This window comes from Odontesthes bonariensis, chromosome 22 (assembly GCF_027942865.1).
Source record: "Odontesthes bonariensis isolate fOdoBon6 chromosome 22, fOdoBon6.hap1, whole genome shotgun sequence".
NCBI classification, from domain to species: domain Eukaryota; kingdom Metazoa; phylum Chordata; class Actinopteri; order Atheriniformes; family Atherinopsidae; genus Odontesthes; species Odontesthes bonariensis.
This window is the reverse complement of record NC_134527.1, coordinates 24,007,764-24,077,329: the sequence shown is the minus strand read 5'-3', so window position 1 is coordinate 24,077,329 and position 69,566 is coordinate 24,007,764. Positions and strand designations below refer to the sequence as shown.

General features: G+C 40.1%; 5 protein-coding genes across 8 annotated transcripts; 3 read left to right on the top strand and 2 right to left on the bottom strand.

The window, feature by feature from the left end:
* The first annotated feature begins 11,715 nt into the window (after positions 1-11,715).
* tor1 (torsin family 1) lies at positions 11,716-21,925 on the top strand. 2 transcript variants are annotated; one of them, XM_075455986.1, is made up of 5 exons: positions 11,716-12,020; positions 14,874-15,139; positions 15,237-15,412; positions 16,974-17,101; positions 17,199-21,925. In XM_075455986.1, the coding sequence occupies exons 1-5, from the start codon at positions 11,822-11,824 to the stop codon at positions 17,441-17,443; spliced, it is 1,014 nt and encodes a 337-aa protein (XP_075312101.1). In that variant the 5' UTR covers positions 11,716-11,821; the 3' UTR covers positions 17,444-21,925. The 2 variants fall into 2 exon arrangements, with proteins under 2 accessions (XP_075312101.1, XP_075312102.1); XM_075455987.1 differs by lacking the exon at positions 11,716-12,020 and adding an exon at positions 12,344-12,643.
* Positions 20,060-22,997, bottom strand: nsa2 (NSA2 ribosome biogenesis homolog (S. cerevisiae)). The gene is made up of 6 exons (XM_075455989.1): positions 22,832-22,997; positions 21,933-22,120; positions 21,669-21,819; positions 21,362-21,541; positions 20,592-20,784; positions 20,060-20,347 (listed from the first exon to the last, which is right to left on the bottom strand). The coding sequence occupies exons 1-6, from the start codon at positions 22,832-22,834 to the stop codon at positions 20,280-20,282; spliced, it is 783 nt and encodes a 260-aa protein (XP_075312104.1). The 5' UTR covers positions 22,835-22,997; the 3' UTR covers positions 20,060-20,279.
* A 242-nt stretch (positions 22,998-23,239) lies between these two features.
* On the top strand, positions 23,240-30,696 carry gfm2 (GTP dependent ribosome recycling factor mitochondrial 2). Of its 2 annotated transcripts, none has more exons than XM_075456362.1 (20): positions 23,240-23,530; positions 23,623-23,707; positions 24,160-24,205; positions 24,302-24,399; positions 24,480-24,605; positions 24,686-24,774; positions 24,869-24,957; positions 25,053-25,113; positions 25,808-25,993; positions 26,073-26,153; positions 26,248-26,396; positions 26,650-26,790; positions 26,899-26,998; positions 27,084-27,270; positions 27,362-27,438; positions 27,527-27,665; positions 27,754-27,924; positions 28,753-28,868; positions 28,957-29,139; positions 29,240-30,696. In XM_075456362.1, the coding sequence occupies exons 1-20, from the start codon at positions 23,489-23,491 to the stop codon at positions 29,366-29,368; spliced, it is 2,295 nt and encodes a 764-aa protein (XP_075312477.1). In that variant the 5' UTR covers positions 23,240-23,488; the 3' UTR covers positions 29,369-30,696. The 2 variants fall into 2 exon arrangements, with proteins under 2 accessions (XP_075312477.1, XP_075312476.1); XM_075456361.1 differs by having other exon boundaries at positions 23,608-23,707; positions 29,240-30,695.
* hexb (hexosaminidase B (beta polypeptide)) lies at positions 29,594-42,993 on the bottom strand. 2 transcript variants are annotated; one of them, XM_075456363.1, is made up of 14 exons: positions 42,660-42,993; positions 42,388-42,539; positions 40,502-40,567; positions 38,048-38,094; positions 37,835-37,945; positions 37,651-37,752; positions 37,435-37,567; positions 37,166-37,346; positions 36,312-36,398; positions 36,154-36,226; positions 32,174-32,354; positions 30,227-30,317; positions 30,019-30,123; positions 29,594-29,919 (listed from the first exon to the last, which is right to left on the bottom strand). In XM_075456363.1, the coding sequence occupies exons 1-14, from the start codon at positions 42,911-42,913 to the stop codon at positions 29,856-29,858; spliced, it is 1,647 nt and encodes a 548-aa protein (XP_075312478.1). In that variant the 5' UTR covers positions 42,914-42,993; the 3' UTR covers positions 29,594-29,855. The 2 variants fall into 2 exon arrangements, with proteins under 2 accessions (XP_075312478.1, XP_075312479.1); XM_075456364.1 differs by lacking the exon at positions 32,174-32,354 and adding an exon at positions 34,813-34,987 and having other exon boundaries at positions 42,660-42,990.
* Positions 42,994-54,121: 11,128 nt separating this feature from the next.
* Positions 54,122-67,730, top strand: enc1 (ectodermal-neural cortex 1). Its single transcript, XM_075455710.1, has 3 exons — positions 54,122-54,446; positions 59,977-61,792; positions 65,297-67,730. The coding sequence occupies exon 2, from the start codon at positions 59,983-59,985 to the stop codon at positions 61,756-61,758; it is 1,776 nt and encodes a 591-aa protein (XP_075311825.1). The 5' UTR covers positions 54,122-54,446; positions 59,977-59,982; the 3' UTR covers positions 61,759-61,792; positions 65,297-67,730.
* Positions 67,731-69,566: the final 1,836 nt, after the last annotated feature.

Genomic DNA, 69,566 nt, shown 5'->3' with positions numbered 1-69,566 from the left:
AGTGACCCAGTACAGGAAAAGAAATTCACTGGAAACTCCCAGCTAGTGTGTTTAATAGACTGAATGAGACACAAGTAGAAGAACTAAAATACAGTGTATTACGAAAGTTTTCAGCACTGTCGATGCACAGAGCAGCCATCTTGGAATTTGAAGTTGCAGTTGGCAAAGTTCCTCTGACTTACTGAATGGGAATTTCAAGTTGAAGGTGCATTCTAGGTGAGATGTCCTTCTGGAACCATCGGGAATTCAGATTTCCCTGTTCAAGAAGAGCATAAGAAAAGTGATGCTTTGAGCTAAATGCTGATGCTAACATGCCTTCGGCACTTTGGCTGTTGCCCTCTTGGTCTTGGTCTGGAAGTCAGTATGGATCTTACTGAAAACCACAAAAACAGTCAGTTACAAGGTAACCCAGAGCACCCCCTACTTTTTTATCTATTTAAACTAAATGGGACCAAAGTTTGCAAAATGAACACAATTCTAATTCAAATAGGACGTGAAACTATCAGTTGAAACCATAAACTCGCAAGACAAATGTTTTTGAGGTCTCAAATGTGAGCGGAAGGTTCAATTTCTGATACACTATAACCACAGGAGTTGTCCTCTGTTGGCTAAAAGATAGAAAGCAGGTTTAAGTTTAGAGACTATCCCAGCTGTCATTGGACGAGAGGTGGGGTACACCCAGGACAAGCCAGGTTCATTTTGCTAATGGGGGTGGCCGTGGCTCGAGTCAGTTGTCCAATAACTGGAAGATTGGCAGTTCGATTCCCTCTCTCGGTGAAACTGACAGCTGGAGGGGTGTAAGTCCACCTCCTTGTCACGGCCGAGGTGCCCTCGAGCAAGGCACCGTACCCCCGAGCGCTGTGAATGGCTGCCCACCCCTCCAGTGTATGGCATCTGTTTGAGCGTGGGACCCTGTGCATGAGTGTGTCAACCTGGATGGGTTAAAAGCAGAGGGAAAATTTTGTGTGTGTGCATGTATGCATGACAATAAATCTGATCTTAATCTCTCAATGAGGACAGGGTGATGATGACTATGAAAATCTTTCAGGGATCAGCTTACATTTCATGAACAATTCTGTGAATTATTCATAACTGAATGTTAGTCCAATTCAGTTCAATTCAGTTTTATTAATGTAGAGCCAATTCAAAACAAAAGTAACCTCAAGACACTTTAAATATATCATGTAATTCAATCCAATTCTAATCCAATTCACTCAAATTCATTATTATCCAGTTAAATCAAATTTATTCCAAATATCATTGCAGTTCACTGGTGTTTCACACATAGCAGATGCTGGCCTGCTGGCAGAGCTGAAGGAGTTAATCCATGGGGCACCAAAGACACCTGTACAAAATGTAATGACAATTCCTCAAATTGTTGCACAAACGATTCATTTAGCATCCAGAGACTGACTGAGCTCCCAACAACACTTCCATCTGCAGAGCTGTGCTGCTGTCATTACCAAAAATATTGATTTACGAAGCTTTAAATCAGGGACAGAACACCTCTTCCTCTTGTGCTCGAACAACTAACTTCTCTTTCACATACAGTAGCAGTTCTTGTGCCAATTTCTCTGTCAGAAGCTGATACAGAACAGCTGGTTGAGCAGGTGGGTGTAAAACTAGCCCCATGTTTGTTTGTTTCTCACCCCCACCCTCCACTGCTTCCTCTGTTCATTTATTTTGGGTTTCCTCATTTCATCCCTCACTGCTCTGTCTGTGGCAGGTTGTTCCCAAGCCCCTTTCACAGCAGGGATTCACAGATGGTATAGATGGTTAAATGTTTCAAAACAGCCTCTGATCCAGTGGTAGTTGAGCTTCATTCAGAAGCACACAACATCACATTTGGAGTCCTTACTCATAGCAACATTATCATGCCTTCTGATCACACGAGTTGACTAAATTGTAAAAAAAATTTGTTTGTCTGGTTAACCTTCATGCAGGAGATTCTGCTCTGGTTTCTCCAAAACACCTGTTCGTAGGGAGATGAGGTTAGTAGAATCCGTGACCCCAATTCGGTTAGTGTTTATTTAGCTTTTAGACCAGAAGGACACTCACTCACATGCACGCACCCAAGCAAACACAAGTTAAAAAGCCACTTACCTTGAAGGTCACCAAAGGTATGTTTGTCTGGTCCTGTCCTTTCAATGTTACTGCCCCTGAAAAACAATCTTAATGTCTCAGCTGTTGCCTTGAAAACCCAGCAGTGGTTGTTTGGTCTGTAAAGTTTGGTCACATAACCTCAAATTTCTTTTCAGACTGAGTTATTAAGATAAATCAAACACGTCAAAATCTTTTGCTTTAACAGTAGCTGCTAATCATGTTTTGTTGTGTGCTTCTTATGATTTACTTTTAGCTCTCTTTTTCACTGTAGTCATGTCGAAATGATTTTAATTTCATATGTCACATAAATGTGTCAAGCAATTTAAAAGTTATATATATATATATATCATTGTATATATATATATATATATATATATATATAGATAGATATATAGCCAAGATATATACCACTATTCAGCCTCAGATGTATGACCTCACACCAATCATGGCTTGTTCTGGAGTTCGGTCCAGCCTGGGAATAGAGCAGATTAATGCTTTTCCACAAACCCAGCACCCCGTCCATGAAAGTGTTACATTAAGAAAATTATGCTTTAGTATAGATTACAACTACAAAGAGCCCTTAAGCTGCATTAGAGAGTTAAGTTTTCCTCTTTTGTTCCCACTTCCTGACTTTCTCTGTGCTCATTACCAAAGATTACTTGAGAGTCTTAAAACAGTAACATTGACCCCTAAAGCCTTTTCTTAAGGTTTTATGAATGTCAGCCAAGTATGTCTGCCTTTTTTGAAAACTTATTAGCTCCCTACAGGTTCCTTGGCTCGACTCCATGCTCGGTTCATTGTAATCAGAGGAGGTGAATGTGTTTGCCTATAGGCCAGATCCTCAGTGGATATTAGGTTGCTTCGACTACCGAGGTTATTATAAAATTTTATTAGGGTCAAGACACAGGTGTATTCTAACATAAACTGAGAAAACAACAAATGAGACTTTGCAAAAATGTTCTGTCTAAATTTAAATCTGCGTGTTAGCATCAGAGAATCATGGCTAATGGCTAGAATGTAACCTTAAACTGAAATTGTTTTTTTCTTCCAAATGATATTTCATCTTATCTCATATCTTTTTTTTCGCCACCACTATAAGTCATTTGATCCTGTTTTGACCACCTGTATGAATGCTGGATGAAAGAAGTTTCGAGTTTAAGCAAAGCGGGTAACCTATGCCACCATTTATGACTGAATATTTTCCTTTTTGAATGTTAACTAAATGTTGTGGTGAATCTCTAAAACGTATGACACAGTTAGATCAATGACAGTGTTAACTATGTCCCAGGGAGAAATCAGTTTAAAAATGACACTGCTTGAATTCTGGTTTGCAAATGGGGAATTTCAACTAAAATCTTGTTTCCCTGTGAAAATGCCAGTGTGGTCGGTATGGGAATCATGACTAAATCACCTGAATAAAAGACCTATATTTTCAATTATCATGACCCATAAGAACAGTGTATTTATCACCTGTACCTGTAATCAGATCATACATGTAAATTTTCATACTTTTGAGAAAAAAAACCAAAAAACCTACAAGATATTGGAATAAATGTAGACATCAAACAAAAGAAAGAAAGACAAAAGGAAGATAAACAGGACTCATTGGAAGCTGTAGTTTGCTATTGTTCAGAGGTCTCACATATTCAGAAGAATATCATGAATTTGTCTTTGTTGTACAACTCAATGGCTTTCCCAAATTTTAACCAGCCCTCCCCTTGTATCACCCGCTTCCTTGGTCTGGGAGGTCAACTGCCAAGAACATTCCCCACCTGAGAGAGGAAGACTGAGGCGGATGTTGGATATGAAATCACTTCCTGCTGAGGGTCTGAATATAGTCGTGAGTCGGTAAAGAGAGGATGTTTACAAAGCAGACTGCCCGCCTGACACAATAGGGACAGCTTTGTGAATGTTTGTAAGATGACGGCAAGCATTGTACTGAAAAGTATTTTCTCTTTCTCTCGGTCTCCACGTAGAGCTTGAGTTAGCCCTTTGTTGCTCTGTATTGTCCTGTTGCATGCAGGGATATGTGTGTTCCTTTTTTGCTGTGGGACATTTAACCCTCTGCAGGGTGACGCAGGAAACCAGTTGGAGGACGAACATTGCTTTTATCACATCTGTGACTGGAACAAAAAGCAACAGGTTATCACCCTCTTCAGACACTTGTAGCTTGCCATTTATGTGGAAGCCAACAGAAAAACACAGCTCTCTCCTGATGGGACACACACATATGGTACAGTAGTTCAGACCTGGCAGCAGGTGTTTCAGGTTATCTGTGGAAAATGGGCCTCTGGCTCATTCAGGTTTCTTTCTTTTCACATGAACAAAACAGAGGACGGAACACAAACACAGTTGTTTGAGTTTTAGTGTTTTGGGTTATCTGTGTCATATTTCATGAGCGTTAACGGGGGCACCTTCATCGCTGATTAGCAAAACAAAACCCCTCTTATACCACCATCTATCACAGGGATGAATCACAGTGATGCATGGGAACACAGTTTGAAACTGGTGGGTATTTGGGATCAAGTGATTTTCAGTCACAACCTCATACTTTCTATACAGTACAGAAACACTGTCATCTGAATGTCAGCAAAAACAGAATAAAACGATTTGAAAAAGATCTCAAATAAAACTCAACATATCTAATGTTCAAACTGAGAATTTGTTTAAAATTGACTCATTTTGAATGTTGTGCAAGCAACTTATGTCAAAAAAGTGGTGACACGAGTCTTTTTAACCACTGTATTATATCAGTATGTCTTTTAACAAAACCCTGTAAGAGACACCAAAGGCTGTAGTTTAAGAAGGGAATGTTTGTCATTCTTTCTTGATATAGAACTTCAGCTTTTCAACACAACTGATTTCATAATGTGATAGATCTAGACTGTTGGGAAATGCCAGTTGCGGCTACTTTTATCACTGGTTTATTAAATGCATGCAGAACATAGACTGTCATTGTTTTGCTGAAATAACCAAAGCCTTCCATGAAAAAGCTGTCTGGACTTTTTCACTCTTTCGGCGCCCATCTTCCAACTACCGTATTTTAAATGTAAAGAGTACCAAGAGTGAATTCACAACCAGCTGTTTACTTCTTAAAGCAATACTATGTAACATTTCTACCTTAAAATAACAGCTTGAAAAAAATTGTGCAGCTAGAATGAGTTTTAATATTACGATTGGCCTGTCTCCTATGCCCTTCGGGGGTCTGAGTTGGAATAATTGTGCTATCTAACTTTGCTGGACCGGCCCGGGAGCTGAGCGGAAGTACTTCGACTTGCTTTCTGGCACACCTACCGCAATAACAAATAGACCCCTCTCACGCTCCCAGGTACATTTGATTACTATTACTTTCTCGGTCGACATAGCTTGCACCTTCTGACTCCTCGTCGGTTCGTCAACAAACGTGAAACGTGAAAGCGAAAGGGTGTTGTATTTACGACAGTGTAACCGTACATTACCTCCAAGCCTGTAGGGGGAGCTCCATAATGGGCTTTTTGAGAAGTTACATTGTATTGCTTTAATGTTCTATGTGTTATTCTTCTGTTTAGGATCTAAGTTTCTTGTTTTTCTGCTGTAGTTTTGATCTTGTCTTGTGTATTGTGTTTCAACTTAACTTCCTTTTTCTATTTTGTAATATCTTCTTCCCTTGCTCATTTCAGTACATTTGCTTCCTGCTCTTGCTTAACATCAGACCATTGTCACTGATTGCTACTCAGCTTTTTTGTGTTATTCTTGGTTTTCCTTGTTCTTATCTTGTTTGTCGTCATTGTTGCTCATCATGTAAAAGTCTTGTCAGACCACAGCGAGACATCTTGTGTTTTACCATGTTGTTTCTGTTTCTGCTGTTTCTGGATTTCTGGACCCCCAGCTCTTTGCTGTTTTGTTTTTTTGTTTGTTTTTTTTTAAATAAAAGTTGCAAGCAGGTTTCTAAAACTTATAAAGTTCAGTTTTGATATTCACTCTCTCAGATGAAATTGCCTCAAGGTAGAAGTACTAATACACCAATCAGCCCAATATTGAGTATGTCCTCCTCATGAGTATGAGCTCTGATCATCAGGACAAGGACAAAGCACATCTGAGGGTGGGGGGTTGACTGGTCTGCAAAAATGCTTAGTGTCAAAGTAACATCCATGTGAATGCCAAGATGCAGGTTTTCCCAGCAGATCATTGCACTGTAAACAATATGAACAGCGTTCCTTTACATGTTAATAGCTGATCCTGATTTATTTATGGCTGTGTGTATGAGATCATCTGACTAACATCCATTTTTCAGCACCAGCTACCCATTTTAAAGAATGCAGCTTAATCAGCAGCGTGTGGGAGAAAAACATCTCCATATTCATGTAATAGTTTGTTGAGAATCTAGAAAAGCAGATTGGATAACCTCAGTCAGAGCACACAGTGATGTCTTCACCACCAGTGAAAGTTTGGCTTAAGAGATCCAAAGGGTGCTCCAAAAATCAGAAAATCCTGTAACAGCACAGCTCTGCAATCTCAGTACAACACTGCTGCCTTTTTCTCACTCATCAACATCATATATCTAACCCTTCAACTCAAGCAGTCCAAACAAAAGAGAGTGATCTGAAGCCTGGGCCCAGATGAAAAGTCTGTTTTTCTCAGGAACCTTCCTAACTGAGTGAAATGATCCGGAAGTATCTGCGTAGCAGCCAAGATAAGGGGTGTTTGAATTCTCTAAATACTAAGGAAATGATATCCAATTCCTTAATGATCTCCTTTAGCCTACACTCAACCATCCTTTATGAGAGAAAGGCGATGGTTCCATCCCACTATTCTTTGCAGCCGCAACTTTTATAGCAACACTCGATTAAATTCATCCTGTTGCACTAACTGGTATTCAGGTGGATAAATATAAGGACAGGAAGATGCGTATGAGTGGCACATAAAACACAATATATATCATTTTTTAAAATGTTTCTTTCCTTTTTCAGTTACAAACTTTGATCATAAAGTAACATGCTGTATTATCTGTAATATGTGTGTTCTACAAAGTATAATGAAGAGTATTTATTGAACATTTGTAGTGTTGCAGATCCACATCACAGGTCAGAATCAGTGTGGTCAAATTCTCACTGCAGCGCCGTTGCCTTTTGTGAAGTTTTTAAGAATTTTCCCTCCCATCTTTCCTCAACCCCATGAAGTTTTCACAAGGTCAAGAAAAAGAGTTCAGGAAAAGGCAATAGAAAGTCTTTTTTTTTTTTTGACTGGACCTCCTGAGTCTCAACAGAGGCCTTGCAGGGTGGTGTGCTCCTATCCTTGCAGCGCCACCATCAGGAGGAACTCATTGACCAAAGTCCACACACACACACACACACACTGGGTGGATGCTTGGCAGTCTCTTTAGATGAGCATTCATATTTTTCCAACCAAAACCAACACGATTGGCACCTATGAATTTATGCAAAACTTTTTGATACGATACTGACTGATATTTGAAATGCTTCCTAACACATAAAAATTCACGACATAAGAGCTCCTTTCGTGTATCCCTTTACAATGATTCTTTTAGTTTTACATGTTCTATTTGTCTTATCATTTAAAGAAGTAACACATTAAATAAATTGCATTTCTTTTTAAGATTTACACAGATCATAGCAGAGCTAAGAGGCAAACTCTCAGTTATAGCATAACTGTAACAGCGATGGTTGATTGTAGTTACTTAGAGCATCAAAACAAGTAAAAACTTAACATTTAAGGTTTAATCAAAAGTTTTTGAAAATTGAAAATCATACAGAAAACGTAAAAGAAGGAGAAGTGCATTTTCTAATGGACTTTAATCTGCAAGTGTAGATTTTTACATGCTGGCAGTAGTCTATACTGATGTAATGTAAAAATGATTTGAGTGATGCAAATAAACATTTAAACATGATTTTATGTAACATCCTTTTTCAACACCCCACTTTGCATTAAGTAAAATTTAAAACAATGAATATTAAATTTCAATAGAACGTTTTTCTACTTTATTTATAGACTGATATTATATTCCAATGGTCAAATACAGTATAATAATAATAGATGATCAATTAATGATCAAATAATATATTTGATTTTTTTTATTTATTTAGTAATTTATTATTATTATTATTATTAGTTAGTAGTAGTATTTTTCTTAGAATTGTTATTATTATTGTTGTTGTTAATATACAATCATTGTAAATATTAATAATTTTTTGAGCTACTTGACTAATTTGAATTTCCCCCATTGGGGTATGAATAAAGTATCTTTATATTCTATTCTATTCTACAGTTTAAATTCGTTTGTCTTTGGGTTTATTGTGAAAGAGATTTAAATTTTGAAATGTTTGCAACTCAAAGGCTCACTTGATAAAACGCGAAGATAGAGAATATTTTTGATATTTTTCGTGGTACAGGAAAAAAATCTAAATAATTAAAGCCTGTCATAAGAATAAAAGTAGGTGGTTTTTTTTTTTAAAGGAGTTGAAAAACTAAAACCACTGGTTTCTTTTTGAGGAATTGCTGTTGTATGGTATTTACACACACATCATATTTTGTATTATTCTCAACATATAAAACTTAATATGACAAGTACCCAGTATTTATGGCTATAAAATAAATTTAGCGGGGTAAAAAGTATTGTTTTACTTACTTAGTTGTGTAAAATCAGCGTAAAACCATTGGAAATCTTATTTAGAAAAATGTTCGTGTGTAAGATTTCAATCAAAGAGGTTTTAAAGGGTAAGAAAATCAAACATTAGTGACTTGTACTTAAAATATTTGGTCTTGTCTTTTTAAGTTTTACTACTTTTACTCTCTCCTTAGAATATTTAGGGCAGCATCAAACACTTTTTTAAAAGTTCAGTTGTACAGACATAATATAATTTTTTTTAGACCACAGTTTCAATTAACTAAAAATGTGAAATTAATGAGCACTGAGAAAGAGTCAGCTTCCTTATCACCCCACACATCATCAATAATTTTCTCCTTTAGTTTCCACAGCTTTAGTTTGGACTGTACTGAGTTATATGAGTGTTCTGCTCCTTAGTACATGTCAGTTTTACAGCTTTAATGCAAAGTCAGTTGGAAGTCACAAGCGGTGCACTCCTCCTTGTGGTGGAGAAGTGAAAGACAGTTCAGACAAAAACACATTGTATTCATTGCAGGCTTTATCTTCAGATATAGATTTCCAAATATGTTCCCAATCAGTCCTGTGACATTCACCTAATCTTCTCTTGGTATGTTTCCTCATTGTTTTGTCACAGGAATGTGCTTTGGCTCTTTGGCTGATTATCCAGCCCGAGCTGCCACAGTGTGGGGGTTCAGGCGAGCATAAGATGAGGTGAACCAAGGGGGAGTGGGGGTCAGTGAGTGGTGGCAGTGTCCTCTGTTTATAGTGGGATTAGAGGTTGACCTGCCCCCTCTGTTAGCCTTCTCCTTTTCTGTAACCACTGGGGGATTCAGCACCAGAGAAGTGAGTGAAATAAGAGCAGAGAAAAGATCTTAAATCAGGCATTCACTGGTGACAACAGAGTAATCAAAATAACATCCACACAGTGCAGACAAAGCTACTCTTTCCCACTGGATGACCATTGAGAAGGTACCCAGATTTGTCAGAGCCTGGAAATCCTGTTTCATAACAAACTAAATGGTCGTCTCTCACAGATAATGTTGAAATGTATTTTAACAATTGACCTTCACTTGTTTATTTATCTCTTCTAAGAGGGGACTCCACTGATTAAATGTCAAAAGCACTTTACTAATCAGGATGAGTGAGTAGTGAAGACAAGAAACTACTGTCTCTACAAAGAATACAGCATCATAACAAAAACAAGCAAGCTCTGCTTGGCATGATGGCTTTGTATTTTATGAAGCAAAGTCAAAGACCCTACTTTTTATGTGCAATGCTGCGCTATATTGCTGTGATTTTTATTTATTTTTTTTACAAATGCTCACGCTTCCTATAGTATGAAGCAAGACTTTGATGATCCCTGACATTGATCCCTGAAATCTCTCGATGTTGGATGGAATGCAATGAAATTGGGTGCAGATGAATCTGATGAGCCTAAGACTTTTCACCTACAGCCCTAACAACAAGTCAAAGATTTCTCTACATATGAAATATTACCACTCAATTGATCTGCACATCTTTTTCTGCATAATTCTTTCAAAACAACCATGACCCTTGCCCCAAAACAATGAATTTTACTGACTTTGGTCATTGTCTGACTTCTCCTCTAGCACCACCATGAGGCTGACATGTCTCCCTCCACATTACTGTCCCTCCGTCCATTTTCTGGTACAGAAACCACTCCAACACAGGGTCAGGGGGGCTGGAGCTTATCTCAGCAGTCATAAGGCAAGAGGACAGGTCGCTAGTCCATCCCACATTAATGTATTGAGGTGATTTCTTAACCTACATCCATTAGATTGGATTTGATTTGTCCAGAGCTATGCCTCAACTGTACTTGAGTGCCAGTGAGCTATAAGCATACCAAAACATTACCCTAAGACACTGATCCAATGTAAAACTGGAGAACTCTTTCAAATGGTCTACACTGTCTCCAAAGCAGTTAAAACCTTGAAAACAGATTATCTTTTAAAATTTGTCAGATTAATGATGTTTAATATAACATTGAATGAATGAAAGCATACAGTACTGTAAAGATAGGCCCAACACCTACACTTTGGATGCACATGCAGGTCCCTAATCTCCATCAAACCCTTCATACACTAAGTCTGTGATCATGTTTTCTATTCAGAAAATTAAGTAAAATATAAAGTTCACAACCTTCTTCAGCGACCATCGGGGTATTTGATCTACAAATAGCTAAATAATTCTAGCTTGTTGCTACATTAAAATATTTTGTTCAGTGTCACACTTTCATTTTATCTGCTGTTCACTTTTCAAAATGCACACAAAGTCCAAAGCAATCCGTTCACTGTTCTCTCTCATGGTTTTCATTACTGCTGTGGTATTTGGTATCTTAAAGCAATCACACAGTTTTGTGAAGACTTGTAAATTATTCAAATTATGTTATTATTTTATTCTGAATAGTCCGATGAATGACCGAATCCCATGTCCCATGTTTGGGTCAGTGAGAGTTAAAGGTGAACTTAAAAAGAAATTAGAGTCTCCACAGAGAGACTCAAATCAAGAGCAGTGAACATAACAAACAGCATCTGGCCCAACAAGCAGGAAGAGAAGAAGGAAAATGCAGAAGCAGCAGAAAGAGATGATCCTTTGTTTGTCTTGTTGGCTACCTCATGAGATTCTCTGTTGCGGCAGATTTATGGCCACCATCCTGGTCAGGAATAAGTACCGAGACTATGTTTAATGTGAGTGAGTTAATTTACGTTAATTTAAATTAATACAATTTTTACAGTTGAGTTTTTACTGCTGTCTCAATCCTGCTCCACCAACAGACTCAAAAACTCTTTTGTTCCTCTGGCCATCAGGCTGTACAACAGCTCTAAGTGATGGCACTTCTGTATTTCACTGGTCACTTTATTTTATATGTGTGAATAAATAAATCTATTTCGGGAATTATTGTTTGATTGTAAAACGAGGCAGGAGGAACCGTAGAAGAAGAACCATCTACGGACCCTGACGTCATGTCCATGACAACCACAGCGCTTCCTCTCCTAGCTACTTCCGACGACGCTCAATCTGTGGCAGAGAGTTTGCTTCGCTCGCAGACAGTCTGCCTGTTTTGTTTGTAAAAAAGTTTGTCTTGGTGGCACAATGAAGCTGAGGAAGCGACACGTGCTGCTGCTGTATCTGTTGGTCTGCTCTGGTTTGACGGAGGCAATCGAACCCATCAGCACCACAATAGCGGTGGGCATGGCTGCGGCTCTCACAGGGATCTTAGCTAGCTACCAGAACATTTTCTTTTACTTCCACGAGTGCTGTCGACCGGAGTGGATTTCTTTCAATAAAACAGGTAATACATTTAACAAAAATGCGAGTCTCTGTACTTGACTCTATTCTTCTTCTGGTTTTATTAGCGGTTGGAATGCTGTGTCGTAAGAATTTCACAATTAAAAAGATTTAAAAATGTATAATTACAAGTGACTGGTTTAATTTTAGCTGAGTGTGAGCTCATTTTGCATGGTAAGCTTATTATACTAGGGCTTACATTTCTTTACCGAGTAAAAATTAACTGTAATAGTTGTAATCGATTGGTTTTGCATCAGTTTGAATCCTGTTGGTGTGTTGAACGAAGCCCGTGCAGTATCACGTGCTCATGACGTATCAGGAAGTTCCCCGTTGTAAAGGAATAAGCTAGTTGGTCCGCAGCAGGTTTAGCGCGGTTTTGTTGTATTGTTGTCATTCTTTTGCCACTTGAAAACGACTCATGTTGAAAAGAGTAATTAGTTACGACGATGAAAGTGGCACACGCATATTTGTGGTTACACATTTTTATGACAGCCAGTGCACTGGTGAACGCGTTTGACCCGATCACAACAACCGTTGTACTCGGTCTCGGAGCCAGTCTGGGGCGAACGATTTACAATTATTTACACGAGAGTTGCGATCGTAAATGGATTGCCTTCAATGCAACAGGTGAGCATGTATATCCTATAACTTTTATAGTTAGCAATTTACAGTAACGCACAGTTGCACAGTTTTTTTTCCCTCTAAACCAGAAAACCTAAACCAATCGGCAACATTGTACGAAAAAGGCTTTCAGTTGTCATTTCAACAGTTGGTTCAACTTGACCCCTTCAGTCATCTGTAGTAGTATATGCGTGTGTGTGGAATAAAAACGATGCAGATTAGGTTTGCAAAACTAAGAAGAGGTGTGCAACATGGCGGTGAAAAACTTAAATAGTCTGTACAGTAGGTTGGGAGTTCATCATGATGTTTACCTACCACACAGAGGTTTGTAAGACCATAGTGATTTTCTAAAGCATTCTTTTTTGGCAGAATCAGAATGTGGGAGAATTGGCTTTGCAGTGTGTTGGGAAGAGGATATTGCCACAGCCTGGTAGACAGTCTCCAGTATGTTATTGCATTTATTAGCCTAACTCCTTCAGACCTGATGCAGTATAGGTGCATCTTTCCCTCACACACTTGAGACCAGAAGCAAAAATGCATACACGTTTTTCTCCACACAACCTGGAAAGAATATGTGGTGAGAATGTGCACACCCTTCTCATAGTTCAACACATTCATATAGTTTTTTTCAGAGTAATTTTCATTTTCTCCTCTTCTCTGATGAGTGTTTCAGTTAAATCTGCACTTGTTCTCTATTCCTGCTTTCAGCATTTGTTTACATGTGTTGCAAAAGATGTCTTCACATATGCAAATAACTAATTAGGGGAGTGTCCACATCCATTTGTGATTAAGGTTTAGATTTAGAAAGGAGTACCATGCACAGTTTTATAAATCTGGCAAAAAGAATCCATATGAACATATCTGCCTTTTAAACTTGAATATACAGTACATACACAGTTGTATGCATAGAGCACCTGTCCTGGAGTGACATTTGCATTACTTGTCAACATGATAATCTTGCTAAAAATAAAGTCAATGACTTAGTATACAAGCTGAAGGTTATTTCTCCTTTCTTCAGAGGCCGAGAATTGAAGTGTTTCAGCCTGTGTTTGGTCTGAATGGGTTAAAGAAAATGTGACTGTTCAGAAAGTGGAGTTTGTTCATCCCTTTTCTTTACTCTGTGTTAGGTTTGGTCCTTCAGCCTGGTTTGTTGTTGTAGTTCATGTCCATGTACTGATAGTGTTTCTTATTCCATCCTCCTCACAGGCTCTGTCAGATTTCTCCTCCGCATGCTTATTCTTGTCCGGCTTTAAGCTTTGTTTTTGTGGACAAAGCCCAGTTGACTTATTCTTTTACATTGAACAGTGGCAGCTCCTGCATAAAGTATCTGTGGTGCCAGAGTTTGAAGTATTTCTTCAATGGAAGAAGAATGATCAATGATAATAACAAGAGGCTTTGACAAGAGTTTGATTTTACCATCTGGCCCTGTTCTGCTGATCTGATCGGCTCAAGATTCAGTGTTTCCCGCAGGAAATTGCTTAGTCAAGGTGGTGAGTCGTTGGCCGGGGGTGTGTACTTGGAATGGAATGGTACTTGGAATTATTAACTATTTACATTAACAACTAGTAGGTGTCGCAATTCAATGTTATCAATGCTGTCTTTTAATGTCTGAGCCTGGCAAAGCATTATTACTTCGGTTTAAAAAAAAAAAGCAAGGCGGCAGTGCGAGTGTGCTAAGGCGGCCGCCTTGACTATAATGCGCTGCGGGAAACACTGAGCTTTCTGATTATAGACCGATGGCTCATCCAAGTCTGTCTGTAACCAAAAAAAAACAAGAAAACCTCACAAGAATATCTAACCTGTTTTTTTTTGTAACTCACCACTCAACACATCAGGTTATTCTGCTGCACCACAATGTAGATCAATATGCAGTGTATCCTATGACAGAAAATGATGAAAAGACCCCTCATGGTCCCACTGCATAGTTTGTTTGAGCAGTACTACGAACAAGAGTGTTGAGATCAATGTCACAAGAAATACTATTATTATATTCCTGTGTTATTCATTTTAAACATATAGGTAACTCTTTCTTTGAGAGTCCTCCACTTCACAAGTCATTATAATGCATTTTTAAGCCTTTGTAAAACGGTATAAATGCCTGTTATCATGTACACCAACTTGTGACAAGGTTTCCAGACATGAAACACTGCTGCCACGTTGACACTGAGATGCAAAGCTTTATGAATGCTGTGTGTTGTAGCCACTAATCCTGCTGATTTCCCTGCTAACTTTCTAGCTCTCGGAACCGACCTGGAAAACAAACTGTTTGGACAGCACATTGCGTCACGCATCATTTTAAAAGCTGTGAATGGATTCATGAACAATGACAATCCGAAGAAGCCCCTCGTGCTTTCTCTGCACGGATGGACCGGCACCGGGAAGAACTTTGTCAGTAAGCTTATCGCTGAGAGTGTTTACAAGGAGGGAATGGACAGCAAATTTATTCATGTGTTCACATCCACACTTCACTTCCCACATCCAAGTCAAAGTGCTACCTACAAGGTATGGAAAACTATGGATTTTACTTTGAAGTGAAACACTGGGATATTGTCTTGTTTAGTCTTCTGCATGAGTTTATTATGCTGCTGTTTCTCCTCAGTCCCAGTTACAGCAGTGGATCAAAGGCAACGTCACCAACTGTGAACGCTCCATGTTCATCTTTGATGAGATGGACAAGATGCAACCGGGCTTGATTGACAGTATTAAGCCATACCTGGACTACTATGACAAGTTGGATGGAGTTTCCTACCGCAAATCGATCTTCATTTTCCTCAGGTGACAAACCAAGAGCGTTTTTGTGGATCGTACATGTTTTATGATGTTTTTCAATAACTGGCTCTGAATTAGATCTGATTCCAAGTATATATATATATAAAATGAATGGCAATTTCTCTTCTATTTTCTCTTTTTATTTATAAAACAAACATTTTATATATAAAACACAATAAAAAATTAAATGAATAAAAAAATAAATGAAAATAAAACACAAATATCCAGTGGACGAATACCATTCAAAATATTTGGTAGTGCAATCAGTTTTCAAGTAATACAATAAAGTGCAAAGAAAAAAAAATACAACATAAAGGGCTTTAACATTAAGTAAAAGTGCTTATAAATTAACCGTTTCAGAGGTTGAGTTTTAGGAACACAATTTATTCAGCTTTTTCTGACATGAAATGAAACCTCTTAAAATAACTTGGCATCAAACCCTTGAAAATAACAGGTTGAGGATAGGAAGACAAGCTGGTCAACTCTTTTAGGCTTGAGACACAATCTCTTACATGTAACTATGTTCCCACTAGCACTGAAGACCCGCTCAGATGGAGAACTAGTCGGCATGTTTTGCAAATTACCGTTGTCTGGTCGGTGTCTGACTTTTTAAATCCAAACCAAAACCACACGATGGAATTCCGGTTCCCTCTTTTCGGCACTAATTCCTCTGTTGGTTCTGTTTGCCAAACACTCGCCAAGCTCTCCGCCTCTGCCATGTTGTTTTTTGTATCCATGCATGCTCCCCTAGCTCTGCTATAAATGAGTCTTTGCGGGTGACGTAAAAATGCTACCGCAAAGTAGTAGCGTTGCTGCAGTTACATTTAGCCTTCATTCATTGTTCATACAATGTGTAATTTTAATTGAAATAAAAAAGGTTTTAAACAATAGAGGGTTATATCGTATGGTAGACATTTTTATATCGCACTTCGACATATATCGTAATATCGCACAGCACTAATTCCAACCCAGTAAAATCACAGGATTTATTAAGTTTCACGGTCTGCTGGATCTATTGTTAAAGCTTTCACTCATCCTCAACTCACCCATTTTGGACACATTTCTGCTTCTGACTGCTACGCACAAAGCAAAAAAAGAAGTCCACAGTAACTAAAACACTGTATTCAAACATGACAGACCAGCTTTGAGGATTCGAAGGAAAGAAAACAACTGTCAATGTGGAGCGAATGGGTCATGGTGGGGTTCATGAATGCTAAATACAGCTAACTGTAGAATATCAGTGGTTTAGGTTTATGAGGTGTGTTTCTGTTAGTTTGTCTCGCCAGTTGTCCCTAAATTACTAAGCAAAGTACTTACAGTGTATTAGTGTGATTAAGTCTTTATTTTAAAATTTGTTTTGCACCACACAAACTACATAAAAGCTTTTTGTAAGAGAATAAAACTGTTCGCTCTGTTTTCACCAAAAAATAACATAACAATAATATTTTTATATGACATATAACATATGTTAGAGATTGTTGATGAATATGAAACAGTGCAGTAACAACAGAAAACATTCTATTTGGGTGAATTCTAAAATATTTGCCTTCATTTTATTTACTCATAGCAATGCTGGAGGGGACAGCATCATACAGACGGCTTTAGATTTCTGGAGGGCCGGACGAGATCGAGAAGAGATCGCGCTCAAAGACCTGGAAACGTCGCTCTCACTGTCCGTCTTCAATAACAACAAAAGTGGGTGGCGATCGCTGAAATACCTGCGGTAATATTCAGCAATTAGTTCCATTAGGAACTTTGGAATCACTGGATGTATTTGTGTCTCCTTTTTTAGGTGGATTTTTTCACACGAGTTTGATCGATAAGAACCTGGTCGACTTCTTCGTCCCGTTCCTGCCTCTGGAGTACAAGCACGTCGTCCAGTGCGCCATGGCCGAGATGAAAGCCAGAGAGCTCCAGGAGGACCGGGGTGTGGCAGACCAAGTGGCCCGGGATTTAGTCTATTTCCCCAAATCTGAGAGAGTGTTCTCCGTCAAAGGCTGCAAGACGATAGAGAGCAAACTGGACTACTACACATAATGTCACACATGATGTTGAGTCGCGACATGCACTTTTTTAAAAAGAAACTCATGCAGCCACGTGACCAAAGACAGGAAGTCAAGCTGACTGAAGAAGTCTGGAAGTTTCTGTTTGAGCATGATATCCGGAGGCCTTCTCAGATGTTGCATCTCACTTACACTGAATGAAGAGGCTGGTGAAGGGCTGTCCGCCACCTGAATAAAAAATTAAAACGATTGGAAAGCAATCCTGATACCTGATTTAGGAGCTTTATGTCTGCTTTTATATCACAAAAGTCTTGGAAGACGGTTTAGTGTTTCTTCTTTTTTTTTTTTCACTGTGTACTCCATGAATGGGATGACTGGGAACACCTGCCTTAATGCTTCGTTTTTTTTATTCAAACTATTTTACAATATGTCCACTGAACACAAAAGGCCATTAGCTGGTGGAGTTTGGTGTTGTGATGAGGTCATTACAGCAGAGAATACAACTTAAATTCATCTTTGGCAAATTATGTTTTCTATGCTGTTAAATTCTGATTCGTTCATATGATGATAGAAGTGAAATGTGTTTTCTTATGTAGTCAAAGATCATGAAGTAATTTTGATTGACAGGATGTTGATGATCTTCTTCCACCATCACTGGAGCCAAATGAACTCAGATTAGCATTCTTACATCGGGAAAAAAAAACATTTGTTTTTACTGGATTGTACATGAGTGTTTGATCATGATTTTATTCACTGAATTCATTTCTGTTATCAGACATGGAAGTATGTAGACTTTGTCCTGTAAGATTTGTTGGAGAAGGGGGAAAAAAAGCTCTGTTGGTTTCTCAACCTGTTGATGATATTCTGTCACCTCTGACTGTGAAAGACCACATTTGTGGACGCACAGTTGACATCAGCAAGTGTTTTTGGCTGTAAACGCCACCAGAAAAGCAAATCACAAATTAAAAGAAATGGAGTTTTCCTGATGTCACTGTGTCTGTGCTCCACGAACAGGTGGCATCGCAGCAAACAAACCGTCAACCCAATAGATTTTTGTCTACTCGTGAATACTTTTGAATCTTTAGAAATCTGCGAGTGATGAAAGCGCTTGGACTGAGATAGGAGTTGTGTAATGATCAAACAGCTTGCAAAACATGTCTGTGCAAAGTGCAGCTTCAGGTGCGTCGGTATTAAACGGCTGTGACCTCGTGGTACAGTAGGTGTTGCTGGCAGACCGTGTACTCCGAAGACCCGGGCTGCTGTAAACTGAGTAGAAGTGGACAACGGTGCAAATTGGTGCACTCTTCAAATAGAATTGTTCACTACCTGGCCTCGGGTCAAAGGCAGCAGCAGTCCACCACGTCTAATTTATTCTGTGATTTAAGTAGCGACACTGAGCCACTTCAAGCCTCCTCCCCCCCCCCCCCCCCCCCTCCCTCAGATAACAGCCAGTGACAAAGGAAGGAAAGGGAAGAAGCTAGTTTGTGAGGTCAGAGTAAATGTTTGTGCAAGAGGTCACTCCCTTACTATCATGGTTGGATTACTGTGATATGTAGGCACAGATTAAATACGATGTAAATGGAACTAATTTTATTTTTTCAAATACAAAGATGATTCATTGGATTACAAAAAAAAAGGAAACTTGCAGTCTAATCTGAATACTTTAAATATTCAAAATCTTGCACCTTTAACTGCAACACAAATGCGGCCAGTTGTGTAATTTTTCAGCTGACTTGAGTCATTGTGTGGGATGCTGATCCTTTCATGCGTGTTTTTATCGATTGAAAGTCACGTGGAAGACTTTGTTGCTGTAATGCAAGAGGAGCACTCAAAATGTTTTACTTATATTTTTCAGTGTCAATATAAAGCAAGAAATATTTGATCAATTTAATGCAACAAAAATTAGATGAGTAACTATTTACAAATGTAGAAGCATGAGAGGAGCAAGTAATTTCTAGCAAAAAGAACTTATCTGATCAAACTCGGGTTGCTGCACAAACAGCAATCCTCTTTATACACACGGAACAGGACAATAATGAACAATAATGTATTTTTTAGTGTCAAATTATGTAGTTTAATTGCTACTGCAAAATAATTACTCAGGAGAGGGCTGATAGGTCTGCTTCAATAAATCTTCCAATATCTCAAGGATAATTGACTTTTAATGTTGGGTATGCAGGCGAGTTAATGTAATCTCACATCTCATTTCCATAAAAAAATACACTTTGTAATTGCTTTGCTCAGCTGTTCCCTCCAAGTCCCACGTAAAGCTGCTCTGATATTGCCAAGTTTGCTGCTTTGGGGTTTAAGACCATTCTGCAGGAGTCATCCGACGTGCTTAAAAATGTTTTATAATCAAGGAAATTATTTACTGCCTGAGCTGCTGGGAAACACTTTACAAAATGTTGCATTGTGACATGGATATTATAATTTTCAAAAGCACAAACTCATGAATGCAGATGAACAGATGTTACTAAAGCAGACATAAATAAGTAATTACACAGATAGCTTCATGAAGAAGTTTAATTCTGGTACACACAGTAAGACCACAGGAACTGCTGCTCTGCTTCTGCTGAACACATATGAACCCTCAAGTACTATCTGTTATGCAGCGTTTACGGGTAAATAAAACGTACAGAGCAGAAAAACACCTGTTGCCATTTCAAGTTTATTTATATCAAACTTAACAATAATCGTGTTTCCTCCAAGTGTCCTTTTTGTTGCAAAAAATGTTCCCAAGCACAGCTTCAGCAACCTTCCTGACAGTCCGGTGAATGAAAGGCCACTGCTTGTTGCATCTGTGATGTAATCTACACTCTTAACAGAAAATTAAGAGATGCTGGGCACAGTAGGCAAGCAGGTCAAGAGTCTTAAACCAGCAGAACTGCATTAATACAGCCATCATTCTCTGGGTTATTTGTCACCTGGGCGTATTTACCTGAGAAGTAAAAGAGTTATATTACTTACAGATTTATCACTCACCACACAAACATCTACTAAAGTATGACACACTTAAAATAGTCATCAATCCCATCCAGAAATATGTAGCTGTCTGAATAAGCTCATCTGACCCTTTAAAGGAAAAGCGCAATGTGGTTTTACTGTTTATATTTATATCGAGTTATTCAAAATGATCGATTATTGCAGTGCAAGAAATGAAATAACCAGATTTGAGGACTCACCCCAGATAACCTTTCCTCCTTGTGTAACCAGGCCCAGCTCGCTGACATTAACCTCTACCACTGTTCCCTTTGTGATGACTCCCAGAGAGGTGTAGAGGGGTGAGGAAGGGTTCTTCTTCACTCCCAGGATGGGAAGGCAGAATGTTGCTTTTAGCTCTGGATGTGTGACATGAGCCTTCTTAAAGCGCAAACCCTAAAAAGTAGAATGAGGAGGAGTTTAAAAGAAGTGGCAATTCAGTTTTACCATTAATAATCGAGATGTGTGAACGTGGTGCAAGTTATTTAACTCTTTCGGTGCCATTGACGTCTATAGACGTCAATTTCGTTTTTTAACGGAGCGGGCTGGGGGACAATCTAGCGGAGTTTGTCACTAAATCTTAGGCTTGTAAACACTAAACAGAGAATATACTGGCAAAATTACCTGCAAGGTGGCAGCAGTGCCACTTTGCAAAAACAGCTGTTTTTTGGGTCAAACAGCTGTTTTTTGGGTCAAACAGCTGTTTTTTGGTGAAACCAACCTATGTTCTACTGTCTATTACTAAAGGACTGAAAATGGTAGAAACAAACTTTTTTTTCCTGATGAAAGAAGAGAGTCTACTCTTTCGTTTGGTAATTTCGGTGTGTACATAGTCATAAGACACACTTTTCTGTGGGTCTTGGAAAATCCGTCAAAATACTGTAAAACACTTGGCAGTATGGGTCTCTCTGAACTGAAAATGGCTGGCAGCCAATGAGTTAAGAGCACAACGAAACAAACAGTGTGATCTTACCATGGGTCTGATGAAACGTTCATACTTTGGAGGTTTACGGGTGAAGCCGTCGCCAACAAAGCAAACTTTTGTGACCATCCTCTTCCAGGCTTTCTTCTGCCTCTTTCCAGTTCTGATGACTTTAAGCACTTCTGTCTCTCCTTGGGCACGAACCTTTGGCAGGGGCACCTCCCACTTACCCTACAGAAAAGATGAAATATTTGCATTTTAAAATCAGTGCCCTGTATCGCTAACATAAAACATACCAAAGAAAGATACATTTTCATTATAAAATGTGACTGAAAAACAGGCTTCAGCTAAGACTTACAGCCTTCTCTTTCCTCTTCTGCTTGATCATGTTAGAGAGAACTTTTGCACGTGACTGGCCTTCTCTGTCCAACAGGTACGCTGGAACTGCTCCCTCCGGGGTCTTGTCATCATCCTTCTGCTTAGTCTTCCTCTGTTCATGCATTTTGATGCTGTAAACATACAATTCAGACTTGTTCATATGTGTATTGTGCATAGTTTAAAACGGGCAAGATATACATAAATGAAACAGCATTAAATGTTTTTTTTCCTCCTCCATACTCACGTTTTCTTCATCTGGATCTTCTCCGCATGCCTTTGTTTGTGGTAGAGTTTGGCCTTCAAACCGATCAACTTTCTGGCTTTGTGCGACCGCTCATGAGCCTCTCGGCTCTCCTTCTTCCTCTTCTTTTCATGGTGGTCCAGGCGGTAGCCATGCCGCTTGCGGTGTAGCTCAATGTGCTCGTTCTGGGGCTACAAAACAAAAACAAATGTGTATATAGATGTTTTCAGTGTTTTAATTCATTTTATTTTTGGTTTACATACCTCATGAAGTCAAGTTTAGGCAAATACAGGTTATATCAACAGGGGTTTAACACGCAAGTGCTTAACCTGAAATACGCCAATGCCTTCATGTGGGCTGATACGACTTTCTAACAATATAATACAGGAAAAAAATGTCAGTCTGTTTCCATGTTCTACTACTATACTTGCTTTGTTTGTGAAAGAATTGGAATTAAACTAAACTTAAAATAACTTTCCATAATACAGCCGTGTATATCTTTTATATTTAAGTCTTCATTTTTCCTTTGAATAATATTTTTATTAACAGCTTATTCAGCAGTTCTAAAGTCAGTCTTGATTTTTACCACCAATCCTGTTAAATTTTCACTTCCAGAGCCAGCTGGTTTCACAGTAAAAATCAACATTCATCTTACTAGTTCAAATTTATATGACTGAAAAAGTCAGTGAGATCACAATAGAGTTTTTATAACGAATATTCACACTTAGTAACGCTACATTTAGAACAAGAAGTTCAATACCGCTCAGACATTTTTAACACTAAAGCAGAGTAGCACGTCCCTTCGCCACATGCTCGCCATAGCTAATGTTAGCACACTATGCTAATGTCTCAAATTGCCTGATTTAAGCTAAATATACTACTCAACGGGTTTGTTTTCTTACCATTTTGCGTTGAAAAAGTTACGTCTTACAGTGAATATGTTGGAGGTGGAGACAGTTGGTAAGGACACTGATTATTCGGTGTTATTTCCTTCAGGCTGGGGTCTTTTTGATGTTGTTTTCCCCGTAGCCGATACTTAGAGGAAGTACGTCATCGTGCTATAACGCCTTGTGCGTTGGCTTCAAATGAACGGTTTAGGTTTAATGAGAAGTATATCGTGAATTTTTTGTTACAATTGTAAAATTCTAGTTTTTAATGAAAGAATGCTTCACTAAAAATCACTATTTGTTAAAATAAGTGTATTCAACTTTTCAAGCTCGCTAATATTAATGGAGCAAAGATTCTTTCATATGCGGAACTATATGTCATGAACTCCTATGTGTCCAGAGGATATATTTTGAGGATGTGATTTAAGGCGTGAATCCTGACAGTTACAAAAATGTTCATGCCTTCAAGGGTATTTTATGCCTCCAGTTTTTAATAAAGTCAGTATCAATCTATTGGTTATAGGAACAATCTCACGGTTTTAATTTCTCTGAATGTTATAGTGTTTCTGTAATGAAAGGACATTGCTCTGGTTGTCCACCTCTATTTTACGCTCACATCATGTCATGCGTTGAGACTGAGAAAGAAGCTTTCATGACAAATAGACTGTAGAGATGCCTACCAGAGCTTTGCAGACGTTTAGCAGGATGGTTAGGGTAAGATCTGATTTTTTAAATGTCTTTTAAAGTTTTTAACTGATGTGTTGACATTGATTCTTTTAATTTCATCACAGTGTTTTGGATCACAGGGGGCGTATTTATTAGCTGCAGGGCATCAGATCTGTAGATGTAGAATAAGCTGTCATGGAAGGAGACATTACAGCTTTCTTCTAGGTATGTCGTTTTCATTACTAGATCCTTTGGAATACTTACTTTTTTAAATTTATTATCAAATGATTGTTTAAAATAAAGCAGTCTTCCCTGGTAGATATGACTAAATGTACACTTTTTTCTAACCTCTTATGAGATGGTGAGACTTATTTCATATCATATGAGAGACTAGAAGTACACATAGTGCTGAAAGGCATAGTTTATGGTGTGATTAGAAGCCCCAGAATTGATCTTAAATGGTTTTGTTTAGTCAACTGCTGTTCTCTATAATGGAATTTTACATTTTCATTTACTTCTCTTTGAGATGTTTGCCTCACTTTAGTTGGTGTTTCAAATGTAAAGTTATTATTTATTCAATTATGCAGACTAAATGACAAGTTCTTTAACAAGTACGATGTCGGATAACTTGGATTTAGTCAAATCATAATAATTCTACCTCATGCTCACTGTCACAGATGAAGTCAAGTCACTGCGGGCTGTGGTCAGCCCTGATATATCCAAGTAAGTAACTGCTTTCTGCTGCCAAGTCATGAATGCTCCATAGATGCAGGTGTATTGTAGGATCCATGTTAACCGTTTCTGTATCTGTATCTGCAGGATTCGAAACATTGGCATTATGGCCCACATTGATGCAGGGAAAACAACCACCACAGAGAGGATGCTTTACTACTCTGGCTATACAAGATCATTAGGAGGTTTGTGGGAAAACAACAGGAGGAAATTAATCTCTGTTTGCTTGTGCTTAACAATTTATTTCTGTCACTGCTGCTACTAGACGTAGACGACGGAGATACAGTCACAGATTTTATGGCTCAAGAGAGGGAGCGCGGCATCACCATACAATCAGCAGCTGTCACCTTTGATTGGAAAAGTCATCGCATAAATCTTATAGACACCCCAGGTAAAAAAAATCAGTCAAAGTCTAAACCATTCCAGTGGAAATGAGAAGAAGCAGCCACTGAGATGTACGTGTAACTGCAGGACATGTTGACTTCACTCTGGAGGTGGAGCGGGCGCTTCGTGTTCTTGATGGGGCTGTCGCTGTGTTTGACGCATCTGCTGGTGTTGAGGTAACCGCACTGGTTTTTCACTGTTTTCTTTTCCATCAGAAAATCTGTTTCATCATGTAATGGGTTGCTTCTGTCATCCGTAAAACACCCACAGGCTCAGACTCTGACTGTGTGGAGACAAGCAGAGAAGCACCACGTCCCGTGTGTTTGCTTCCTGAATAAGATGGATAAACCTGCAGCTGAGTGAGTGACTTAACACCAGACTTTACACAACAAAACAAGTTTTGTTTTACCTTTATTTCCCAAAATCAAGCGGGAAACTGTTATTCTTTCCACAGCCTAAATTTTTCCCTTGAGAGCATAAGACAGAAGTTGAAAGCTAATCCAGTCCTCCTACAGGTATGCCTTCAGAAAACACATCACGTTAAACATCCTACTTTATAAAGACTTTATTCAATGCATCAAAACGGTGGACAAGAATACAGGTACATAAAACAAAGTATGAATAGTTAACTAATCAATGCTTTAGGCTCAGAAATACTTGGACACTGATCTTAAAGTTAAGACTCAGCTTGAATTTAAAGTTTGATGTTCTGACATCCAAACTGGAGATGGGGTTTAGGAATTAAAAGTGTCAAACGCCATGTGGTGTATGCACGTACAGGGTTTTACATTTTAGCTGTTCCTAAACTTTTCTATCCTATTCAGATGTGAATACCATTAAATTGAAGCCACGAGTCTGAACTTTAGGTAGATATTCATTAACCACTTGGAAACTGAAAATATTTTGGCAGGTAGTTGAAATATCAAAAACTGTCAGAATCCAAACATTTCTGGACCAAGTTGACTGACTGATGAGGAACACTTGAAATAGAAATTAAAATAAGTGCAGCAGAACCATGATATTGTCTTCAAGTGGAATAAGAAAGCGGTTTTATAACAGTGTGAAAATCTGCAGCCCACATTACCCACAATACATCGTCGGAATATTTGTAATAACTGTTTTTGAAGAATAAAATAAACAAAAAAATTGCATTTAAAACACCCTATGAGAGCATGTGACCCTGTATTTTAACTGAATCCCCCTTCACAGATTCCTGTGGGCAGTGGTAAGAACTTCACAGGTGTGGTTGACTTGTTAACCAACCAGAAGCTGATATGGAAGCGGAAATCTACAGGAGATGACGGTCGAGCATTTGAAATGAAAGCTCTTGACTTGTGTGATGATGCAGAACTCCTGGAGGCAGCCAGTGAGGCCAGGACAGCTCTACTTGAGCAGGTGCACGTCCGAACATTTACAGCTACAACGAATTATAAACAACAAAATGCTCACGTTGTAATTCTGTTCTAAATCTCAGGTTGCTGATCTGGACGATGAGTTTGCTGAACTGCTGCTCTCCAAATTTAGTGATAATTTCAATGGCGTTCCTTCCATCAAAGTGAGTCAGCCATTACAGCGTACTACAGTTTAAGTCTTTAAAGCAGCACTGTTGCTTGAGAACACCACCTGAACAAAGTTTGCTGCGTTTCCAGCTTCAAGAGGCTGTGCGGCGAGTGACTCTGGCCCGTAAAGGCGTCCCAGTGCTCTGCGGGAGCTCTTTGAGAAACAAAGGTGTGCAGCCTCTTTTAGATGCCATCACTGCGTACCTGCCTGCTCCCAATGAACGACAACATGACCTGGTGTGAGTTAACTCTTTAACCTCTTAGTAACTCAGAGATGTTTAAAAGTAACACTAGAGGATTTGGCAATTTGTTTGCTCTTTTGCTCCCCCTAAACTCGTGGGATATACCACCACTCTGTGTGATCCCTGCAAATGTACAGCAGTATACATGAATTTGTTATGTTGAAGAGGCCATTAAAAATGCCATCAAAAGCCCACAAAATGGCTCACTACACAACAGTCTAAACCCTGTTCATCATTCATAATCCCACAGGCGGTGGTACAAAGACGACTTATGTGCACTGGCGTTCAAGGTTCTCCATGACAAGCAACGTGGACCTCTGGTGTTCCTTAGGATCTACTCTGGTACTCTAAAACCACAGACAGCCGTCCACAACATAAACAGGAACAGCATGTATGTGTTTTCTTTTCCGGATATCTATGCCAGATTAGCCTCACAGCAGCTGCACTGTTACAAAGTATTTTGTTTTAATACAGACTGTCAAAAACCTTTTGTTTCCAGTGAAAGGATGAGCAGGCTGTTGGTGCCGTTTGCTGATCAGCATGTAGAAATCCCCTCAATGACTGCAGGAAACATTGCACTTACTGTAGGACTGAAGCAGGTAGAGTGAACACCTCGTATTATGGACCTCCTTCGAGCATTTCCCCCCCTCAGAAGGTTCTTCATGTTTTCTGCTTTCACATCAGACAGTCACAGGAGACACCATCGTGTCATCCAAGGCCTCAGCAGCTGCTGCAGCTCGCCGAGCCCAAAATGACAGCGGGACAGAGAACAAACGGGGAGAAAACGCCAGCATCATCCTCTCCGGTGTGGAAGTCCCTGACCCCGTCTTCTTCTGCACTATAGAACCACCCACAATGGCCAAACAGGCAGGTCAGTGATTATAGTTCCACATGTAATGTTTAGATGCGCTCCACCAACATTGTAGTCTTCACATATTTACATTCTTTTTTTTTCCTAAAAGATCTTGAGAATGCACTGAACTGCCTCCAGAGAGAAGACCCCAGTCTGAAAGTGAAAGTGGACCCTGATTCTGGTCAGGTAATACTGTCCTTGGTAGCCAGGGCTTAGTTTTGTCAGAGCTTCTGCCACTAAAGGGTCACCTAACTCCTTCCCTCTCTATCATCAGACCATTCTATGTGGCATGGGAGAGTTGCACATTGAAATCCTACATGATCGTATCAGAAGAGAGTACGGCATCGAGACTCACCTCGGACCGCTGCAGGTAGCCTACAGAGAGACGATTCTCAATGAAGTCGCAACGACAGGTAAAAAAACAACAATAAGTTGGTACATTTCAGTAGCGGTATAATTCTTTTTAGCTACTCCTACATGAACTCGCTTGTGCCAATATAGATACATTGGACCGGACAGTAGGGGAGAGAAGACATGTGGCGACAGTACAACTGACCGTCACACCTGTGGACAATGTGTCATGTGAATTAGCTTTCACGGAAGAATTAGGGCCGCTGTCACCAGAGTTAAAAGCAGCAATGGAGAACGGAGTAAACAGCTCATATCTTCAAGGTAATCCTGACTTAACCAATTCTATCTTCATCTTCAGATTTGTTATTTTTTTTAACACGCCAGAGGTCATCTGATCTTCTTTATGAATATGTATTTCATCAGTTAAGTCTTAATAAAATGACTTGAGAACAAAGTGTATACTTTATAAATGTCACAGATACACATAACTTCCCTAAGAGGAAATGGTGGAGAAGATATTCTTTCAGTTTGGTTTTGAACAGTGAGAAAGTGATCGTGTTGAGCAGGGTTCACATAGCAGTTCTGCTCAAAGTTATGGATAATGCAGGGAATTCAGCCTCCTGTCTCAACGGGCCACTAATTTCATTCAGTTGATTCTGTCACTTGCGTGTCGTTTCAGGTAACATATTGTGATGTTTGTATACTTTCCATAAACTTGAGGGGCCAACCAATACACTATTTATATTCATGAATGTCAGCAGGCAGCCCTTGTTCGACATCACGATGATCAGAAAGAGAGATTGGGATTGAACATTACTCAAAAGCGGCAATTCTAAAAACATATAGTTTTTTATTGAGCAGAGGAAAAGGAAGATATTATTTATGCTCTCATGACACCAGATGCCCTGTTAGCCCCGTTTGATCAATATCATGAACCATGCAGCACTGAAATCAAAAAGCCTTAAATTATAACAATTTCATTGTTATCGTTTAAATATTGTTCAGTTTTAAAGCTAAGTAAGGAAATAGATTTTCCGGTACTTTTACAAATGCTGGTATCGTGAGAGAAAACCTCTTTTCCTTGTTGGACTCTCATACCCTATTGGTTAGGAATAAATGTGATGCTCACATTATTTCTTCCACTTTCAGGTCCACTGCTGGGTTACCCTGTACAGAATGTAGCTACACTGATCCAAAGAGTTTCCATAGAACCTGGGACGTCTCCTGCCATGGTGTCTGCCTGCGTGTCTCGCTGTATGGCAAAGGTAAAGCATGACTGGTTCTCATGTAGTAACCGTTAACTGCAGTACGGTCGGTAGAAGAGCCAGAGTTTTGCTTTTTTTTGGGGTGCAGGCACTGAAGCTCGCAGGGGGCCAGGTCCTGGAGCCCGTCATGTCACTGGAAGTGACTGTTGGAGAGGAGTACCTCAGCTCTGTGCTGGGGGACTTAGCCCAAAGACGGGGAACAGTCAGAGACATCCAGAGTCGTCATGACAACAAAGTGCTTCTGGCAACCGTACCCCTGGCAGAGATGATGGTGAGACAACGCTTAATGCTAAAATGTAATCTGTTGTCCTTTGGTTTAATTTGCCACCCCCAAAATGATTTACTTCTCAAATCTTTTCACACATATAAAGGGCTATTCCACAGTCCTGCGAACTGTGACGTCGGGCAACGCCACGTTCTCACTGGAGCTGGATGCCTACGAAGCCATGAACCCTCAGGACCAGAACACACTTCTAAAAAGAATGTCTGGTCTGCTGTGATCCCTATGGGACAAAAAAAACAACAACAACAACAAAAAAAATCCTTCTGAAACGAGACTAGACGTTTACGGGACTCATTGTTTCTACTGGACTATTATTATGTAGTCTGTGGGGGGGGGGGGTGTACTATTTAAAGTGAGGTAATATTTAAAGTGAGGTAATAAAGATGACAATACAAATACTGTACCATATACTTAGAGGAATGCAAAATAAATGTGCAGCCAATAAATTTACACTTGTGGTAATTTAATATATCTTTTTTCAATGATACAGAAGGAGTTTGGTTGTCAACATTTTATTGACAATTACAGAAACATTCATATAAAACCAGTGCAATTGCAGAAATCAAAAACTGGCATGTAATGGGAAAGAGTTGGCTCTAAAATGTCAGTACAGCATTTGATTTCTTTGTTAAAATCCAAGAATGGATTTGATTGAGTGTGTATCCGCTTCCCTTCTGTTCCAAGGCCAGCCCTTTCAGTGGTTTTCAAATCCCTTTGTACTCACGCGGGCAGTAGCTGGAAAACAGTGGCTCAGCTGGTATCCCACGCCTTATGAAGGAAAAAAAATCATGTTATCACACACTATTTATTATATTAAATTAGTAACATTCTTAACAGGAATATAGCATTTGGAAACTCAATACTTACTCTACCATACGACAGCGGTGGACTGACAGTCTGCTGAATGCGTCATCAACGTCGGTCACATCTTTCGCACTCCACAGCCGCTCTGCCACGGCACTCGCACGAGGCCTTCGAGTGAGGGTAGGACATAATAAGATCAGTCTATTGTCGTGGAAAGTGTTCCTGTTAAAAATACTTTGATTTTTATTTTATTTGATCACATGAGCCTTACCACAGTCTGGGTGTCAAGTTAGTAGCGTCTACGTACTCTCCCCACAAACAAGCTTCTCCACCAATCACAAGCTTCTTCTGTTGCTCAGTTCCTGTTTTAAAATGTAGTACGTGATGAGGTTGGGTAAGTTCAGCTTTCACAGGAGAAGAGTGGTAATAAAGGAAGTTTAACATTAAACTGAATTATGATCTACGATCTCTTCATTCAACAGGCTTACACAGACTTGCACAGGAGCGACAACTCCATGACATGCGAGATCTGTTTAAAGAGTCGAGCACAGTCTGAGCCAGGCGACAACAGAATGAAACAATCACACAGTTCTGGTCAGAATTTTTGGCACCCCTGAATTTCAAGTACATGTTACTGAATATCCCCAGAAATGCAAATGAACAATTGTTTATAATCAAAATATTGAGCAGAAGGGGAAAATACTTTAAAATTGGCACCCATTGCTGCAGCCTCTGAATGTTACTTTTTGCCATATTTTTTTAAACCTGTAGTTTCTACTACTACTCCATGCTTAAAGTTCATGCTTTTTTAAGTTTGTAATGGCAGATTGCATATCTCACCCAGTATTTTCAATCGATATTAGTTATGATATTTCTCTTTTTAATCATTCTTTTGTGCTGTTGTTCTGCTGAAATGACAAGGCCTCTAGAATTCTTCATTCATAGGATAGTTTTAGAGCCTCCAGAGGCAGCAAAGCAGCCCCACAACATGGCAGAAACTCCCAACAAGTTCACTGTAGGCAGGCTGTACTTTTTCTCATGGGTTTCATTTTGCTGTTAAAGCTGCAGTCGGCAAGTTTTCAAAATTACGAGTCTAAAGTCGGAAAATTCGAACTGATACAACTTTCAGGTCCCTCCCCCAACCTCTACCAAGCTCCGAATCGCCCCCCAAACCCCTCCCCCTCTGTGGACGAGGTTGTGCACGTGAGTTCACACCAGTGTGAGCGCACACAAGCTGGGGCAGACTCACGCTCAGCAGCGTGTGCACAAGCTGTGATTGACAGGTAGGATTCCTCCACCCTAACTTGATTGGTTAAAAACAGCCGGGAGCGCTCGGTTTTTGCAAGCACGATTACAGGCTTCAGAGGGAGTTACAGATTTCGTTATTTTTTCTAGACAGCCTATTTAATATTCTACTTCCAGAATCCCATGACAGTTCAAGCTAATATGACTAAAAAAAAAGTTGCCGACTGCCGCTTTAATAAACAAACTGTTGCTCTGTATTCCAAACAAGCTCTACTTTGGTTTCCACAGGTCAATATCGAAGAGAGTTTGTAGCTTACCTGTGGAACTTTCTGTAAACACTGGGACTGCTTTTAGTGTGGTGTGAACAGAGTATGATATGGGCTGAAGCCACCAGTCCAGACTGCTCCAGCTCAGCCTTATCTCTTTAAAAAGTTATAGTGGACTTTTCCCCCTCTTAGACTTTCCACAATACTTTATGCTGACTGTGAAACTTCTTGATTACTTTACAGTCTGCTGAAACAAGGATTTCAACATCTGTGGGACTGGCTTTTAGTGTTTGGAAATGTTAACAGCAGGTGTGATACTCTTGTCTACACACTAGCGTAAAGAAACTGGAAACACTGATTTAAAAAAAAAAACAACAAAAAAAAAAACATTCTATTATCCTGTTGAGCCTGGCTACATCTGGGAGCACACCACCAGTGTGCTATAAAGGCACCGTTTTTTTTAAACTTTTGTTTAACAACTTCGCTGATCTCTTTGAAGTATTCTGATTATACAAAATTGGGTCACTTCAATTTACGATTAAAAATGCCCAAAATTCTGTTCTTTTAATTTTGACCAGGACTGTTTAAGTGTATAAGTGAGACAAAAGAACAACATTGGAATGTGAATAGTGAATGGCACAGAAGCAATAAAAGAAAAAAAGAAAAAAAAAAAAAGAAAAAGAAAGTCAATCCAGCTGACAACAAACCCTTAAAATCTTGTGGGTCGGCCTTGTAAAAGCCCCGCCAGTCCTGCCCATAGGAGATACGGTTCAGGTACCAGGGAGAGGACAGCAGGGTCTGGTACCCTGCAGTTGTAATATTTGCCATCTCGTTCTGGTATTGCTGCTGGTTTCCTTTCCAAACGTGGATAAGTGTGTCGGGTTTCAGCTAAATAGCACACATACGTCAAGGTTTCAGAAAGATAAAAGGAAAGACAAAGAGGAGGAACATAGGTGGAAATGTGAGAGTCTTTTGTTTTTCCATGTGCTCATGCTTATTCTGCATCATTCACATGGTGATATTTTAAAGAGGTGTCTTTAAATCAAAGACTGAGACCAACTTGCGTTTTGGTTGAGCTTTATGGAGGACCAAACTGAATCTTTCCCACCTAACATTGACCAGGGGCCTCATGTACAAAGGGTGCGTACGCACAAAATAGTGGCGTACGCACCTTTTCACGTCAACGATCAGATGTATCAAGAGCGAAATGACCGTGGAAATGTGCGGTGCCTCACGCCAACTTCAGGGCTGGCGTACGCACTTTTCTACAGCTGTTGATTCTTTGGCGACACCTAAGGTGATGTTGGGAAACGGTTATAATAAATAAATGTGAAAACAATTAGTCCTCAGACAGTGATGTGCACATTTTAGATACATGAACAATTAATACTGATAAACAATTAACACACCCATGTGTCTCCGCATGCTTTTATATCCACTCGTGTAATTGCAAAGTGGTGCAATGCATACCATTAAAAACAATGGCTGCTTTAGCACTACTGGAAGACTTTGCAAATGGTGTAAATTCGAAGAGAGCGTGTGTTCACCAGACAGAGAGGATTTGCTGATGGCGACTGGCTCATCAGCTATTTTGAGGAAAATCCTCCTGGAACTGTGCGCAGAGCTGCGGCCGGCGTTGGAGCACAACACAGCGAGGAGCCGTGCGCTGCCGGTGCTCACAGGTGATGTGCACACTGGGGCTCCGAGCAACCGGGGCATTCCAGAGGGAGCTGGCCAACCGAATGGGACTGTTCCAGTCTACCCTGAGCCGAGCCATGCCAGCCGTTGTGGGACAGAATTATCCGCATCTCAGCCACGTATATCAAATTCCCACAATGAAGTTGAATAGGCCAACATTAAAGCTCAATTTGAAGCGAGAGCCGGTTTTGTAATCAGAGCTATCGACTGCACACACATTGCTAAAAGCACCATCACGTGATGAATTTGTATGTTAACAGGAAACATTTTCATTTGATCGATGTACAGATCATATGTGATGAGTAAATGCAATTAACCAACATTGTGGCGAGGTGCCCTGGTTCAACGCACGATTCATACATTCTGAGTAACAGCATCGTTGGGAACAGACTACAAGGTGGCACTGTGCGTGATGGTTGGCTTCTTGGTGAGTAACTTTATTGTGTAATTGTCCTAATATTATTCCCCGTGACGTGCATTGAGTATGTGCGCCCCCAATTTCTATCCCGTCTTCACAACATCATAGTCGGTGGTTAAAGTTAGTTTCTTGCTGGTTAAACTTCAGCGTAAGATCTTTCTAACAAGCCCCTGATTGTCTCTGTGGGCAAATGTTAATAACCCTGTGCGTAAAGTATGAAATGTCTTAATCAGCCTCACCTTTTCCCCGGCGCACTTCTGCACGTTACTGTATGAACACGTTGTTGTGAGTTACACAAAAACATGGGTATTTACCTTGGGGGTAATCAGAGTACCCCCAATGTGCTCCCACCACCCCAGAGAGAGCAGTGTCACCCATAGTTGCACCAACCCCACCCGCCTGTTTTGGCCACTCTGCGGCGGTGGGCAGCCAGTCTCCGCTTCACATCCACCTTAATGTCAGATCACTTCTTCTTCACCTCTGCTTGTGTGGCTTCTCAGACCCCACAACATAACAGCCTCGCACAGGCTCTCCCACCCACTCCTCTTAGAGGACAACGTGCCAAAGAACACATTTTTGCGGGCCTCCACTTCAGAAAGTGGCACCGACATCTCGCTTTCCGTGAAGTTCTTCTTTTTCCTTTATTTTCTGATTGTACAGAGAGGGGAATCGCAGGTGCAGGGCTAATTTAAATATGATTTGCATATTTAAGTAGGGGCGTGGACAGGGAGGAGTCGGGTGCTCCGACATGTGCGCTCAATTCAACGTTGATTGGGATGTACAAAGGAAATGTGCTTGGATTGATGTGTGCGCACAGATTCATACATCCGGAAATTTTTGTACGTTGTAGGGCATTTGGGTTTGAGCGTACTCCATGTTTCAGTAGGAAATCCACGCAAGTCTATGTACATGAGGCCCCTGGAGATTTCTCCCCAATATCTATTCCTCGTTTCATTTGAGCATTTGGTTCAAAAAGCTCAGGATTGGTCCTCCATAGTGAAGAAATGCATCAACCCATTACATGAAAAACATCTGAAACCACCAACCACGCTGCCCCATGTGCATTTAATGTCAGTCTGTCTCTCAGTGTCACATCTGTGCAGTTCTAAATGTAAGCCCATTGAATAAAGACATTTAATGGAAAAAAAAAAGAAAAAAAAAAAAAATCAGATTCTTCTTTCCATCAAATTAATTGATTCAAGATGAGACATCATTATTGTAAAAACTGACCGTTGAAGTTGAGTGGCTCGACTTTGTAGTACTTCTGCCAGTCCTGTGCGTAGCTAATGTAATCTAGATACCATGGGGCTGAGAGGATGGTGGTGTATCCTGCTGCTGTCACCTTGTTCATCTCGTTATTACTCCCACTGCCGATCCACACATGTACTACAGTGTCTGGCTTTAGCTGCAATTGTTAGAAGCCAAGCTCCTTTTCTTAGTTTAGATACGGCAATCAACACTCATACTGGCTAAAGGAATAGTTTGACATAGACATAGCTGGGTGAGAAGATCAATGCATCCTGAGTCTGTGTGCTGCATACAAAGCTACCAAAACATATTCAAGTTACACTTATATGAAAGAATATGAGCTTAAAGTAAAGACTGGAATATCAGCTTTAATTTGAGGATAATAACGTAGTTTGGTCTGTCCAAAGAACAAAATTCACACAACTGCTCTGGCTTTTTAAAATGTTTTGCGTCTAATTTGGCCTTTTTTAATAGTAGTATCTCACGGATGGCAAATATGAAGTATCTTGGTTTAAAATACGTCATATTTGCTCTGAAATGTTCTCAAATGACACGTATTCTTCCTGAAGAGTTTCTTCAATTGACTGAATGTTGCAGAGGGATTTTCCTTTACCGTGGAAAGGATCTTTCCATCGTCTACCAAAACTGTCTTCCATCAACATTTAGGCCTTTTGATGTCGTTGAACCAAATTGTTGCTTTTTTTTTTTTTTTTTTTTTTTTTTTTTTAAAATCACATTTTACATCCCAAGAATGGCCTGTTTCACTTGCATTCCAAAACCTTCCAAACCTAGATAGAACACTATGAATTTAACCAACTTTATCTAAGAAGACATGACAAAAGAGTCACCAGCAACAATCCATTTAACTGCTCTTTAGTCAATTGTCTTTCTTCTAGTTTGGATGTAAATTCTTTCAAATTACAGCTGAGAGTATACACTTTAAACCCATATTCATTATGTAACTACCTTGAATATGCTGCTTGCAAGCAACACAGAACAATTCTGTACATACCCAGATATTTCCAGACCAAACTGTATCTGAAACCTCTCGGCCATGTCTTTGACAAAAAGCCTTTTTAATTCTAAGAGTAAAAACCAGGATGCAAAAAGAAAAAAAAATTGTGGTTTTCCAGGGATTAAATGCCAGCTGTAGAGACCATAATGTTATTTCTTTATTTGTTTGGGATGAAAACAGACAAGCTTTAAGAATTATGGTCCTTCTCAAACTATTCCTTTAATAATATAGAATTACAAAATAAAACTTTTAGCTTTATGTGTTGCGACATTATATAATATTTCAGTCTCAGCATGTTAAAATCCTACCTTAACACCATTGTCGAAGACCTCTTGCCAGATAATGTAGCCCTTCTTAGTAGTGGTGACAATATCCAAGAGTCTATCAGAGCAAAATAGGGAGGGGAAAAAAGTATAAAAATCATTTCATATTTAGATAAAGAACAGAACTTAAATAAGAAACACACCTTTGGATGTAGAAGGACTCCAGTTTGCTGTAGTTCTTTCCAAAGCCTTGCTGATCCATGAACTTCTGAATGTCCGGGTTGGACTTCCTGCAGGAGAAAAACAGCATCTGACATCCGCCTTATCTTTAAAAGTTGAACTGAAAGCGATACTCCGGAGTAGATTCAACCTGGGGTCATTTGAACCGTGACATCCAGCCAAGTAGCCCACCCGCAGTTTTTTCGATCTTGGCTGAACATCAGCTGAGTTACTGAGTTAATAGCTTCGTACAAGGGTTAATGGATCCTGGCAGTATCTCCAAAATTACCACACTAAAATCACATGCCATGACACCAAACTTCTACAGTACTACAAATATGGTCTGTCCTCACAAAACGATGCATTTGGAAGTTTGAAAATAGTCCAGGAGTTTATTATTATCAACACAAGCCTAATAGCTTCTCAGTAGTAGATCAACCCTCATCTTACTTCGAAGCTCCCAGCTCCCAGAAATGACGTCGACGCAGCTTTAGCTGCAGAGAAGCTATTAGGCTTGTGTTGATAATAATAAACTCCTGGACTATTTTCAAACTTCCAAATGCATCGCTTTGTGAGTACAGACCATATTTGTACTACTGTAGAAGTTTGGTGTCATGGCATGTGATTTTAGTGTGGTAATTTTGGAGATACTGCCAGGATCCATTAACCCTTGTACTAAGCTATTCGGGATAACTCAGTAACTCAGCTGATGTTCAGCCAATATCGGAAAAACTTCGGGTGGGCTACTTGGCTGGATATCACGGTTCAAATGACCCCAGGTTGAATCTACTCCGGAGTATCGCTTGAAGTAACCGACATCGTGTGCACATAGTCTCACCAGCATGTGAAATCCACTTCATCACCTCCCAGGTGAACATAGCCGTCAGGGAACACGTCGCTGATCTCCTTGAAGAACTGTTTCATGAAGTCGTATGTAGTGTTCAGGATTGGGTTCACAGGTCCGAAGGTGCCGGAGAGCTTGGAGCCAGAGTAACAGGGTGTCAGCAGACCAGTCTGACCTAAATGGGAAACAGATGCAAGTAAATACAAAGAAAAAACACAAAAAAATAAAAATGAGGCAGTGACTCAGACGCCTGACGAACTCACCTTTACCCCAAGACTGTGTGTGTCCTGGAGTGTCAAACTCCGGGATGACTCGGATGCCTCTTAAACGAGCAAACCGGATCACCATTTTCACATCAGCTGGTGTGTATACGTGGGTGTAGGGGTGGTAAGCACCCTGTGAACATTTTGATAGACAAATACAAGGTCAAAATGTGGAACAAAACTCGACTTTTTCTGAGACTGAACACTAAAACGCACCTGCTGGCTCATCTGTGGGAACGTCTGGCTCAGGTAAGGGAAGGACTGATCGTCAACGATGTGCCAGTGGAAGACATTGAATTTGTTCATCGCCATTGTTTCCTGTATGAATGAACAAAGTAAACTTAAGTATTTAAAAGTAGGTTGAATTCTTAATGACGTAATACAATAAAGTCTTACATACCAGATTAGCCAAGATGACTTTAATGGGAAGGAAATGCCTCGAGGTGTCCAACAAGATGCCTCTATGTGCAAACCTTGGGAAGTCACTGATTGCTGTTGAATTGATGCTTTTCTAAAAAAAAGTAATCAAAATTAGCAAGCGTTGAGACGTGACCAAAGAAATCTTAATTTTATGATATTAGAGGCAGAAAGAGTAAATAGGTCCTTCACTTACAGCTCCATATTCATCCTCATACACCAACTGGCTGAAAGTCTCAAGACCTAAAAAGGATTTTAAAGGACAAACATTCAAAGGAAATGTAAAACATTAATTGATGTTTTTTTATTTTTTCATTTAGAATAATAAAAATATGGTTGTGATAAATTGTAATCTTATGTTGAAGGGAATTTGAGTAGTAATTCTGAATGGATGTCACGTTTAGAAAACCATTTTTCTGCCAACTAAAATGTTAAATAAAAACACAATAAGGTAATTTAAATCTTTAAGCCCTTTAATTGAAATTATGGAAACATGTAAAATAATAAAGCACATTTCTTATTGTAAATATATGAACATTTAGATTTTTTTTTGTTTGTAAAACTTTGGGACTGGGGCAACAGAAGTTCTGAAATGCTTAAATTTGTATTTAAAATAAACACGTTTTAAAACCTTTAACTTTTGATGTGTTGCCTCTGAAGGGTTTTAAATCAAATATAGAATTCAAGTAAGTTTTAAATTATAGGACTCAATTTTTATGATAATAATTGTTACACTAGTCTGACTTTGTGAAAAGAGGGGGCCAGTTTCTTGGTCCGATTCCAATATTCATATCAAGCCAAGCCACAAAGTGCCTTAATCAATAAAGCCACTACTTACAGTTCAGTTACAACTTTAATAATAGAATAAAAGAAAAAAATCTAGTATTTCTAGCTTTTTTAGAAGTGACAATGAAGTGACGATTTGTTCTTAAATCGTCCGTACGAGTGATTTAAGAGAATTTGCGCATTCACCAATCTTTTCGTATTTTACATTTTCTTTCAGGTACGAACAGAATTTACAAGTGATCCAGAGCTGTCGTAGGAGCTTCGTAAAATAGTCCGCTGTTATTTGAATCAAGTTTGCTTGACTAATGGATTGTATATTTAATTACTTTGAAGCAAACATAAATAAATATATACATTATAACCCATAATGATGCTGACATTATTCTGTTTGACTTAAATGATGCACTAATTGAAGGTTCATTTGAATCTGTATATAACAAGGTCAATGGGAAGCATAACCAGTGGCTGTCTTGCTACTTTTGGATGCCTTAGCGCGTCAGGCTCTTGGAAGAGACCGTGTAGAGACAGACGAATGGCTGACATCGCGATTAAGATTCCCAAGGACTGTGCTGCTACAAATATGCAGCTTGCTAGAGCCACAACTCCAGAGAAACACGCTGATCAAACCCAATTCCACCACACGTCCAGGTCCTCACCACCCTTGGATTTTTGGCCACTGGAACCTTTCAGAGGGAGACTGGAGGCAGATCGGGTGTGTCCCGGTCCTCTGTGAGTCGTGCGCTCCACTTGGTCATCAAAGCTCTCATCAGTTTATCACCCATGGTACATCAAATTCCCATACACCGCTGTCCAACAAGTACAAATTAAGAGGGACTTTCATCCCCTGGCTGGACTGCTAATCATAATTGGAGCACGAGACACATATACACATCAAAACACCCGTGCACCTGTTGTGGAGTGCACTGAGCTGAAGGCCAGGTGGGTGTGTCTCGATACAACGGGGGCAAATAGCCCAGAGAAGGCATGCCAGATTTGCACAATATTGCCATGAACGAGGGTCTCCTACAACCTGAACCAGCCCAGGCAGGTGTGGTGCCAGAAGACCCCCCTCATGGACCGTCCCACCAAAGTGCCATCATGACATTTTTTTTTAAGCTACTTTCATATTAAACCATTTTTTTTTTTTTTTTTTTTTTTTTTTTTTTTTAATTTCGGTGACATTACGAACCACAGGTGACATTGAATTAACAGCGCTCCTAATTGCTTTGGCAGGTCCCGTTTTTCCACTGCTGACATGCTAAAAATGACAGATTTTCCTTTTTGGATCTCTGAAAGCAGAACTTCAATCTCAGAGCCCGTAAAGTTGTTCTTTTTATACCTTGATGCCATTCTCATGACTCAACACTTAACACTTCCTGGCACAGGAGAGAGGAAGCACAGCCTTATATGGTATAATTCTGGGCGTGGAGTATGCAAATGTACTATCCTCGTGCACGTGCCCCTTAAATACGCACGGGTGGCATTCATCATTTAGGCAGGGCGTTTACACACTTTTTCCCAAAGTTAAGAGCGTTTGTTGAATCTGACGAGGTGTGTTCGAACGAGACTTTCATACGAAAAAAGTGAGAAAAATGTAGAATAAAAATACGAAAATGTTCTTGAATGAGGCCCAATGTCATTTTTCAGTCCCATTATCATTGTAATGCATCTTTGTATCTTTGAGGTCTGGACCACGAATTATTCATTTTTCTTGGGCTCCATGAAAACTGTAAATGACAGTTAAAATATTGCTATGACTTTAAAGACCAAAACTAACCACTAGAAAAAAAAAAAAGACGTACTGGTCATTTGATAATGAAAATGACGCCATCAGAGGCACATAGATGAATAAATAAAATCCTACCATGCAGGGCTCCCCAAACCGTTGGTGCATTTAGGACAGCAAACGGTTGATTCACCAACAGCTCGTCTGCAGACACAAACAAACATAAATTGCATGTGCATTTCTAGTGTTGTTTAAGCTGGGCAGTCAGGTCAACATTTGGTCTGCATTAATCCTGGTCTATGCAGTCCAGGAAATCCACTGTACAGTCATGGGTGGGATCATAAAAGTCTTAAAGCGGCACAATGCAACTTTTTCATGGTCATAAAATTGCTCGGCAATCATCAGATTGCTTGGCTGACCCGTTCTGATGAAAACGGTGACATTTCCATCTCCATCTGGTGGCCCCTAGACCGAAACAGCGCTTGCAACTTTGCCTGTGGCGCCGCGTGCTTTGTTTACCTCTGGAAGTCTCGCGACACACGAGAGCCGAGAACTACTGCTTCACGGCAGGTCGTAAAGGGCTCTGAGCTGAGCCAGGTAGCCTGATAAGACACACCCCCTCTCCATTAGCTGTCGACGGCTCTCCAACTCTCTGCCAGTGTCTTGAAAAATAAACCGTAAATTGCCTCTGGTGGGTTTACGACAGTCTGGCTAGACTGTCGCCTTATTTTCTACGGAGCTCCCCCTACAGCTTTGGGGTGTGTATTGCATGGTAAACAAACCCTGTATTACTGAAAGTTGCATTGCGCCGCTTTAACTCGAGGAAATATCTTATCAATGTTCTTATCTAAAAGAATAAGAGACTAATCTAGGCTAAGTCACAGTTTTCACAGAAATTATTTTCTGCGGCTGTTAATAAACTGTTTATTTGAGAGTTAACAGAGGTGGCTCAGAGTGCATCTAAGATTTAAGTGCTGTAGCTGGTTGAAGTGGGATTAAACTGATTCTGAATGTTGGGTTCAGGAACTTCAACTTAAATCTAAGAAGCTGTGAGATTGTTAATAGAAGAGGCAGCAAGAAAAACTGACCCTGTCCATTTGTTTATTTTTTGATCCACCATACTGATCACTCTTATCTTGACAGGTCAAAGAGCCCTCCGCTAAGATACCAACAAAACACAACTCTGAAAACAAAGGAAATACACATTGTTACACCATTAAAGCTGCGGTCGGCAACTTTTTTTTAGTCATATTAGCTTGAACTGTCATGGGATTCTGGAAGTAGAATATTAAATAGGCTCTTTATGAAAAATTCTGTAGCTCCCTCTGAAGCCTGTAATCATGCTTGCAAAAACCGAGCGCTCCCGGCTGTTTTTAACCAATCAAGTTAGGGTGGAGGAATCCTACCTGTCAATCACAGCTTGTGCACTTGTGTGCGCTCACACTGGTGTGAACTCACGTGCACAACCTCGTCCACAGAGGGGGAGGGGTTTGGGGGGCGATTCGGAGCTTGTTAGAGGTTGGGGGAGGGACCTGAAAGTTGTATCAGTTCGAATTTTCCGACTTTAGACTCGAATTTTGAAAACCTGCCGACTGCAGCTTTAACATAAACCAGAAGTATGCTTCCCATACTTTTTAAATGAGGTTTTCAAAATGCTTATAGAGGTACATCCTCTCATGTCAACAAATAAGCTACTACACAGAGAAAGTAGACCTCCCAAATAATCTTTGCTTTTCACGAAACACAAATGGTATCAATCACTGAAGTTTGCACCTTTAAAAATCTAAATCATCTGCATCTCAGTGTGAAACCACTAAGCATTTTATCACCAGAGAGCAGATGAATGTTATATCTAACCAGTAAAATGCCTGATGATACTTATACTTACGTTATGTAGAAGCCCGAGATTCATAGTTAGATAAATGCAACAATATTGTGATTTTAAAGCAAAACTTATTTGCAAACACCGCCTGCAACGAAGCAACAGAATTTAGCAATATTACTGAGGAAGTGGAGAAACTCACATGACTCATCAGATGTCACACTGGGATATCCGTCACACTCAGAGTCAAGCGATGTGATCCCCACCTTTAGCTCCAACAGGTCTGAGGGGGCCGTTTGTTCACTTTTGCTCATCTTCTGCTTCTTGGCACCGCCAAACATGTATTCATAATACCTACAAAGAGACAGGAGGGGGTGAAACTGTTCCTTGCATGCACCACGACGCTGCGCTCTCTCCAAACGACCAGAAGAGAGAAACTGAAAACGAGCACCACTAAACAGGTCCTCCTCTCACCTCCTGTACGCGTTCTGCAGGAGGCTGCAGCTCGGACCAGCCGACGAGTCCTTGGCGTCTGTGATTTTGAAGCTGGAGCCACTCAGCTTGAATGGAACATCTGAGATCTGCACTTTCTGCGGCAGAGGCCACAGAGAACCGTATTTTGACGCCCGTAAAACCGGCTCAACCTCTTCGTCGATGAAGTTGTGCCTCCGACCCTGGCAGGAGCCAAGGGCCAGCAGCATGAGGGTAAACTCCAGTAATCTGCTCATGTTGACAGTTTATAGGAAAGTCACAAGACCTGCCTGTGAGCAGCAGACAGCGAGCAGTTTTTATCACAAGGCAGGAAGGCGGGACTTCAATGCGGAAGTTGAAGCCCTACAAATATTTAAAGGGGAATCACAGTTTTTTTTTTAAATATATAATAATGTGTTTTCAGTTGCACCAACTTACCCTTTTCTACTTGGTTCTTACTCTTGTAGTTGCTTAGATTTTCAACTATTTTTAATTACCTCACATAGCCTAATTGTTGCAAAACTTAAATATTCACTGTGGATTAATCTGATGATTATTTTCTATAAATAACTGCATATAATGTTTGACCCAAACATGGTCCTAATTTTGTGTGACAGCATTAAAGGTGGGGTATGAGATCTTGGAAAAACGGTTCCTGCAAGCTATATTTTTGAAAATACACAACCTTGCCTCTCCTTCAGCCCACCCCTCGAAAACCACACCTTCAAAACACATGAACGAATCACGAGTCTGTGAAAGCGCAGGGGGGAGGGGGGCTGACGGTTGATTGGCATGTCAGAATCCAATAGAAGTAACTCTCATCATTACGTCTATTGGTCAGACATTTCCTCTTGCTACACCCTCTACAATGGACTAAAATATAAAAAAAAAATCCCAAACATTCTATTTTAGTGGGTGCAATGGGGTCATGAGGAGGTTTTCAGACAATATGATAAAAAATGCTCCAGAAAACATCTCATACCCCACCTTTAACTATAGGCAGATGTGTATACCTGCCTATACTCAGCCACAAATCTATTAGACATGGCCTAAATCTGCATTTTCATATGACATTTGGGCCAAATCTGGCTCAAATAAGGTATGCACTACCAAAGTTTGACCCAGCTCATGACCTCTAGGTCCATTTCTGACCCGGACAACACTTGGCAGTGCCATATCTGATCCACACAAGCCAAAAGTAGCCCAGACCTTGTCCAAATGGTATTGCAGTGGCTAACAAGCTTGCTGTGTGCTCTAGTGGTCTGGTTTCCTCTCATCGTCCAAAAATGATCCATGCTGGGTTAATTGGTGATTCTAAAATGACAGTACAGTATAGGTGTTATTGGTTGTCCGTCACTCTGTGTATACTCTGGTGGCTTGTCCAGAGTGTACACCGTCTCTCTTGCTCATTGTCAGCTGGGACATGCCTTCAGCCCCATGACTCTGAACAGGATAAAGCAGGTGCAGAGAATGAATGGATCATTTGCATAAATCCCACGTGATCTATTCAGTGTTGCTCAAACAACAGCCTATGGCTTAAAACCTGTCTACTTGTTTAAAAAAAAACATAGAAAATACTTACCTTTTTAAAAATAGACACATAAAATATCAGGCAGTTTTAGATGAAAATTTATAATAAGAAATAAGAAAACATTATATTTAATAAGCTTTATGCACATTTTGAATGTTAAAATCTTAATTTTTAGAACTGCTACATAACCAAATTCTCTTTAAGGTTGGTAATATATCTTCAAGAATCCTTTGATAACTCGTCTCTTCCAAGAACAACTTCTCTCATGACACCTCTAACACACTAACATGCATAACCTGCACTTGCTTTGCAATTCTGTACCTGTTCTACTTGTTCTCTGTCTCTGAATTGACTTAAGATGTTTTGTAAATGATAAGTAGACTGAGGTTTCCTTTTCGATTACTGGACTAAAGCCTTATTGTTGTTCCTTACTTGTGAGTTATTCTGGATAAATGCATCTGCTAAATAATTAAATGTGAATAATAATGTAACTTAGGTGAATTAAAGTTGTGAGTTAGATGTGATGGAGTAAAGCTCACTATATTTTCCATTGAAGTTTAGTGGAGTCATGTAAAGTAATTTGCATTTGTACCTAAGTGAGCTGTATGAGTGAATTAAAGTAAGACCAAGCAGTATAATCAAAAAGAAAAAAAACGAGACAAACAATAGTAATCTCTCTTAGCCATGTGTGGTGTGATATTTCTCTGCTAAGACACACCCCTCTGCTCTTGTTGTCATGATTATTTTTTTTCCTTTTGCCATAATTGAGATGTTTTTTGCAGAAAAGTGGGCAAGTGGGAGAATAGACATCAGCCAATCACAGGACGTTTGCGAATCTCTGTGATGGACCGATGCCTCCTTCCCAAAATGTAGCTTGGATTGGCTTCAGCCCCCTGCGACCCTGAATTAGACTGATCGGCTATAGAAAACGGATGGATGGGTGGATATTTATGTCTGCTTTACAGCTTTGTTCTGGTACTGCTTACAGTTTTAACCAACTCACATCTCACTTGTGATGCAGGGGAGGAAGGACCAAGTTTGAACATCGTTTACAGCAAACAGAACTGAAAAAAGCACTTCAGTCTGCCTTAAAATCTATTAAGTCAAAAAGGAACCATGCCAACTACTTTACAATGTCAAGTAACATATTTGTGTAATGTCTGCGTATAGTTTGGCATGACTCGAACAGTGGTTCCCAAACTAGGGGGCCTACAAAGATCACAGAGGTGTTCATATTTACTCAATTATCAAAAGTCTGGTCAGGATGAAAAGCATCAAAAACTGATGTTACACACGGAGATGGGTTTTGTGGACAAGTATTTGTGTGTTTTATGAGACTGTAGAAAAGAGTTCTTGAAGCCATGCAGTCTTCAACTGTGTGATCAGCTTACTGATGTAATTTAAAACTGTTTAGCTTTCAGACACATCCACTGAGAATGTGTGACCATCCATTCAACCATTCACCACTTTCACACTGAGGAATAACCCACGTTTAATCCGCGAATTTAGCGTGTCCGCTGTTGCGTTCACACTGCCGACCCGGGCTGCCGCGTCAACTTCGACCCGCGTCGGACCCTAGTCTTTTTGCCGAGCCGAGTTTGGTGTGAACGCAATTGACGCGGATTGGGCGTGGGCGTGGCGTGACGTGAGGAGTTTAAAAGACAGAATGGACAGCTGATTCAGAACAACAGCGACAGGTGAGGACAAGTTTTACTCTGTTTTAGCCTACATCAAGTTCGAGACATTTTTGAAGATGGCCAACTGGGGAGACAAGGAGGTCCGCGAGCTCCTCAGCCTCCTAGCAGAGGACGTTATTTACCGCCACATTTCGGGGAATATAGTGCTCTTGTATTCTCCGCATATGTTCTTCGGCGGCATCCCACGTTGTAACCATCCACACCCCGTAAAATAACATCTCCATGAACTGCATATACAATTGCAAAAACGAGTCCTCAAGGTGTATTTAAAGGGACACTATGTAATAAATTAAGTCATTTATTAGCTCAAATCAACATATTCATTCATAAGTTAGTCCTCATTGGTGTAAAATGATCTCTGTCAAAAATCTCACTTATCCTCCTGAGTGAAGAATAACTTGTCTGTATCTACATAGAGCAGGTAAGCTCTATGGAGGCTGCCATGTCCTTCCGGTCTATGAAAAATGACGAAGTGCCGAGAGGGACATAAAGCACTTCGAATCGCGATTTCCCCACCAGGCCTACAAGCAGAAATGACGTCATTGTGACGTCATTTCCGCCAAATGGCTTATTACAGCCGCTAATGCTAAATAGATTTTATTCCTTGGCACATATGTCTTTGTGTTCATTAGCTTTCTTTTTGTAAGTGCATCATCTTCTTCTTTTTATTATTATTCCTATGCTCCCCCTGGATATCTTCTTTTTGGCGTTATGCTCACATTTGTAAACTGTTATTTTGTTGATTTACTAATAAAGTTAAAAAATAAAAAAAATGCTAAATAGATTTTATCTCGTAAATGATCCCACTAATAATGCATTGATTGTTACCAAACTTCTGCCGTAGTACACATAGGCTCTTAACTCACAAAACGAGGCATTAGAAAGTTTGTAAGTTTACCGGGAGTTTATTTACCGCTGCTAATGCTCCTATTGCTAACGCAGGCTAATGCTAACGCTGCGTCGACGTCACTTCCGGTAACTCCCGGAATATGACTAATTGCATTGCTTGCACACCAAAGGAGATGTTATGTTATCTGACATGTTATCTGTCATCTGTATTCATAGTGTTGTTGTATGTGTGTTATGTAATCCTTTGTACTGTGTGTCTTGATTTCTTTTTGTTTGTATGGACCTTGAGTCTGAAGCTATAGCTTCTTGAATCTTGACACATTCCGCTTGCCGTAGTTCAAGAAGTTGCAGCGCACATTTGAAAACGTGAGGCGCTAGAGAGCAAATTCATTCAACTTTGCAAAATAAAATTGCACCACTAGATGGGGGAAGAAATTACATAGTGTCCCTTTAACCCTACCTCCGACGCATGGCTTGTGCCTACGTCATTGTACACCCCCAGCATTTTATGTGTTTCGTGTGACGCTCTGCCACGAGGCAACGCCCCCTGAACTCGGCTTCAGGCGACGGGTCACCTAAAGGCTCTAGCATGGTTGCCACGTCTGCTAGCGCGAGCGGTGTTGATGACGTCACGATTTCGTGCCCGCCATCTATAGTGGCGCAAGCAGCGCAAGTCGATGCGCCAGTAGTTGCAATTTTCTCCGTCACAGAGGTGGCGCTGCTACGTGAAGGTTACCGCTACTCTACAACCACGAAAGTGGAGAAGAAAACAATGCCGCTGTCAAGAGCAAGAATACTGTAATTAATGATACTGCTGCAGTTTTCGGATCATTTTAATTTTTTAATTCAGTTAATAGAGGTGATCAACAGAGTCTCTGCCCTCTTCTTTGCCTTCACGTATCTGTCCCGTAGCTTCTTCCACACATTCTTACAGAACTCTCCCTCTTTCCCCAAAGTTCTGCCAATCTCTGTGCACCAGTTTTGTGAGTTTACGTGCTCCCTGTGCTGTTTCACTGCAGTTTCGTACAGCTGCCTGTACAAACGCACCTCCTGACTGAGCCGGTCTCACATCGGTCCATCCGGTTCGTTGTTCTCGGCGCAGCCAAGTTACAAAAATCGACTGATGCACGACAACGCGCAGCGCCGTCTTTTCAAGGCAAGCGCCATGCCTGAAACGTCATTTTGACGTCACGGTCCGCCACCACCGTGACAGACGCGGCAACCATGCTAGCGCCTTAACACGCCAAGCGTTCACATTGCTCGACGCGGGTCGAAGGTGCAATTTGGACCCGCTAAGGTAGCGGGTCGCAGTGTGAAAGGGGCTTGTGAGACCAACAAGTGGGTGTAGGTTCCTGAATCAAACATCATGGAGTCCAGCACTGATTTGTACACAATGTTTAGTATATGACGTGCTTTGGGAGGATGTTCAGTCTCATTTAGCTGATGTTAACGATTAGAATATATACTATTGTACTATATATATATATATATAATATTATCAGACTAATGAGGCTGGACCTCTACATTTCCAACCTTGACGACAACCTCAGCTACAATGATGCGCCTGCCTACAAGTTGATTCAACGTCAAAGAAACATTTCCTGGAGAACACATAGAAAAATTGTTTAGGATTATCAAAGGACAGTTTGTTGCACCCAGATTAGCCAAACACTCAGATTCAGGTTTTTATCCAATTCTATAATAGTCTGGTTCAGTGGCGGCTGGTGATTCAATTTGTTGGGGGGGCGCAGTTGCGCGTGACGGGTCAAATAGCACCTCACAATCAGAACACAACACACAAATTCTAAAAACCACCTAAACTAGACCATTGTTCAAGTATTAATACAATTAGAGAGATACTTTGGATATTGTTGGCCTTAAATAAAGAGTTTTGGGACAGAATAGATAAAGAAATATAGGCTACTGTAATTAGAATAGACCACATGTTACACCATCTAAACACCAGTCAACTAGATAATTGTTAAACTATAAATACAGTTAGAGACAGACATTGGGTTGATCAAAAATGAAGAGTTTTGGGGCAGAATAAATTCAGAAAGTAGGCCACTTTAATGAAAATAGACCATATGTTATACTATAACCACAACATAATAGTAGGGAGGGATGATGGTTCTGAATTTCCTATTCTATTGCAAAATGTACAAATATTCAGGGAAAAAAAAGACCACATTAAAAGGTATGTGTGTCTAATGTTTTGAGGAATAATATAGAAGACTGGATCAATTCTGGTGTTTTTAAATGTGCTATATAAATTAAGCTGACTTACTTGACTGCACTGAAAAAATGGACAACAACTAATTTCTACAACAGAGACTCACCTCTGCAGCAATCCTACTGTCTGTGGTCTTCTTCCCCGAGAGGCCGGCGCTTCCTCGGAGCTTGCTTGATGGACGTGATTGATTCGATGAATTGTCCAATCACGTTAAGATTAAAAATATGGAAAACTCTGCCATTGGTCTGGGCGCACAGAGATGTGAACTAGAATCAATTTTTCATGCGCCAATGAAAAGCTGCCTCTGCTTGTTCGCGGTAAAAAAGTTTGCTAGCTCTCATAGACTCCAGTGTTACCGGCGACCACCTGGAGGAGGGCTTTATATCCAATAGCAAATAGCAAGCCTAGATTAAAGTCGAAAGCATTATGGTTGCTGGCAGTGGCATGTAGCGTACAGCAGAGTCTATCACACCACTGCACGAGTAAAAACGCAATGTACAAATGTATAATTAATTTCATATTTGTTATGGTTGATTCACGGGAGGGGCGGCGTTCTAGCGCCCTCTATTGACCAACCGCCACTGGTCTGGTTGTTAGAGAAAACCTTCAACACCTTTGTCCTTGTCAGGCCTTAAAGCTGCCGTCGGCAGTTTTGCAACATTCCGAGTCTAAAGTCGGAAAATTCGAACTGATACAACTTTCAGGTCCCTCCCCCAACCTCTACCAAGCTCCAAACCGCCCCCCAAACCCCTCCCTCTCTGTGGACGAGGTTGTGCACGTGAGTTCACACCAGTGTGCGCACACACAAGCTGGGGGCAGACTCACGCTCAGCATGGAAGACATGGTTGGTGACTGTTCTGCTCAGTCACACAGCGTGTGCACAAGCTGTGATTGACAGGTAGCGATTCCTCCCCCCTAACGTGATTGGTTAAAAACAGCCGGGAGCGCTCGATTTTTGCAAGCACGATTACAGGCTTTAGAGGGAGCTAAAGAATTCGGGATTTTTCCTAAACAGCCTATTTAATTTTCTACTTCCAGAATCCCATGACAGTTCAAGCTAATATAACTAAATAAAAGTTGCCGACGGCACCTTTAAAGATAAAAAAGCTCAAATTAAACTTTTGACAAGAGGTTCCACAGCAATATATAATATCTAGCAATATATATACATATGTAGCAATGTATCTATTTATTTATTAGAAACTATAGCAGGATAAAAACACTACATGAAAATAATGTTAAAACAAATTCCAAAAAATAGAAAACAAAGTAATAGATTAAACATGACTAATGGAAAACAAAGCCATGCTACACCTGGATTCAGTTAACAATACGTATTAACAATAGTTATAGTATCAGTCAAAATTTTGGCAAAACAGTTTGTTTGAATTTAGAAAGTAGAAAGTAGTTTAGTTTATTTCTGTTGTGTGTAGGCAGACAACAGCAGAAGTTGGAAAGATTCAGGAAGTTAGTAAATGGCCTCAGAAACAGTATCTCTGCCATTAGCCACCAGAGGGTAGTAAGGTATTACACATCTCTTTCTGAAAAGAAGAGAACTGTTTTCCTCTTTCACAGTTTACATAGAATGGTTTAGTGTGGCCTAAATGTTGACTGATATGTGGTTAAAGCAGAAAATTCTGCTTCAGCTGCTTCGTAAGTACTCCGAGCTGAAAACTCGTCAGATATATCTTTAAATTCTTCTTTAGGTAATGTGTTAAATAAAGTAGCAGCATGACTATAACAAAATCTGCCAATAAATTACAACATGGAACTCTAAAAGAACAGATGCTGTTACAGATAAAAACTGGATCAACCACAATCCTGTTTACTCAGCAGCCAGGAAATATATTAATCATATCGTGAGAACATAGGTCAGCTCACACATTTGACATTGTGGTGAGGGGACCGGTCTCTATTTGAGAGCCTTAAATCAAGTTGCTATTGTGCAAAATTTTATAGTGCAACAAACTGTAATGGATACTACAGGGACAAGGTCATTCCTGAGTTTCAGAGCTGCTCACATCCTCCAGCAAGGTTATTTTTCAGATGTGACACAGGAACACAGAAGCTCCTCTTATCTCAAGGATCTTGCAGATGAGGAGGCTTTCTTAACTTCTAATGACCTGTGAAAACAGTGTTGACAACCTAAATGGTACCAGCTGTACACGGGGTCAGAGAAACAGTCTGTTAGTATATTTGACCTTGCACCCACTCTCCCAAGCAGTGAAAAAGGAAATTCCAACAAAGAAACAGCCTGACTAAGTTATTTTTGTAACCTCACATCCAAGAACTACCACACCGTGGTTCCTTGTTAAAGGCATCAACACGTTAAACAGGTTTCACTCTCTTATCTTGCAGCATCTGATGGCCCTCAGGAGTAGGTGTAAGTGTAACTGGTGGGAAAAAAAAAAAAGTTCTCATTACCTGTTGGGCTTGGTAAGGCGTGGAACTTGTTCACTTCACTTTAGTCAAACATATTGGTCATGTTTACTTACCCTTTAGTTACTCTTTTCAATGTCTCGCACTAGATTTGACCTGCAAAAGATCAGTCATTCTTGACTCTTTTTTTGTTGGTGTGAAATAAGCAAAATGCAAAAGGAGTATTTGTTTATCTCCAACACATGCAATCTTAACGTGAATGCATTGTTTTTGCTTTCCTGATGTGGCAACGGAGAGATTATGAATCCCACAGTACCGATATGTAAAAGGCCCCCCAGTTATTCCACCAAAGACCAAGCCACCAAGATTGAACAACATAAAGAAGCACAAACCAAGAAGATATGATTTGTGTTTGTTTTGTGGCTCAAACACAATGAAATGCACAAGTGCTTTGCATCTTGATACCTATGTTGTGTCCATTTTTCATCATGTTTCTTTTTACTTGTTTAGCATCACTTTTACCTACTCGGTGTGGAATTGTGATAATTTGCATCTTTTCATGGTTCCTTTTTATCACAATTTGATTGGTTTATTACAAATTTTGTGGGCCAATTTAGTTTGTTATACTTGTCATTACATTTATATACATTTTGTGTCTCTTTGTGGTACAGCTCTGTATTGTTATGCATGTCTTTACGGGTTGCTTTGTATCTTACATTGTTCTTCTTATGCACCTCATTATGGACATTTACATTGACTTTTGGTTGTTTTATATAAATTTGTAGGTTTGTAGCCTTTTAAATCCCCTCAAAATCAATAAATGTTACATTACTATCATTATTATTAATATTATTATCATTATTTTTGTAGTAGTAGTCTCATTTAGGTAATTTTGCATCTATTTGCTTGTGGTCATGTTGCATCCCCATGTGGTTATTTTGTGTTGCACCCCTTTTTTCTCCCCCATTTAGTCTCTTAACAGTTATTTTACATATCTTATTACATATTTCATTTTGGTTGTTTTTTTTATCTTCCTATGTGATATTTTTCTTTGATTAAATCATGGGCCCCTGGGCCTGTGCTCAATAGACTCTTTCTGGAATCAGTCCACGACTGTATCTCTCAACAGTAGTCTAAATTTACAGAAATATGTCGTCCACAAGGTATCTTTTATGCCATCCTTATATAATCATTTCCTGTCATGAAGAATTAATTTCTTTACAACCAAGCCCACCTCATTGTGCTTAGGCCTGTCTGTACAGATGAATCCAAAGAATGACCTCAGTGCTTAAGTTTTCCATCAGAAAAATGGAAAATAAAGCTAAAACATATCCCCTGATGAAAACAGACAAACTGCTTCTTTACAAATATACTGTATATATCTAGATCTCAATGCATAATGGACAGAAATTACTTAATCAGAAATTAGAACATTCCAAACAGAAAGTTTTCTACTTTGCCATGACAATGTGATATGAACTGTTTATAATTTGACTGAAATACATATTTGAAGAAAAGGTAAAGGTGGATTTAACGCGTACACAACTGGATGAAGAAGTTAATGTCCGTACCTCTTCCACTAGGTGTCTCTCCTGCCACATATAAGCAGCTTTCCCAGCCATAATGAGGCCCTCCTCAAAACACTTCACAATTTACTTCTAATGAACCGTGTTCTGCATCATCTTTACTGGGAAGCAACAGAGACGATACTGTTTTATTTTCATAAACTGATGATGCGTACCGGATGCGAGTCTGTATTTACCACATCACAAGTGCGCCATAGATGTAAAAAGATAATGAAATGAAATAAATAACAACATTACAGCCTGGAGGGTCCACTAAAGAGTTTAGTCACATCCAGCAAGGGCCACAGACGTGACTCACACAAGACGTTCAGGGATAAAATTGGACTTCTAGTTGCCAGCTACCTCAACCAAAAACCACAATGCTTTTATAATCTTATAGAACTGAACACTGGGCTGTCGTGACTCAGTCACTCAGATCATGGCTCTTCCTATATATCATTGTTTTGAAAAGCGTTCGGAGTTTATTTTAAGCCCCCAAACAATAAGGCAAACAATAGCTTTAATTTTCTCTGTGCTCTATTCACAATGTTGGGTGGATCTTGTTTAGTCTTTAAGGCAAAATTGGGAACCATAACTTTACCTTGTGTCTACTTTCAGATTCTGAACACTACCATGTTCACAGGTACTCGTGTACTTCACTATAATTAGAAAGTAGTTTTTAAACCAAAACACTTAAATACATTACACTGTTCATAGATAAATAAGGTACTCTGCAAGGTGAATATTTTCATTAAAAAACGAGCTCCTACAGTGAACTTTATTGCTGCATACTAGTGATTACCAACTGTTTTCGGCTTGTGGCATTTTCACCAGTGATTGTGCTTGTTAAAGACTTTACAACAAAAGGGGGATCCAACCAAAAAGACTGGAACCACTGGACTAAAACATCAAACTGGGGTCTGAATAGTTTAAACTGTCCCGCTGCGAGGAGCCAAAATGCTGCTCACGCCGTTCATAGTCGGCTACTTTTTCTAAAAAAAAAACATAATCACATTTTCAATGCTCTAACTTGTGAAGGATTTGGCTGGAAAAAACGACACAAATAATTACTTTCTTGTTTTTTTCTAGTGGATGGGGGGTTGTGTCTGCTGCTGCCTAGTGAGACCACCTCCCTCCACATCCCCATGCATACCCCTCTTTGTCTCTCACTTCGTTTCCTGCGAGGAACGGCGATCCTCCCCCCTTCTCGCAGTAAACACACCCATTGATTTCAGTGGGAGCGCAAACGAGGAGGATCGACACTCAGGAGCAGAGCAGCGGCACCGGAGGAACGCCTTCAAACACCCGTCACATCAAAACTCTTCTCTTTATTTCCTCCTTTATGAATACACACATCCAAATCTTCGAGACTTTGCAAGTATAGTGGCCTAATCCTGATCACGCGTCCGCCTGCATTTCGGGAATAACCAAGGAGTTCCACTCTCCGGGCGCACGGCTTGCATCGTGGCTCTTTCAGAAGTGGCATGTCCGAGGGATACTGCGGGCACAATTGAACTCCTGCTTTCACCCAAAGAGGTAAAAAAAAAAAAATAATTCTCTTTCCTGTGATCTATTATTGCTCATGAATAGATAGGCTTATCTATAGTGTAACCACGGCTGCGCCCCCTAATCTCCTGGTGATGGAAAACTCAGGGCTGTAGCAGATAAAGCGCAACAGAGAGCAGCGGGATAATGGGAGCAAAATGTAAACATTTATTTATTTCATCCCTATCATTTCATTGCTGTGTGCACACCGATTATGGCAGCTCTGATCTTCTCTAAGCCGTTCGTGTTCCTTTTTTCTCCCCATGCGTGCTCAAGATGTTTCACATGTTTACAGGCGACATCAGGTGTTACATGCTCTCCTTTCCATCATTATGGATGTTTCCCCTAATTTAGACCCAGTTGGACGTGTGAGCAGCTGGTTCGAGGCTAAAAATTTGATTTTGTTGGGGGATTAAGATTGATGGAAACATGAAGATCGATAGCTGCTGCTTTGCAGTCTTTGTTTTGCATCTCGCTTGGCAGATGTACGGACCTAAGTCCACATAAGCCTGGTGTTTACTTTTGAAGTTGTCTCCCTCCCATCCCTCTTCCTGTGTCCATGGTTGGCTGTGAACACCTGGCAATGATTTTAAACAGACTGCAGTCAGCAGCCAGGGGCTGCAGACATGGCTTTCTATACTGTGTGCTTTCTGCATGTGGTATGAAGTGCGAGCTTTCTGGTTGTGTGCCTGTGAGTCTGGTTTCTATAAGGGAACTAGGGCAACTCTCAGAGAAAAGCACACACTCACACTGCTGACACTTTGTGCCAGTGTACTGACTCCGGTAGCCTACTTTAGCAGAAGATGGACTAATAAGTGAGTCAGGACAACTTGAAATTGTTGGCACTAATTTATGGCTCATTTCAGGGCAGCAGCTATTGTTCCTGTTTATTACGTTGCTGTTAAATGTCAAAAGAAATAAGAGGGACAAAATGCCAATCACACGCCTTCATTATTCCATGTGATGTCTCAAAGTTGTAAAGTAGTTTGACTGATCATCAGTCCAAACGCTTCAGAGTCAGGTACAAAGACAGTAGCAAATTCTCACCTTGTAGTGGATGAGACTTTGGAGTTTTTTTGTCGCAGTTTTAGTTTGAAAAGGAACTGAAACTGTTGATTGTCAAAATATGTTGGGCACATAAAGAGGTTAATGCTTCAGACTTTTGTTTTCTCCGTCTTTTCAGTCGGTAGTTTAATTCTAAAGCTTTACAGTTCTTAAAGATACTCAGAAAATACTGAAAATTTGACATGAAGCCAAAGAACAAAACAGCCATACTGTCGGGGTGACAGGCAAGTTAATGAATTCTCATATGAAAATAAAGCTTGACTATCCTAACTGTTCTTGCTACTTTTGCTCACTCATTAAGGTCTGAAACTGAATTTAGTTTTCTTTGAAAGGGTTTCATTGCGCCTGTAAAACGTGAAATAGCCAGTGAGGATGCAACTGAAAAATCTTTTAGCTTGTTCACCTTTACAGCAGAGCTACGACTGACAACTTTTTAGTTCCACATTTTGAAAGTTGTCAGCATAGATTTTAAACTGTTATTTCTCCATGCTCCTAGAATAACTCCAAAAATACTTTAATATTCTTATTTTAGTCTTGAAACACGAGGCCTTAATGAGCCGTCAGGAATTTCACAGAAGCTTGAAACAGCCAAGATGTTTAAACTTACACAGTTTGCTGTGGATGTAATGGAAGTTTAGCTAAGCAATGATATGTGAATCTGATTTAATCAATAATCTGTGTTTAGGTGTTTGTGATTATTGCCTAAGAAGAGGCATTGTGTGCTTAAAATGAAGAAGCATCCATAGTGAAAAGTGGCGTTACCATTCTGACATGACTCTTTATTCTTACATTACATATGTAGGTTGACACATATAGGCTCAAATTACAACAATGTTACACTTCACTAGATACATGTTAGATATAAGCAAATCTGTAACAAGGGATGAATTTCTGTTTAAGCTTGACATGTTTGTCACTGGGTTTTCAGGCCTAGCTAGTAATCCAGGTTTTATTGTTTGATATGCAAATAGTTAAAGTGGTTTACTGCCCTTTTCTTTGTTCACCTCTCCTGCACTCACTATTAGTACAAGTGTGTACATATGAATGAGCACATTCATTTGCTGAAATGCAAATCTAGATTATAATAACTATTTACATGGAACAGGATGTCTTTTAAGTGGATGCTTGCAGGACAATGAAAAAAAATAGTCAAGAATTATTGTGAAATTCTTGACTATTTTTTTTTTTACGTCAGACAAGAATGTAGGTATTTCTGACAACAAGGCCGTGTCTTGCTATGCAGTTATCAAGATAAGATAATGTTATGGCATGACAAGGCCATTTCAAAGAGGAAAATATTTTACCATGGAGGTTAGAATACAGACAGAAACTACAGATTGTTTGGCCTCATGGCCCCAGCAGTGACATTATTTTCCTCTGTTGCATGCCATTACTAGTGCAGAATCCTTTTTATTTATTTTTTCCAGTCACTGTATGATAACTAGGTTTCATTTGCATGGGTTCATGGAGGAATGGATTCATGTCCAAGGGCCAAAGTAGTCAGAGGGCCCCTGATCTTTGCTCTGAAATATGATACATATACCAGAAAAAGACAAAAAATCAGATGCAGAATGGACGTAAATGAAAACAGCAACAAAGAGAAAATATCTTAGAGAGACACAAAAACACTAATGTGATGCAAAATCCCCACAAAGAGATGCAGAATTTCTAAAAAGAGATTACCAAATTACGATTCACATTTTTAAAATTAAAAGGGCATGACAGTAAAGCAATGCAAAATTTACCAATATGAGAAATTAAAAAAAAAACAAAAAGAGATGCAAACTGACCACAGAGACTCAAGACCACAAAAATGAGACCTAAATTTGAATGTAAATCCAAAACAACCAAAACCATGCAACAAAACAATCAAAACTAATTGTAAAATGATTCAAATGTGACACAAAATGACCAAACTAGGACAAAAGCAAACGGAAAGACATATACAGTATAATGATTATAAAATAAAGCAAAAAGACTAATGTGAACTGCAAAGCAACCATTAAGAGATCTTAATTACCATAATGTGGCACGGAATGGCCACATTATAATTTGCATAAGGACCTAACTTAGGCACATAATTACCAAAGTGGTGCCAAAAACAATAAAGCAACACAAAATGGCTACAGTCCTCTACGGTATAGGGATTCTGGAGCCTTTTACACTTTTGCGTCCTGGAGCCCATTGGTTCACAATCTGCCCATTCAGCTGAGTTCATATTGAACTAGTTTTTCTGCGATCAGCTTACTGTGCCTCAGACCTGAACTACTGTGGGTCATATTTATTAACGTGCTAATTATTAGCACATGTAAAACCTCTTCAATTAAATCCCTGGCTTATTAGGATCACTTATTGGAATCAAGCTACTTACACCTTTCAATTAGAATACAAGCGCTTCAGTGTGTGTAGGAGGTGACGAGTGCAGGGGAGAGCCCATGTTGACGATATTCTGGCTGAGGCCAGGAGATAACAAGTTACCAAATCTGCAGATTTTGGAATGGGATAAATCCTTTTGAATCAATTTAGTTTGTTTCATAAACTTCTGCACCAATATTAGTGATCATGCAAAGTTGGATATAGACATAGCAAGGTATTGTTAAATGCTTACACCACCATGAATATCTATGTTCACAATAGTCACAATACAAACACAATACAATGAATTAAATATTCATTTAACAGTAAATGTATACGGTATTGGTAAAGATGTATACGATTAGAGAAAAATGTAGAAGGCCACAAATGGAAGAGGAAGACCAAATCAGAACGTTAAGAACTATGCTTGAACATCAAACGACAAGTTCATAGTGATTCATTCACTATTCTCTAAGACATGAAGCTAAAGGTGTGAGTGATCATTAGAAATCCCCACTGCTCTTGCATTTGTACCTGCAGGGTTGAAGCTTAATTTCCTATTCACAAGACTGCATGCTGAGGATTGTGGAGCAGATGATGCAACTAATGGAAAATGGAAACTTTCCTCTCCTCTCTGTAGTTTGGTTGTGGGGGAATCATTTATGTCACCTGAGGACTTTTGAACTCTCTCTGTCTTGGATTGAAAATCTGTCTTGTCTTGATTATCACATCCTCACCGCTTGAAGGTTTGTCAAACATTGTCCCTGTGACTGATCTATTTCACATAGTGGATGCTAAGTATTGAGGTATTTAAATCATTAGTCTTTTCCAAATTAGGATTATAGATAATTAGGTCATTTAAAATCAGGCTGATCTTATCATTAGATAAGTGTCTTTGAGGTATTCTGACAGTCTCACAGTCTCAAGATATTCAACTAAATACATCATTAATAAAAGAAAAAGATTAGGATACATCTGGATTTTATTCAGATTTTTCTTATCTTTCGTATTTATTCAGCTTGATTTATAGCTAGAAGGCAGAAGTATGTCACTCCGCACGGCTCTTTTGAAAAACTTTTATGGATGTTTTCAAAGCCCTTTTGTCTTCAATCTTTGGAATCCTTGGAATTCACAGTAACTGTCAGGTTGTGAGCTGACCACACTTTGCAGCTGTTTGTTGTCAATAAAGAAGCTGCAAGCATTCTGCAACCACGTCAACCATGTTTTGATACTAGAAGACGGGAGACTGTCAAGGTCAAAGGGTTTATTCTCAAATTAGAACAATCCTCTATCAGATTTGATTAAATTATTTCTGACACCTGCGGTCTCTAAAGCAGGCTGAGAACTGATAAAGTCTATTCAAAGAATGTGTGGATTTACAAGGTCACACATTGACCCAGTTCTTCTGTTAACAGAGCACAGGAGGCACTTGACTTACTTAGAAAATTAGTTGGAATGAAAGTGAGGACAGTGAAGATGGGAGCACATTTTTTTGGAAGGGGAGTGGAGTAAATTGGGTGCATTTCTGAGAGGCTTAAAAGAGTCCCGCTGTCTCTTTCTTCTATTCTTAAAGAACCCTCTGCAAAGGGACACTTACTTGTAAATCAGTGTATCTCTGAAAGACGGGGATTACCAGTGCTCAGAGCTTAAGGTGGAAAATTGTTTTCGACTTGACCTTCATAGCCCCAAGATGTATGCAGTTTTGTCATTTTTATTCACTTTATCTCTTGACTAATGTATTTCTCTTGGGGGGGATTGTAATTTCTTCTCCAAAAAAATGTTAATAACTCTCTCATGGATTTTAGCACTGAATCATTCAATATTTCAGCATCAGCATCACAGTATTTGCATGTGCAGCAGTCAGTGCTGAGAGTAAAATTTGTTAGGCAAATTAGGCCCACTTTACTGATTAATCTCCTTTTTTAACCATGAGAATAACGATCTAGTCTCTATTAACATGATTTAGCCTGCATTTCAGCAACTACAGAAATGAGTAGATATGTTTAAAAGGTTGAAAAATAGAAATTTGTAATAGAAGCTAAATTCTATGTTTTGGAATGTAATGCATTAAAGAGAGATTTTATTTTTCTTTCCATTTCAGGATTCAATGAAAATGTCCGTGTGTGTCCATGAGAACCGAAAATCACGAGCCAGCACCGGCTCTATGAACATCTACCTTTTTCACAAGTCCTCCTACGCTGACAGTGTCCTCATGCACCTCAACGCTCTGCGGCAGCAAAGGCTTTTCACAGATGTGCTGCTTCATGCCGGCAGCCGCTCCTTTCCCTGTCATCGAGCCGTGTTGGCTGCCTGCAGCCGCTACTTTGAGGCCATGTTCAGTGGTGGGTTGAGGGAGAGCCAGGCCAGTGAGGTTGACTTCCGAGACTCGATCCACCCAGAGGTTTTAGAGCTTCTGCTGGATTATGCATACTCGTCACGTGTCGTAATAAATGAGGAGAATGCAGAGTCACTACTGGAGGCTGGGGACATGTTGGAGTTTCAAGACATCCGTGATGCCTGCGCTGAATTCCTTGAGAGAAACCTTCACCCATCCAACTGTCTTGGCATGCTGCTGCTGTCTGACGCCCACCAGTGTACCAAGCTGTCAGAGCTCTCCTGGGGCATGTGTCTGAGCAACTTCCCTGCTATTTGCAAGACAGAGGACTTCCTCCAACTGCCCAAAGATATGGTGGTGCAACTTTTGTCACACGAGGAGCTAGAGACAGAAGATGAGAGACTGGTTTATGAAGCTGCCCTTAACTGGATCAACTATGACCTGGAAAGGAGGCACTGCCATCTACCAGAGCTCCTAAAAACAGTCCGCCTTGCCCTGCTGCCTGCCATATTTTTAATGGAGAATGTCTCAACAGAGGAGCTGATCAATGCCCAGGCAAATAGCAAGGAACTGGTAGATGAAGCGATTCGCTGTAAGCTGAAGATCCTTCAGAACGATGGTGTCGTCAATAGCCCATGTGCTCGACCAAGAAAAACCAGCCATGCCCTCTTTCTTCTGGGTGGGCAGACCTTCATGTGCGATAAGTTGTATTTGGTGGACCAGAAGGCAAAAGAGATAATCCCAAAAGCTGACATCCCCAGTCCCAGGAAGGAGTTCAGTGCCTGCGCCATTGGCTGTAAGGTATACATCACAGGCGGGAGAGGATCTGAGAATGGGGTGTCCAAAGATGTGTGGGTCTATGACACTCTCCATGAGGAATGGTCAAAGGCAGCCCCCATGCTCATCGCCAGGTTTGGCCATGGCTCTGCCGAGCTGAAACACTGCCTATATGTCGTTGGAGGACATACTGCAGCAACTGGCTGCCTCCCTGCTTCTCCATCTGTTTCACTCAAACAGGTGGAGCAGTTTGACCCAATGGCAAACAAATGGACCATGGTGGCTCCTCTGAGAGAGGGTGTGAGTAATGCAGCAGTGGTCAGTGTAAAGCTCAAGCTGTTTGCCTTTGGAGGAACAAGTGTCACCCACGACAAACTGCCCAAGGTTCAATGCTACGATCCACAAGAGAACCGATGGACTGTGCCTGCATCCTGCCCACAACCGTGGCGTTATACAGCTGCTGCTGTGCTGGGAAACCAGATCTTTGTCATGGGTGGAGATACAGAATTCTCTGCATGCTCAGCTTACAAGTTTAGCAGCGAGAACTACCAGTGGACTAAAGTGGGTGATGTGACAGCCAAGCGGATGAGCTGCCAGGCTGTGGCATCAGGAAACAAACTTTATGTCGTGGGCGGGTACTTTGGTACACAGCGATGTAAAACTCTGGACTGCTACGACCCGACGCTTGATGCATGGAACAGCATAACTACTGTGCCATACTCACTCATTCCTACTGCTTTCGTCAGCACCTGGAAACACCTACCAGCTTGAATCCCAAACCGTCTACCTGCACCCTCTCCATTAGGTAAGCTAAATCTCTCTTTTCCCTAATATCCCTCCAAGACCAATTAAGCTGTGGTTATTGAATCAGTTCTATAAGGGTTCTTAGAACTTTTATGGACTTTTAAAAAGATAAGCCAGATATAAAGTTTTGATCATAACCATTATAATCATTTACGGTTTGAGGCCAAACTATTGATTTTGGGGTGCAAATGTTCCAAACTACTCACAATAAGGTGGCTGAACTAGAAACAAAGCTCTTCTATTTGGTTGAAATAGTCAGTCTTGGTCAGTCTTTACAACTACATATGGTGAAGTTATACCAGTAAAACAGTATGACCATAATTATTTTTTCAACCTTTACTTCTGAAAGGGCCATACCCTTTATATGTTATTATATAATATAATATTCAAGTTTGACATGGTGTTGTGTCTTTTGGATTTTCAGAATATGAGAGGTATTGGTTTGATATGTGGAGTCCTCTCAGTAGAAAGGAAATAGATATAAATGAGGGAGGGTAGATCTTTTGGGAGGAATTGAAAGGGGGTTGTGTGTGTTAGTTAAGTGACTTATGTGGCTGTGGGGATGGGGATGGGGATGGGCCAAAGGACGGAGAGGGTAATTGAAAGAGAATAGGATACTTTTATGGCTCCTGCGGGGGGATTCTCTCTGAGAGGGAAAAGGGGGTTGCCAATTAGACAAGCCGCACACCAGCAGGCTGCAACACCCGGTGTTGCTAATCCACTCATAGTCACCCTCCTTTGATGAGGTTGTGGTCTTTAGGATGGGTGAGAAGGGGGTAGCCTGCGACTCACACAGTGTCAGAAACCATACATCACCAGTTACAAGAAGAGGGAAGTGAGAGAAGTGGCAGCAGGGGAAGTAAGCAGAGAGAGTGCAGAGCCCTACCCGTCTCATCCCAGACACACTCCCATCACCCTTCATAGCAGTGGTCTCACGCTGAGGATTTACTGTCTTCAGACTCAACAGTCTCTTCTGCTGCCATCTACTTCCTAATGGCCTTTCTCTAACCCTACTCTCCCGTTCTGATGATGAACAGGTCAGACGTATGTGGAACATGGGTAGTCAGCTGGCAAAACCTGATCTTTCTGCTCACTGCAGGGTCACGATCACATCACATCACGCAATTCCCACACCGATGCCCACACACACACCAGTGCAGGCAGTCCTTTTCATTTTTCTTTGGGGTTTTTTTCTTTTAAATGCCTGGCAGTCCTTGGCTCCTGAGGATGAAAAGGAGCGAATGAGAGTGACTTCTCAGCTGTCCAGCTCTGCATGTCTCCATTTGATAATGCTAGGAGACGGCTCAGAGCAGCTTCACTGCTGCAGCACGATGATGTTCCTTCTCTTTACAGGATGAAATCATTTTTAAGACTTATTATTCCCCTTTTTTAGTGACTCATCTTTGAAAGGGAGAGGCTAGAATGAAGGTTTGAACTATCTAGCCTGAGCAACACAGTGCTCAGTGAAGTAAATAATCCTGTCACTAATTTAATACAGAATTTGTTTTCTGTGCGCTTGCCTGTCATGGCAACTGACGGTCCACTCACCGAACGTTGTGAATAGACTAAATGTGGAGGAATGGAAAAGAAGGCTGACTGTGTAGGAATGAAAGGGAAAGGAAGTTTGCTAGACCTCACAGAAGGAGATTCTAGCAGTGAAAGAAAAAAAGAGGGGCTTTCAGTTTTTCCCAGGGGAACAAATCTAACTTGTGTGAGATTTTCTCCTTTTTGGATTTTTCTCTTGGAAAGCTTTTGTTGGGGGTAAATGGTACTCACAAAATCTAGTAACATTATAGCGTAGATCATCTGTCTTGATGTTGATAGTGTGGTCATTTTTTAGGGATTGCGCCTCTTGATTGTATGTATCTACTGGCTAATGAAATAAAGTCATTCAATGCCAGTTAGATAGGACTGAATTGTTTACCTGAACTGCAACTTTATGGCCAGGAAAAGGTCACTTTTACACCCCGGCACATTCAGGTTGTACAAACAAAAAAGAAAAAGATGGAGGAAGGATTTAACGTTTCAAGACTCTAAATTATCAAAAAAAGAAAACAAAAATACATAGGGGAAAAAAAATGGACTTCGGTGTTTTTTGTCAAGAAATAGTATCTACAATACCAGACAAACATATGAACATATACACACACCTTTTCATTCAAATTGATAGTCGGGTGTGTCCAAAATGTTTTGGTACTTTATAACACATTTGATCTTCATACTGAAAGGAAGTAAAACTGAATGTCTAAACAAGCTCATACAGACCCATCTGGTTTCTAATTCCCGTGACAGTGTTTAAATGGTTTCAATGTTATCCGGCGTGTGCAGAGTGTTGGGAAAATATGTTGACATTTTGGGAATATGCTTATGAAACTCAGATGATTTGACTTGCACGAATATGAAACCTCAGCCAGCAGCCAATAAGCTTAGATTCAGTAATAGGAAGTTACCATTACTGGCTAACAAATAGTCTTTTGCATAACACACTGGAAAAATTCCTACGAGAGGAAAAATAATGAGCTCCTTGATTGTGGACGAAAGACTTTTTAAATGTATCATTCAGAAACATACATTTCTCTACATACAAAAATTAATCTAATTGGAGTTGGACTCTTCTCTGCTTTATATATTTCAAGAAAAGAGCTGATCACTGTAAACTCTAGATAAATCCAGGTTTCAGGCTACAAAGTGCTCTTCAATGTGTATTTATTCACTCTTTCATCACATGCATGTCCTCCGGCAGCTACAGCATGAGAAAGCCCCAGTTAGAGATAGATAATGATATTACATTCACATTAAACACATAGAGGGGCCACCAAGCCTTTAACCATCTGTGCTGTAGAGATAGGCACATATTAAGTAAAGGCTCTAAAAATGGAAAGGTCAAAATGAAATTCTGAGCATGAAATGCACTCAGATGTGAAAAGTATAGTAGGCAGAGAGAGAGAGATAAGAAGCTGGATGAAGGCCAGGCTGCACTGAGGAAATAGAGTTGGTGGATTTGCCAAATCTATTAGTCTGGGAGGAGATACAGCATGGACACATTAGGAAGACCTGTGCAGTGTAATGTGATATACTATCAGTGCAATGAAACCCTTCCTAGGTGAGGTGTATGGCATAAAAACGGCAGTTTAAACTGAGTATAGATCATTGTGAGCGAAAAAATCCAATGCAACGTAACATATTGTATGTCAATAGAAATACAGGTCTCCACTGGGCAGACACTGGAATACGTAGCTCTTGCATTTGTATAACAGGTGTTATTTTCATTTCTTCCACCTGGACAGAAACTATTATTTTGGGAAAGTTTTAAGGTGATTCAGAAGCTTTAAATCTAAGTCTTGTTTCCCCATAGATGTATGTTATTCTCTACGTTTAGCCTTCCTCTGTGCTTCTTCTTTTAAATTATTAATAAGTCACCTTTTAACTTGTTTGGCTCAGTTTACTTTTGAGCATCTCAATCCATCTTATTAGCCTGTTTAACGAGTCATTCTTCTCTTCTCAGATTTCCCTTGTTTGCATCATCTACCGGTCTCCCAACTGTGAAGAAGCACACATTCTCTTCCTCTGAAAGAGACCCCGAGCAGTGATGTACAGACGCCCGCATTCATTTCGATGTTGCAAAGATGCAGAAGCAGAGACTTGATCAGCTGGACAGTTTCTGAGAAGGAGGCTGAGACGTAGAGTACGACAGTTTTACGCAAACAAACCAAACAGACTGCTGCATGCTCTATGAGGCACAAACTCAGAACTTGTGTGCACCTTGTGCTTTCATGCTGCAAACATATCACAAACCTGCATTTTTCCCATTTAGTCATTAAAGGCTTGTGAGAATCTGTATCAATGTTTTATTCTATGACAAAAAAAAAAAAAAAAGAAGAAGAAGAAGAAGAAGAAGAAGAAAAAAATCTAGCATGATGGATGTTCTGTTTGGACTGATGGATTGGGAGGCAGTGATTGGTGTGAAAAAAAAAAAATAATCAGCTCAGTCTGACTGAATATATACGATTTGTAAAAGCACAATGAAGGAGCAACCCCCCGCCCTCTAATAAGCTCTTTTATTTGTATCCTCTTTCATTATTTTTATTTTCTAACTTGTGCTTCTAACTGCTCTGACACAAAAACAAACCTTCGAGTGTTCCTCTTATGAAGGCTGTGGTTTTTGGCTGTCACTGCCGGTCATGAGGTGTTGATGACCAACACCAGCTGAGGTTGAGGAGGATGGAGGGGATCTGTGAGTGGCCAGGGGGTCGAGGTGCCTCGAGGTCAGGGCCTCTCATGTTTGCTGTTTTTCAGCAACGCATTGACGGCTGCCTGGGCCATATTCAGTGTTTGGAGTCCTTGCTTCAGAAGGAACACTGCCACATTGAGCTGTACACTTAATGCTGTAAAAGACCGGCTGTGCTTCTGTTTTACTGATAAATGTGGTGGTTCACTTGCTGAGTCATAGCTGAACCCTTTTTTGAGCATGTCCACTCATAGTGATTCAGTTATCCTGGCATGAACTCCTCAGAAATCTTGTCACCTTAACCCAAACTGAGTTTCTGCTTAAACTTGCTGCAATATAGTCTTAATTTATATGGCAATGATAACTCTGTTATTTTAATATGTTTACTCTATTTATTTCTTCTTCCTGCATTCATATGTGAATGCATGTTGGGTTGTGTCATGCATGTCCAGGTGTTGTGTTTTATTTGGTCTCAGTGGGGCTGCATTTTGCACAGTTCTGTCTTTCCTAGGAGGAACTTTCTCTTTAAAAGACACATAGTTGCACCTCTCGCAGGTTTTCTGCCGTTTTCAGTGGATGGAAGAGGAATAATGACTCACATAACTGTTGACATGAAAGCAGTCATCCTTAATGGCACTGAAAGTTCGAACCTGAGTCCAAACATGCCTTGAATCAGCCCAACCTGTACCAAACCAACCAAGAAGACATAAATCACATTACAAATAAGACTGCTAGAATGGCACAGTATGTGACCCATTAACTACTGGGGACATCACAGAGCAACCCTGACATGGTTAAGAATGCGACAGTCTTTGCAGCTGTCCCAAGGACAACTGGAGGACGGTGACATGTGCCAACTTGGCTCCTCTGAGTGTTAATCCACAGTCCTCTTAACCATTTGGTCGAGAGGGTGTCCTATCCAGAAAGCTGTGCATTGTTAAGGCTAGACACCACAGTGCTTTTCACCATAGTGTCATTGATGCACATAAAAAAGAAAAAAGAAGAGAAAACATTGCAAGTTCCTGTAGACCAAAAAGCAGCAAATGTCTTAAAATGCTTGGTGACTTTAATCAGTGTTTCTGTCTGTGTGTCTGTTTAGGTGACCTGAACATTGACTTGTTACAATTGAATATCAATTGAATTTCATTGTAGATGGTAATGTCTTGGTGAAATATTTATATTTTGTTTGCAACACTCTTTCTTCACTAAAGCGTTAAACAGCCCCTTAAATTCCAGTTCAGCTCCTTAACCCACCCCAAAAATTCCTCTGATTGTGAATTTCAAGACTTCTGCAGAGACCATTGTGGCAACATAATGTTGACCTCATCCAACCATTGAATTCAGAGACTCTGGCCCCACCAATCAGATAAGGGCCTTTCTTTCCCATAGAATACATGTTTCCCTGGCAACAGTGAGTAATAAATGCCCCTTCAATTTGCACCTAATTGCTGGGTGGCATTTCCCTATTTCTACTCTTGCCCTCCTCTTATCTTCTGTTTTATGTGGAAATCCAGTTGGCTCAATCTCGAGCATGGTATCTTGCTTCTTATAATGATGTAAATTAGACAGAAAATACTGTCAGTGTGCATCGGTTTCTTTTTTCGTCATGTAAAAGTTTCATTTCTATTTTTTATGGCGTTATTTTGTACATGTGATTTTTTTCACAATGTGAAATTCATGGCTAATAAAGATAAGAGTTTTTTCCTCTTGACCGTGAAGCACTGCCTCTTTTTCTTCAGTGTGGAGATCATTTGTCTGTCTGCATGTATCAATGTGATGATGCTGATTTAGAAGGGAAACACAGCTTCAAGACAGCATAGGGTGCTTTCTCATTACTGCATGTTTTGGATATTTAGGCATCTTTTAAATTGATATAGCAGCCAAAGTGTCTTGAGGTATTTAAGGCAATATATCATGCGTAGAGGTTTTGTTTTGTGAAGGAAGGAATGAAATTGTCTTATGGCTTCGAAGCTTCCCTTACAAAAACAGGCAAAACAGCCAGATACTTTCCCTTTCTCTGTCAAGTCACCTTGGCAACAGCAACCTTTATCTGCAAAGTGTGGGGGCTGGAGGACAACACAAAATCTTAAAAAGCACCTCTCCCTTGTTCTCTTCCCCCTCCCTGCTTGGCCTGCCTCCCCTCTCACTTCCTACACCCCCTCTCAGTGTTCATCAGTAAAATGCATTGCAAAACGGCTCACCAGTGAAGCCTTCCTGCGTATGACATTCCCCTGGTTTGTAACGTGTCTAACATCCCATTAGTGAGTGACTAGAGAGAACACTGCCACTCGTTGCGTTCCTCCAGCTCCGAGGAGTCCAGCTCTGCTCACTGTTTACATTCTTCACCCTGACACAACTCCTGACCAGTGATGTGTGTTTGAGAAACACCAGTTTTTCTGGATCTTGACCCTCATGCAAACAAAATTCACCCATATATACTTGAGGGAGTCCCACTTTAATCAGTGTTTCTGTCTGTGTGTCTGTTTAGGTGACCTGAACATTGACTTGTTACAATTGAATATCCCCTCCCTCAAGTATATATGGGTGAATTTTGTTTGCTTAAAAAATAAACACGTTTTTTTTTTTTTTCAGAAAGTCACAGTTTGTGCTGAGATGTTGAAATAAGCTGTTAAAATCGTATCTAGACAATTTCAGTCGCAAGAGTGTTTTTTTTTTTGCTTGTTTTTTGTCAAGCACTTTGAGAGCCAGGAAAGGAAAGAGGTTGACACACAAGGTGAAATGTGGGGGTTCTGTGTGTGGGAGGCCCCTCTGTGCCTCTGTGTGATCCCACAATCCCCCCATTAATCAAGACAGGAAGTTAGACTTCCTGTGTGCCAGGAAGTAGCTCTTATCCCCCATCTCTACACCCCCTCCGAGAACATACAGCGGATGGCTCAAACCTTCAACACTGTGAATCCTTTGGGTGCTGTTAGCTTATGCAGAGCTTGGCTGAACAGACTCAAAATTCGTGTTTTGTGTGGGCAGGCTTTATGTGTGGTCCAGTGCGATAAAAACAATGTACCTTAATGTCACCGTTGCCTGGCAACACAGGCATTAGCCCTGACTCATGACTCATGCAAGCGTACACAAATACAATTTCCATACATTTTCCAATAGAATTTAAAACTTCATATCAAAACTCCATTTCCAAAAAAAAGGTAGAAAACAGAAAATAAAGTTTTTTTCTAATAATCTAAACCTGCAATTGACTTAAAACACAACAAGGTAAAGATATTGGATATTGAAACTAAAAATAATCTTTTAGGATTTTGAAAAATATCCGTCTATTTTGAAGTTGATGCCAGCAGCAGTTAAAATAAACAAAATGGGATGAGTGATTTGGCATTGCTTTGCTGAATTAGGCAACACCTTTCTGGGTGGTTTTAAATGCGTACATCGTTGAGGATGAATTGTACTTTCACAGATGGCCCAGTTACCAAAGGAAAAGTGCACTGATAACAAGCCACATGTTCCTTCACCTATTCAGCTGGGTTAAAAATCTCCAAAAAGAATTTTAGATTCTGATTCATCAAACCACATTGCAGTC

What these genes read in the sequence shown, in the direction of transcription:
- enc1 (XM_075455710.1), top strand. Translation starts at nt 59,983, where the DNA reads ATGAAAATGTCCGTGTGTGTCCATGAGAACCGAAAATCACGAGCCAGC.
- gfm2 (XM_075456361.1), top strand. Translation starts at nt 23,489, where the DNA reads ATGCCTACCAGAGCTTTGCAGACGTTTAGCAGGATGGTTAGG. An exon ending in ACATTACAGCTTTCTTCTAG is followed by an intron (nt 23,708 to 24,159) that starts GTATGTCGTTTT and finishes TCACTGTCACAG; the next exon opens with ATGAAGTCAAGTCACTGCGG. An exon ending in TACCCCTGGCAGAGATGATG is followed by an intron (nt 29,140 to 29,239) that starts GTGAGACAACGC and finishes ACACATATAAAG; the next exon opens with GGCTATTCCACAGTCCTGCG.
- tor1 (XM_075455986.1), top strand. Translation starts at nt 11,822, where the DNA reads ATGAAGCTGAGGAAGCGACACGTGCTGCTGCTGTATCTGTTGGTCTGC. An exon ending in GATTTCTTTCAATAAAACAG is followed by an intron (nt 12,021 to 14,873) that starts GTAATACATTTA and finishes CTAACTTTCTAG; the next exon opens with CTCTCGGAACCGACCTGGAA. An exon ending in TCGATCTTCATTTTCCTCAG is followed by an intron (nt 15,413 to 16,973) that starts GTGACAAACCAA and finishes ATTTACTCATAG; the next exon opens with CAATGCTGGAGGGGACAGCA.
- hexb (XM_075456363.1), bottom strand. Translation starts at nt 42,913, where the DNA reads ATGAGCAGATTACTGGAGTTTACCCTCATGCTGCTGGCCCTTGGCTCC. An exon ending in AAGTCATCTTGGCTAATCTG is followed by an intron (nt 37,753 to 37,834) that starts GTATGTAAGACT and finishes TCATTCATACAG; the next exon opens with GAAACAATGGCGATGAACAA. An exon ending in TCTTCGACAATGGTGTTAAG is followed by an intron (nt 32,355 to 36,153) that starts GTAGGATTTTAA and finishes TGTGCTATTTAG; the next exon opens with CTGAAACCCGACACACTTAT.
- nsa2 (XM_075455989.1), bottom strand. An exon ending in AGAAGAGGAAAGAGAAGGCT is followed by an intron (nt 21,542 to 21,668) that starts GTAAGTCTTAGC and finishes TCTTTTCTGTAG; the next exon opens with GGTAAGTGGGAGGTGCCCCT. An exon ending in AGGAGGAAAGGTTATCTGGG is followed by an intron (nt 20,348 to 20,591) that starts GTGAGTCCTCAA and finishes TTTACTTCTCAG; the next exon opens with GTAAATACGCCCAGGTGACA.